We start from the raw sequence: 51,268 nt of genomic DNA, 5'->3' as shown, positions 1-51,268 counted from the left end.
GGGCATCCGTTTGAGCCCCTGGAAACTGTATCGGTAAGCTCCTGACTCTAAAGACACTTCTTCTCATGGCTTTATCCTCCCTCAAGAGAGTTGGGGATTTACAGGCTCTCTCTGTCTCACCCTCGTGCATGGAGTTTGCACCAGGCTCTGTGAAAGTGTTGTTGCGACCTAGGCCTAATTATGTTCCTAAGGTCGCGTCTAATCCTTTTCATTTTCAGCAGGTGGTCCTGGAGGCTTTTTCTCCTGCTGCGACAGAGTCTGGAGATCTAAGTCTTTGCCCTGTGAGGGCGTTGAAGACTTATGTGGATCGCACTGCCCCATGGCGTGAGTCTGACCAGCTGTTTGTCTGTTTTAGACATAAGAATAAGGGCCATGCAGTTACGAAACAGCGCATGTCCCATTGGCTGGTGGAGGCTATTTCCTTGGCCTATGAGGCGCGCGGGCTCGCTTCGCCCTTAGGAGTAAAAAGTCATTCCACAAGAGCAGTGGCTTCTTCTCAAGCCTTTCTCAGTGGATCTTCTTTGAATGATATCTGTGCTGCGGCAGGCTGGTCCTCACCGAGCACTTTTATCAGGTCTTACAGTCTGGATGTGAGGATGGCTCCTGGCTCCCGGGTTCTCTCCGCTTGAGCAGATGCTTCCTTGGATCCAAGCTATCAGGTACGTCAGGCGTGATGGTATAGCGTTCCCATACGTGGTGACTTCACCGCAGCATCGAAGTGACCTATGAAAGGGAACATCTCGGTTACGTATGTAACCTTGGTTCCCTGAATAGGGAACGAGATGCTGTGGTTCTGGCCGTGCCATACCTTGATAGCTTTCTTCTCTTCTTCGTCATGAAATCTGAGGTAAATGGCGCGCGGCACCAGGTATATATATGCCTACGCATGCTGGGCGGTGCCACGTGCTATTTGGCCAATAGGATTGGCGGGATGGTATAGGGCTTCAGACATTCGTCACACCGAAGGTGTTCCCATACGTGGTGACGTCACCGCAGCATCTCGTTCCCTATTCAGGGAACCAAGGTTACATACGTAACCGAGATGTTTCCATTCCCTAAAAAGATCCGATTCAGAAGAGTCATTTGTGCGGGAATCGGACTACACTTTTTGTCCTGAATGTTGATTCACCAAAAATAACTGGCTAATAAAATTCGTTAGTGTATTTCGGATGTAATGTAATGTTTCCGGAATATAATATAAATAATATAAACAAACATCATAAGAATGAGATCATCTTTTGTTTTTCAAACAAGTTTCAACCTCTTCAGTGTTTTTCTCCCTCTTTCATCTCTAATTCATTTTCTTGCACATGCACATGATTCTTTCTCACACTGACATAACAGACTAAAAAAAAACATCCATGCAACAAAATTCTATAAAGATGGCTTTAATACACAAGTTTTTAACAAAATAAATGATAAAGGTGCATTACGTAGTTAATCTCTGTAATTTCCAGGATGTCCATGACCTTCCTGTAACCCAGGTCGTATCATACCCATGCAACTCAGATACATAGCTTGGTTACAATACAACCCCGGGTCAATGGATGGCTTCTTACTTTCGTGAAGGGAAGAATTAGATTATTCAACACAGTGTACAAAATATCTGACACAAACATAAGTGCATTCTTATTTCAAATTTGACAAAGCAGCACATTTTAATTTATCAAGAACTTCAAGGAAAAAAAAACAATATACACTGAGTATAAATAGTTGTCAAACTTGCCGGTTATTAATATACTGTTAAATTTGTGTATGAATTAAAAATGTTAACATAATCCATTATCCATCTAAACAGAAAACATATTTCTACCAGAGAGTTCAAATTAAAGACCTTCAAACAGCCAATTAAATAGAACTGCAAAATTGCAAACAAAGAACAAAGAGACATTAGCATAAGCAATACATTAATTGTCAGGTTATGATAAATCATTATTAACCAAATTCACACTGTAATAAGTTTCTAACCTATAAAATAATACTTACCTGCCGAAACCAAAGAAAAGAAATGAGAGAGAGCAGAAGCGAAGATTCGAGAAACGAAAGACAATGAGAAACGAAGAAAGCTAAATGAGGTGTATAAAAAGAGGCCGGATGTATAGGATTTACAGTTTAACACTCTTTATCTCTCTCCAGATTATCAAAATGGACCCACAATCTAAGTCTTAGCTAACAAGATAAACTGACAGTTTGCACGTAATCCCTCTGTGACATCAATATGGTTTGTGGGGATTTTTAGCAATTGGTTTAGGTAAATCTTGTTTCAAGATTACGGCTCATCCTTGTGCTTGGGGACCTTAAGAGTTTGGTTGCCTTTCGCCTGCTTATACTGCTGCTCTTGAAATGGAAGCCAAGATTTAACAATCTTGTTTGACCCAAAAAACTAGGCCATTACTTTAGGTTAGCTGGTATGTTGTGTATCCATGTGTTTTAGGAAAGAGTTTTAGTTAGTGCACAGGTAATTCAATGTTAGGCTTTAGAAGTTTCAAAACCTTTCAAAGCAAAGTTTCTGTAAAGCATTAGCCAATTCAGAAATATACAGTACTGATAACTTTCATATTTCTTGTCAGACAGCAAATCTGCAGGATCAAGCCAAATCTTAAAAGCTGAATCATAAAATCCTTGAAAAAAAAAAACAACTTTTAAATAAATCAGCTATAAGCATCGATTCATAACACCAAAAAATGACTCTGTCCTTTAGGCTAGGCTAATCTATATGCTAAGGTTTAAAAGTGATTTGCAGGTTGTGAAATAAGGACCAAACTAAGTTGACTGAGGCACGTAGTACAGTATATTATACAACTTTTAAGTGGTAAACTTGTTTAATTTGCCAAATGACAAAGTAAGTAAATTAAAAATGATACAGAAATGTTATTCAGTGCTATTTACCTCTGATATACAGTACAGACCAAAAGTTTGGACACACCTTCTCATTCAAAGAGTTTTCTTTATTTTCATGACTATGAAAATTGTAGATTCACACTGAAGGCATCAAAACTATGAATTAACACATGTGGAATTATATAAATAACAAAAAAGTGTGAAACAACTGAAAATATGTCATATTCTAGGTTCTTCAAAGTAGCCACCTTTTGCTTTGATTACTGCTTTGCACACTCTTGGCAGTCTCTTGATGAGCTTCAAGAGGTAGTCACCTGAAATGGTCTTCCAACAGTCTTGAAGGAGTTCCCAGAGAGATGCTTAGCACTTGTTGGCCCTTTTGCCTTCTATCTGCGGTCCAGCTCACCCCTAAACCATCTCGATTGGGTTCAGGTCTGGTGACTGTGGAGGCCAGGTCATCTGGTGCAGCACCCCATCACTCTCCTTCTTGGTCAAATAGCCCTTGATGCCTTCAGTGTGACTCTACAATTTTTATAGTCATGAAAATAAAGAAAACTCTTTGAATGAGAAGGTGTATCCAAACTTTTGGTCTGTACTGTATATGTGGTTTGTGGACTTACATGTAAAGTAATGCTAAAGGAGACTCAATGATGGGGCCCAACAGTTAATAACTTAAATAGTTCAGTTATCTAAACTGTAAAAATAAATTCTGTAAAATTTACGGTAAAAACACAGAAGTTGTGGTTGGCAGAATTTTACTGTAAATTAATATGGTAGCAACATTTGAGGTTTTACGGTTTTAACTTAAGTTTACATTTAAATACTGTAATTTCATTAACTGATATAATGTTAAAAGGATACTTCACCCCAAAATGAATATTTTGTCATTAATCACTTACCCCCATGTCGTTCCAAACCCCTAAAAGCTTTGTTCATCTTTGGAACACAATTTAAGATATTTTGGATGAAAACCGGGAGGCTTGTGACTGTCCCATAGACTGCCAAGTAACTTATATTGTCAAGGTCCAGAAAAGTATGAAAGACATTGTCAGAATAGTCCATCTGCCATCAGTGGTTCAACCGTAATGTTATGAAGTGACGAGAATACTTTTTTTTCAGCCGATATTCTCCAAAATGGCGCTACGGTGACGCGGAGAGACACAGAGGAGATGAATTGTTGAATAAGGTTGTTATTTTTGTTTTCTTCGTGTAAAAAAAGTATTCTTGTCGCTTCATAACATTACGGTTGTACCACTGATGGCAGATGGACTATTCTGACGATGATTTTCATACTTTTCTGGACCTTGACTTGGCAGTCAATGGGACAGTCACAAAGCCTCCCGGTTTTCATCCAAAATATCTTAAATTCTGAAAAAGAAAAAAAAAAACATCACAGGGAGCTTTTAAATACAGTATTAACGTATATAGAAGGTGCACAGTGTCATTCACACAAACACTACACACCATTATGGTAACACACGAAACTGAAACATTTCAATAAACATTATTTTAACAACATTAGAGGTACATCCCTATTGTACAAAACTGGCAAGAAAGAAATTAAGAAGAAACAGTTATAAAAAAAAATTTGAATGTAACGCTAGGAATTCTGGGAATGTCAATTTACGGTTATTCACTGTAAATTATACATTCCTTTTCACTTCCAAATATGGTATACTGCCGTAAAATTATATGTGATGTCTGATATAGTTTTTAACTATTGAACAGTTTTTTACTGTAGCATTTTTACAGTCTTTTACCGTTAAATTCACTGTAATTTTTTACAGTGTATATTTTGACTAGTTTTCTTTTGCTGCAAGTCAGTTCAAAGTTTATTCAGTTTTGTTAAATTGTGTCAGCGTCACAAAGTTAATTAATTATGATCAAATTTGACTTCTCTTCTAAAGAAAATAGCTCAGTTCAAGGTTTAAGGTTTAATACCAGTTCAAGATATTAGTTAATATTAATGGTCTTTTAGCAGTGTCTTTCTAATCATGTTGTATCACTGTTGTTTATGCTCTAATACAATCTAAAACATATGATATTCCACATTTGTAGAGCAACACGTGTTGCCTAATCATGTGCTTAGAGATTCCATGATGGTGTTGAGCATAATTTGCATGGACAGGACAGATTATCCTGACAACATGTCCGGAAGATCACCCGGAGGATGATCTTCCTTTTCATCCCCCTCTACCCCCCCACTTTCACACCAGGCAAGACTCTGAGGATTATATAAAAGGCCATCCCATCCATGTTTGGTCAGCAGGCTGCTCATCCACAGCAGACAGAGACACAGCGAAAGAACAAGGGCACTAACGGTGCAACCATGGACGCGTGGACCTATCAATTTGGTAACCTCTCCAAAATCAGCCCCTTCGAGGGCCCACAGTACCATCTGGCCCCCAAGTGGGCTTTCTACCTGCAGGCAGCTTTCATGGGCTTTGTATTTCTTGTGGGCACACCTATGAATGCCATCGTCCTCTTTGTAACAATGAAGTACAAGAAACTCAGACAGCCTCTCAACTACATCTTGGTGAACATCTCCCTAGGAGGCTTTATTTTCGACACTTTTTCTGTAAGCCAAGTATTCTTTTCTGCTCTTAGAGGTTATTTCTTCTTCGGTCATACGATGTGTGCATTGGAATCTGCAATGGGATCGATTGCGGGTAAGACAAAGCGTCTGCAAACTTTGAATAGCATAGACATTACTAGGGTCGGGAATCGAAAATCAGTTCCAGAATTAGATACTTAAGGTTAGGAATTGGATACTCAGACACCTATCAATTCCTATGTGCACTTCTTTTATTTTAGCTGGTGAAAAGTGGCTGATAAAAATTTATTTGTCTTTGAATCATTAATTCAAGAGATTCATTTAAAAACACTGATTCATCCTAAAACAAGTATATCTTGAGTTAGTCATTGAATCATTCCATTTGTAAATTCCATGAGATTTTGTTTAGTCATCTAATATTTTTTTTCTTAAGATTTGTGAGAGAACTACAACCTCCATTATAAAAGTCCCAATTTATCCAGAATCATGCAACTCTATTTTGCACACAAACAGCTCCTAATCGAGATTTTTATTCATGGTATTCAGCAGCAATTAAAAGTTTAGCAAAAAGAGACACAGAACTAATATGTTTGATATCTAAGTGCTTGACTTCATTTTTTTTTTTTTTAACCCATTGGAATCTACACTGGGAATCGGTAAGAATCGGAATCGATAAGCAGAATCTGAATTGTAATTGATAAAATTGAAACTATACTCAACCCTAGACATTACACTCTTAAAATTGAAGGTTTTAATCATTGGCATCAATGGTTCTGTGGAGAACCTGGCGGGGGCATCCAAGGAACCTTTCAATTCCATAAAATTAGATTTTTTCTTCACGCTGAGAAAAAATTCAAGAAGTGATCACTGAATGAGAAATCAATGGCATCTTCTAATGGCATCACTGGGAAATCCCCCCTTTCGTAAACTTTAGTATGTTAATATTGGTGGTTGTCTTATTCTCACAGGACTTGTGACAGGATGGTCTCTGGCAGTTCTGGCTTTCGAGAGATACGTGGTTATCTGCAAACCCTTTGGAAGCTTCAAGTTCGGACAAGGCCAGGCAATGGGAGCCGTTGCGCTCACCTGGATCATAGGTATCGGTTGTGCCACTCCTCCATTCTGGGGATGGAGCAGGTGAAAGACATTTTTCTTTGTAATATTTGGAAGCGTGCACTCATAATTTTAAAGATTAACTTTATTTACATTTGAATTTAAAGATACATTCCAGAGGGTCTTGGCACCTCCTGCGGACCTGACTGGTACACAAAAAATGAGGAGTACAATTGTGAGAGCTACACTTACTTCCTAATGGTCACCTGCTTCATCATGCCAATGATTATCATTATCTTCTCCTATTCACAACTGTTGGGAGCCCTGCGTGCTGTGAGTATCCCAATTTTTTTTTTATTAATATTTTATATACATAATTGCATATATTACAAGCAATATTATTTAGAAATTATATTTAAAATTGTCATATGTCATGTAATATATATTCACTTCAAATGAGTTTTTTTATATGACTTAGCATTTCTTAACCTTTTTTTTGAATATGTGTAAATGCTGAATAAATCAGAAACATATATTTGACAAACTTGAAATGTTTCAATATTTACCAATAGGTTGCAGCCCAGCAGGCCGAGTCTGCCTCCACCCAAAAGGCTGAGAAGGAAGTGTCCAGGATGGTTGTTGTGATGGTTGGATCTTTTATCGTTTGCTATGGCCCTTATGCGATCACTGCCTTGTATTTTAGCTATGCTGAGGATTCAAACAAGGATTACCGTCTGGTGGCCATCCCTGCTTTGTTCTCAAAGAGCTCGTGCGTGTACAACCCCCTAATCTATGCCTTCATGAACAAACAGGTGAGATGGACAAAACATATGCTTTAAATAATATCACTACACAACTAGACAAAAACCAATACTCTGCCATTTTGTGTTCCAGTTCAATGCCTGCATCATGGAGACTGTATTTGGCAAGAAGATTGATGAGAGCTCAGAGGTTTCCAGCAAGACTGAAACCTCCTCTGTGTCTGCATAAATTATTCCACAATTTTCTACTCCTATTTACAACTTGTCTGGACCTGTTTTCCTGTTATCCCTTGCCCTGATTGTTCAAATCCTGCACCTTTACACCTTGTTGAGGGCTGAGGGAGTCTCCATGTCCTGAAGACACAGCCCGCTGGATGGCCAAACCAGAGGGCGATATCCTACCATCCTTTGTGTGCAGAACTGGTACACCTTCAAAATACTACAATTTTATTTATTTTTTTGTAATTCTTTGTAATCTTATGTTACAACAATGCATTATGCATTGACGATGAAGTAGAATGTTAAATTGTTAACTTGCAACAGAAAATCAAAAAAAAAAAAAAGAGAATAATAATTAAAAAATAAAATAAAAAGAAATGAGACATCCTCTAATGTGAATGGACTTATGCAAACTGAAAATGGAAATTCCCAATCTTTTTTTTTATGCTCTTTGGCTGCATTTATAGTAGCAATTATATTCTCATCAAATGACATATCACATTGAGATCTTAAGTAAACTAAGTAACCTAAAAGCCCATACCAATCAAAAGTGCTCGTTTCGTCAAAAGAACACAGTGTAACTAAGCGGTTTACTCTCATCTTCTACAAAGAACTTACTAAAGCCCAGCTTTCTGGCTGGATTAGCCAAGATATATAAGATCACAAGGGAATTATCCAAGTCCATCCGCTTGTTTGCAGCTGAGGAACCGTTCACTGGAAGTTTGCTGGTAACAAATAATGAGCGACAGCTTTTGTCCAATCACTGGCTTCATGACGTTGGATCTCGAATATCTGTATCTATATTACTTCTGTACATGTTTTGTTGTAATTAGATATAAAGTGTGCATGAATTTGTACATGTGCCCGGATTTTAGAATTAATAAAGATTTATATTGTTTGATGCATTTTATTTCCTCTACCTACTAGCTTCTATTAATCAACTGAATGACAGGCAGAGTGAATGCCGAAAAAAGACAAATGACATGAAAAACAAGTTACAATTTCAGTCATAATTTTGTTTTATTGACAATTTGTTGTTGCCAAGATACAGACTTTAGGTGCTGAAACAGCACCACTTGAAGGAACTCACCTGAAACCACTCTGTGCTAAAACATTTTTAATAAAAAAATGCATTAAAAGGACAACTAATGGTCCACATTGCTATGTTCATGACATAGCAAACATATTGCAAACTTCATTTGATTGATAGTGCATTTCAAATAATGAAGCTGAAAGCAACAACTATTCAGTAACATGTTACATTGGACCCTGCAAACCAAAATGAATCGAGCCATAAATATTCAATGAAAGGCACGATGAGAGTGTGTCTATTAAAGATCAAAATCAGTGAGTCTTTAAAAAAAACAAACATCTTAATATCAATAGATGAATGTGTGACTGAATAAGCCGAGGTTTTTTTCTAATAAATATTGAAAGAAGACAAGATATAGCCTTGAGAGGATCATGACCTATGGCTCTAAAATCAATGTTTGTGCCAAGACAATTACGCACAGGAGAGAAATGTGAGTTTCTATGTATAAAAAGTATATACATATTCACATATACATTGTGAATATATACATGTATTTTTGTTTCTATTTGTGTAAACTCTAAGAAGAAGCCAATCTGAGAGGATTCTGTACCAATGGTATTCTACTGAGAAGGACTGTGAACAGCAGGGGAAGCTGATCGTAGATCAGAAGCAACACTGCAAAACTGCCTTGATTCTAGCTCTGAATAAACTGCTTCACATTAAAAAACAAATGTAAACAGTTATTGAAATGGTAATGATGCTGTACATGAACCACAATTCCAAAGACAGATAAAAAATAAAATAAAAAACCTTGAAGTGTTAGTTCACCCAAAAATGAAAATTCTGTCATTAATTTCTCACTCATGTCATCCCAAACCCGTAAGACCTTCATCATCTTCAGAACACATATTAAGATATTTTTGATGCATCCCGAGAGCTCTCTGACCCTCCCATAGACAGCAAGTGTCCTTACAAGATCAAAGTCCAGAAACGTAGCAAGGACATCGGTGAAGTGTCTATGTGACATCAGGGGTTCAACAGTAATTTTATGAAGCTACAAGAATACTTTTTTTGTGCAAAATAAATTTATGTGTGGCGCAGCTGACACAGAACAGCATATGCCATTTACAAATTTGAATAAAGTCATTAAATTACTTCGTAAAATTGCAGTTGAACCCCTGATGTCACATGGATTACTTTACCGACGTCCTTGCTATGTTTCTGGACCTTGATCGTGATAAGACCCTTGCTGTCTATGGGAAGAGCTCTCGGATTTAATCAAAAATACCTTAATTTGTGCTCTGAAGATGAACGGAGGTCTTACGGGTTTGGAACATCATGAGGCGGAGTAATTAATGACAGAATTTTTGGCTGACCTATCCCTTTAAGTAGTGTCATCATGAATGCATTTCCGTGTGCAAAAAGGGAAAACAATCTATCAAGTGAACTAAATCTGAGGAATTAATGTTGTTTTATGGTGAAGCAATATCAAATAAATTATATCCATTTACCAAAACAAGTTAAAAAGTAATGCTCTATTATACTAGAAAAACGAATTAAAACTCATCATGTCGAACTAAAGCCTCCCCGAAGTCAGTCGCTTGACTTCCCACAAACAAATCGTACTTGTTGAGTATTTCCTCTTTGGTGAGTTTGCCATCCTGAAAGACAGTGTGACAGACAGACAGTTGATTTCGGTTATAACTTGAGGAAAGCTGACTAAAGAAGTTTTTAAGGTTGGCTCACCTTGTTTGTGTCAGACTCGTACACCAGATGCTTGGCTTCGGCTTCTGCGTGGTCGTAGTCGGCTGGCAGGATCCAGTCCATGGTCTCATCTTTGTCCATCTTCCCATCCTTGTTCTTGTCCCTAAACTCTGCAAACTGCTCTCGCTCCGTCGCCACCCATTCTGGCTCGTCCATTTCATCCTCATGGTTGTACATGTCGCCTGATATTCAAGAACATTCAACTGATGTTAAGCTATACTGACAAACTGACATTTTGGAAAAGATTAAAAAAAAGAAATAAAAGATTTTGTAAGAGAAAAAAAAAAACCTTATACCGTATTTCACTCACCAATATACTCCTCCAGCTCGATAAAACCATCACCATTCTTATCAATATCCTCAATAGTTTCCTAATGATAAAGAAAGAGTGAAATAGGTTACAGAAAATTCAGACAAAGCCTAGTAACTATATAAAAATCTAAATGATCCAGTTATTGTCATTCATACATGTTCCTGGTCTTATGTCCAAAATGCATCGTTGCACATGATAAAGGAAAAGAATGTTTGTCATTTCTTTTCTTTTCTTTCTTAAATTTCCTTTCATTTGACACCACCAATTCCCATTAAATAAAAAGTGGCCACATCCAATGTTACACCATTATACACTGCCATTAAAATTACCAACTATATATATATTTTTTTGCAAGGAACTCATGCTTTTATTCAGCAAGTATGCATTTATTTTAAATAAGGAATTAGAGTAAAGTCATGTATATTGTTAAAAAGGATTTCTGTTTCAAATAAATACTGTCTGTTCTGAACTTTCTATTCATTAAAGAGGCCGGAAAAACTGATGATTCCCACAAAAATGTTATGCAGCACAACTGTTTTCGATATTGAAAATCATAAGAAATGTCTCTTAAGCACCAAACCAGCATCTCAGAATGATTTCTGAAGGATCATGAGATACTGAAGACTGGAGTAATGGCTGCTGAAAATTCAGCTTTACCATCGCAGGAATAAATTAGATTATAAACTTATTATAAACTTATTATAAATTTATAATAATATAATAATATTTCAGAATATGACTGTTTTTACTGAGTTTTTGATCAAATAAGAGCAGACTTCTGTAAAAAAAAAAAATATATGACCGCTCTACAGATTTCAGTTTACAGAAGTAAAACAGGATACAAACAGGTTTAGAACCGCAATAGAACCGACATAATAATAGCAGACCCACCAACACAACAATTTCTTTCATATGTTCATACTCCTCAGGATGAAGGAAAGCAGTGAACTCTTCTTTGTCAGCGATGTGGTCTCCATTTCCATCAGCCATTTTGAAGCGCCGTTCATCTCTAGCCATCATCTGCTTGTAGTTATAGCCATCATCAGACTCAGGATCATCTAGAAAAACCCAGACAGTGCAAATGATTCAATTAGTAGATCAAATGATTAATAAAATACTTACTATTGCAGTTCTGCTTGGTGACAACAGTGGTCTAAAAACTACACACTTAACCAAAAATTACAATTCTGTCATAATTTACTCACTCTCACTTTTTTTCAGATCTTTCTGACTTTCTTTATTCTGTGGAATGTAAAAATATATATATTTTGAAGAATGTTCCAACACTTTCTGTTCGTAAAATGAAAGTCAGTGGGGTCCAAAACCACACTGGACCCTGAGCTTTTATTATATGAACATTATTATTATTATTTTTATTTTATTTTTTTTAAACATCTTTATGTTCCACAGCAGAAGGAAATACATACAGGTATGGATCGGCATTGTGTGTTTGTACATTTCCATTTTGGGTGACCAATTCTTTAACTTTGTTTTTAATAACAGACTGGATTTTGTACCAAGGTAGGTTCCATATGTGACATTCTTGTATTCGTCCCAGGAGATCATGCCATCATTATTCATGTCAAAATCCTTCCATTGTCTTTCCATATTGTCATAGATGTACTTCTTCTGAGCTTTTTTGATCCATGCTTTCAGCTCGGCCTCTGTGACAAAGCCATCCTCGTCCGCATCGATCTTATCCACAATTTTACTGAAAAGAGCAAAAACATAAGAGTTTAAATTAACTAGAAGAGTGTGTCTACTTTTAATCATTTATTTTATATTAAAACGACCAACTCTCAATTAAAAGTAATGATTTGCAGTTATCTTGTTGCTGTGAATCACTACTAAATTCCCTTTAACACTCAGCACGATCCTTACCCAAGCCTATTCTTGCTTTCCTCTGGGGTCAGGTCATCAAACGTCTTAGCTTCGTCCTCTCCAAGGAAGGCATCGTGGTCATAGTCAAAGTTTGTGCCATCGTCATGCTCCTTGCTGCTCAGTGGTGCATCATGGTGGACACGGTCCTTCTTTTCTGTGGGTTTGCTGGTGGCGTAGACCACGCACAGAGCAAAGCACATCAACAGAGGCCTAATCTCAATCTTCATCATATAAGCTCTGGTGAAAGAGAGAGAAAATATTAACATATATATATGCACACCAAATCCCCTTTAAACTAAAATAAATACTGATCATAGGAATATCTGATGTGGCAACGTTTAAATAATCCAACGTGCAAACATAATTTTACGTGTTTGAAGGTCTGTTTGAATCAGTGAATGTAAACACTGTGTATGTTTGAGCAAGAAGTGTGACATACACTACCGTTCAACATTTAGGGTTGGTAAGATTGTTTAATGATTTGGAAAGAAGTCTCTTGTGCTCATCAAGGCTGCAATTATTTGGATCCAAAATACAGTAATATTGTGAAATATTACAATTTAAATGTACTCTTTTCTAATTATATATTTTACTGTCTTTTATTCATGTGATGTCAAAGTTAAAATAACAACAGCCATTACTTTAGTCTTCAGTGTCACATGATCCTTCAAAAATCATTCTAAGATGCTGATCAGCTTCTCAAGAAATATTCTGTATTATTATCAATGTTGAAAATAGTTCAGTATTTTGTGGAAATCAGGATTCACCGATGAATACAAGGAAGAAACATTCCTTTAAAAAAATAGAAACCTTCTACAATGTCATAAATGTCTTTACTGTCACTATAGGCCAATGTAATATGTGACCCTGGACCACAGTCGCTGGGGTGTATTTCTATGGGTCAAAATTATCGATTTTTCTTTTATGCCAAAAATCATTAGGATATCAAGTAAAGATCATGTTCCATGAAGATATTTTGTAAATTTCCCACCGTAAATATATTAAAACTTAATTTTTGAATAGTGATATGCATTGCTAAGAATTCATTTGGACAACTTCAAAGGCGATTTTCTCAGTATTTAGATTTTTTTGCACCCTCAGAATCCAGATTTTCAAATAGTTGTATCTCAGCCAAATGTTGTCCGATCCTAATAAACCATACATCAACGGGAAGCTTATTTATTCAGCTTTCAGATGAGTTATACATCTAAATTTAGAAAAATTGACACGCACAAATGATCACATATGTCCTTGCTGAATAAAATGAAGTGTATAAAAAATAATAAGTCAGTAAAAATACTGACCCCAGACTTTTGTACGACAGTGTAAATGTGTATAATAAGGGAAAGATAACAATCCTGACTGGCAAAATACCAAAAAAGAATCTTTGACAGGAAACACTGTCGACATGAACAAAAATGTGTTTCCAGAGAATGGGGAAAAAAATAAAGGGCAACTAAAAAAAGTGAAAATGACAAGTATTACAGCCAAGACAAGTGTCCAAGACCCACTAACAAAATTAGTACAAAAAATATAATTACAGAATTTAAGACTCAATCAGTAATTAGTCACACAAGAAATACGGTAAATCACATATTACAATTGTATATACAGCTTCATTAAGACTTACTTACAGTATAAAAAGCAGTTAAGATGTTCTTGTCTTTCAAAGTAACGTTATACATTAGCTTTTTACTACTTGTTAACTAAAAATTATAACAGACATGATCCAGATAATCTAAGCAGCACAAACCCAAGCAAAAAGTGACCTTACAGCACATTTAAGATGAGATGGCACCATTCACTTTTATAGGGTGAAATAATAAGACGCAATGAAAGTGAATGGTGACTGGGGCTGTCAGTCTTCTAACGTTATAGTTTTACTTTCCACATATGAAATGAAGTCATAGACATTTATAACAACATTGGGGTAAGCAAATAATGACAAAAATTTACTATTTTGCTAAACTATCCCTTTAACGTTCAATACTAACGTTCTCTTTAAGCGGCATTATAAGGTTACACGGTCAGTAAGCAGTGGTCAATCACATCACTAAAGACCAAACAGGCAAAAGCGTATCAAAGCGTGTATAAAATACAAACATACCTAGATTCAATACGAGGCCGAGAATCCCAGACACAAAACAGGGTCTTTGGTATACTCTGCACACCCCTGTTCTGCCACATCGTTCTTTGGACTAGCGATCCAATCACAGCGCAAACAGTGGAGTCCGTTCGCTGCCATTGGGCCACTTCAGCACAGCAAACCCCGGATGTCATGGAAACCGTTGTTTTAAAATGCGCAGAACTCATCGCGCTCTCTTTTGATTGGCTACAGCGCATCGGGAAACCAATCAGCGCTCGAGGCTTCACAATCGGTTAATTCATCGATCGAGACCGTTGTGCATCCAGTGGACTGTGTTATTGGGTACGTATTGCCACGTCCCCAAATTTGAGAGACCCTCAAATTCTCGCGGAAAGGTGCCTGCCATCCTTGTACTGAACATTATTTGTAGAAGTGATGAATGGCTTATCAGCATCGAATTTTAATGATTGGATTAACTTAATTTAACTGATGTCAGGTTTAGGTTTAGCTATTTTCAGCCATTCAGTATACTAGGCTACTTGTAATTTAAAGCCACCAGCTAGTTAAACTCATAGACGGTTAAACTACACAATTGAGTAAGTAGTAATAGTGGAGAAATTATAAGGTATTTATGTTTATTACGAGATGCCTTTCTAAACTGTTTAGAAAAGCATCTGCTGTTTAAACACAATAATCACTATAAGCTGCAAGGAAACAAACAAAACTAACACTTTATTTTAAGATGTCCTTGTTACACTTACATGCACTTAGTATTTTAATAACCCTTAAGTATGCATAATTACATGCAAGTAATCCTAACCCTAACCATATGTGAACCTAAACCACAAAAACAGTCATTAGGGTAATTTTAAATTGAGATTTATACATTAATTATACAGCATCATAAAGATGAAAAAATAAGCATTCCATTTGGTTGAGTTACAACAATTTGAAAATCTGGAATCTGAGGGTGCAAAAAAATCTAATTATTGAGAAAATCGCCTTTAAAGTTGTCCAAATTAAGTCCTTATCAATGCATATCACTATTCAAAAATTAAGTTTTGATACATTTACACAGTAGGAAGATTTACAAAACATCTTCATTGAACATGATCTTTACTTAATATATGTTTTTTATTATAAAATAAAAATTTATAATTTTGACCTATACAATGTACAATGTAAGCTGTTGCTACAAATATACATGTGTTACTTATGACTGGTTTTGTGGTCTATAGGGTCACGTATAGTAAGTACATGTATGTATAATTAGATTGTAACAAGGACACATTAAAATAAAGTTTAACCCAGAAATATAAACAAACAAACAAACAGATGTAATAAAAAATAACTGTAATAAATTAGTAGGCTAAATGCAGCATTGATTTCACTTTCATTGTGGAAAACATGACCATGACAATAACCTGATGTAATACAGAACAATATTACATGAAGAACACAAAAGCATAGCTTTCTTCTAATTGATCCATTATTCCAAGATGACAGAGATGTTTTGTGTACTGTTTGTGCATGCACAGTCATGAATGTAAAATTTGCCAAGAAAAACAATTGAAAAATTTGTCTTTTGTGGAATCTGAAGCAAAATACCAAAAATAATGTCCGTCAAATGAACTGATGAAGGCAGAATGTTATTTTTTGACAAAAGCAAAAATATCATATCAAAGATTATGAGAGTAATTACATAACTTAAACTTATTTCAGTAAGCTAGAATTGAAACAACAAAGAGTAGGTTATGTCAGTTATATATACAGTAGAGCAATAACAGCTCTTTTTGTATACATTTTAAGTTTAAAGGTTATTTATTTTATGTTTGGGAAAAGCATTTTTGCTGTAAAGACCAGAACGCCCCCCATATTACATTTATCAAACAAGCAAAGAAATTCAAATCTGATCAATGGGAGTAACATAATAAATTACACCAAACCACTCATGCATACACACCGCAGTAAAGCGCATAGACAGTAAAAGAAAGGTAAAGCGTCATAACAAATCGGCTTATAGTCGTGCGCATGCGCGTATCGTGGGACGCTGCAGCCCTCACCAAGGTAACAGCAAAGCCTGTAACCGAATCTGATCTCAAGCGTGTAAAAACACTTCTTTTGTTCACGGACCTCTCTGTGCACTAGTCGCCACTGGCTCGGATTCAGAATGCCTGTCCGTTTTAAGGTAAGTTAATTAAATTATTTATTACATATTAAATTGCTGATAACATGACACAATAGTACCAGACTGAAGGTGCACGCGCTCGTGCGACGTCATTTGTTTGAGGAAAAGAGAGCTCGCGCTGCAGGATGCAAAAATGCTTTCAGTTTTGAGATTTATTTTGGGTGTTTACATTTAGGTAACTAAATATGCATGCATACGAATCATTGTAAGACATTGATTACGCGTTGCCGAAAACAAATAGATACAATTATAGAGCACTTTTTTATGTGGTTTTATAAAGAACCGTCTTAAACGGTAAAGCCTTTACAAGTTACCCCCGATACTTCCTGTTATGTCTTGAAGACATTTGTGCGCCGATTAAAAGGCATCAAGATTATCCACTTGTCACCATAGAAGCATGGCTTTTCTGATAAATCACAGAGCATTTCCTAGACCTCTCATTTAAATATTCAGATTGTATAACGTACCAAATGCAAAATGTGCGATACTCGTGCCATAAAGTCTACTTATTGTTTGTATGTTCCACTTCTAATAGGGATTCAGTGAGTATCGAAGTAAATACAAAGGTCGAACAAGACGATCCAGAAGCGATTCTCCTCATCGCAGGATGCGACTGGCAGGACTGCGCTCTGATCAGTCAAGTATGTACTAGATAGATAGATAGATAGATAGATAGATAGATAGATAGATAGATAGATGTGTTGACAGATGTGTTTTAAAATGAAAATAATTATCTTGAAATAAATTCGTTATGAATTAATTTAATTGATTGGTCTTTTTCTTGCATTTAAAGGAATTACCCAGGAACCCCAATTTATATCCAAAAGGAAAGTGCACCTTTATCCACCTCAGATATCTAGTTCCCTCCGATGGGAAGGGCATGATCCAGCTCCACGGCGTCAGGAGAAGAGCAGGCCTGTCACACCTCCAGCTGTCACACCTGTGCTCAGAGCATATAGTGCAGAAAGAGTAGTGACCCCTCTTGCCCCAAGAGACCCTGCGCCACCAGAGGGCACCGCTGCACCATCCCAACAACAACAGACAGATGAGCAAGCAGCTCAGACATCCACCACTGCTGCAGACCAACAGCAACAAAGACTCAATGGGGTGAGTGGTTATAAGTGAGTGTGTTAGATTACTTTAAATAACAATAATGCAAAACAGCAACGCATTAAAAGAGGTTCAGTTGTGGTTCTGTTCATATGTAGTCCTTTTAATAAACAGAATCTCTAACCGAACTGTGTGGATGAGCACACATCACCCCCCCCCCTCCCTTTATTATAAACACTATAATTAGTATATAATATTTAGAATTGTACTATTAAGTGTTAATACCTTCATTACTGCAGTTACAGTTATTCAAAGCCTCTGTTTTTTACTAGATTCACCATGTGCTAAGGAAACGAGCGGGACTGAGATCGGAGCAACAGAGGAATGGCCGTTTGAGCTCTGAGTACCAGAGACAGTTCATGCGGAAAACGCCTGCAGCTGATTCGCCCCTGCTAGCTGCACATGAGGTGCTTTATTGCATTTTCATGAGCACTGTCCTAATTCAAAATAATTTTTAACATCACATATTGGTTTGCATAAAGTCCTGTATTGCATGGCCAGATTATCTGACATAACTTTTGGTCACCTGACGTGTTTCTTATATTTAGAGAAAGTAATTACTGCATATGTTTGAGTGCATTTTCTTTCATTAGTTAAAAAAACCCTTATCCAGTAGATGGCAGTACAGAGTTTTGCATGCTGACTTCAGAATATAGAACTGTTTATTGAAAATAGTTTTTATTAAACGAACAATAATTAGATTTAGAGAGCAAAAACACTTTCTTTTTGAGCAGCATCTTGTTATCAGAATGCCATAGTCATCAGGGTCATTTACACCTTTTTTGTTTTGGATAATTTCATGTCTGATTTAGATGTTGTATAGTAACAACAGAGCCATCCCGCCCTTCAAATCAAACCCAGTAGTTATGGAGAGTGAGTACAAGAGATGTTTCAAAGGATCACCTCCTCCCAGACCACCACGCCTGAGGCGAGATGTTGAACAACACGAGGTCTCGCAGCTTGATGCAGAGAACACAACCCCAGAGAAGGTACACAGATATATCTACATTCAGCTTACGTCAGTGGACACAGACTTTCCAGATATCTCTGCATAACTATGGAGCTGGATAAACCAGTTTCACTGACGTGTTAGTTCCTCGTAATTTTCACACATTCTATATGTATAGTTCTCATTGTATAGTAAGGAAGTATACATTAAGAAAAATGGTGCACCTTTGACAGTGTTATGGGATTTTGTCTAAATGCCCACCATGCCAGAGTAAAGGGAACAAGAAGAAGAAGAAAAAGAAGGAGCAACAACAGAACAGAAAGTCAAGCCGTGAAGAGGAATTAATCCATCGACAGCAACAGGAAGTGAGGTCAACCTGTGCACTGAGAGACCCTTCGCCCAAGGTTATGAGGTGACTTATATTGTATGGGACTAGGAAAAAAAATACAGAAATTAAACTCACAAGGCTTGTTTCACACATTTTGCATCAGCAGCACATAAGCACCACATATATATTTTAATATCCAAATGCTATACAACAGGTTACATTTAGATTTTTTTCACAAATTCCACAAACATAATAACCAGTGTCCCTCTTTGTCTGCCTGACAGGAAAGAGAAAACTGAGTACAGATCCAACTTTGGTTCTCCCCTCCAGTACAGTTACAGAGACGGAGGATGGGTGAAGATCAAAACCGCAAATGAGGAGGTGAGCTTCTGGAATAAGAAAAAAATATATGGGAAAAGGCCACAGAAAACAGCATTTTATTCTCATATGGCATAAAAAAAATGCTAAATGTTAAATCTTCCCATGTAATATTATGTATTTCTAGACCTTAAGTTAAATTATTAAAGTTAAATATACACAATGGGTGACTTAAAAGACAGCAATTAATAAAAGACCAGAAGTCTTAATTCAGGAGCAATTTTGACACCACATTACATGAGAGCTTGAGCTGTGATGGGTTAAAGTGGAAGAGCTGTTAGGAGAAAGAAGAGCAGTTTCTCTAATTACTGGTCTGTATTATTAATCTTACAGGAGTGTGAAGGTTTTCGAGAGTGGTATCATGAGGTAACTCTTCCGCCTGTTGCATCCATCCTCTCACTGCCGCTGCTGTCTCAAGAGACCTTCATTTGCTTGTGTGTGTGTCTGTGCTCACAAAATGTACTGTATGACCTCATTCAAAGTTAGACTATATGGGTGGTATCCCGGTGGACCTATTCTTGAAGAGTGTGTGTGTGTGTGTGTGTGTGTGTGTGTTCAATCTGTGTATGTGTGCATGTGGTGGATCAGTCAGCAAGATGTTATCTGTCAGCAGATATGGAACTTTGAAGTTGTCTGTGGTTTTGTTGGTTGATTTTTTTTTTTTGCTTTCAGTTGTCTGGTAATCCTGTATTAACTCTTGGCTCACTCACTGATTATAGAGGTTATGGACACGTTATTTTAAGGTCCAATTCTCACTATTAACAAACCAATAAATATGAATTTGACCTCAATTAACTCCTAATTCACTGGTTATTAATAGTTAGCTATGTAGTTGTTAAGTTTAGATACTGTTCAGGATAAGGGTAAAGAATTGTGCTTTATTAGTACTAATAAACAACCAATATTTTTATAACAGGTGTAATAATAAGTTAATATTATTTATTAATATTAATTAATAAGTTAACGAGTTAATAGTGACAGTTGGTCCCTATACTAAAGAGTAAATTAAGTTAATTATTTATTTATTCATTCATTTTATGAGTGACAGAGAATATATTATATATCAGAGGAGCCAATAATATAAGCTAAAATTTTAATGACAGAGGGGGTCAGAAAGTTTTTTAATAAGATGTCCCATTAATATTTGTAGTATTACATAAGTGATTAAATAGGTGTTATTTAAGCTATTACTTAGCTCTCATCACTTCCCTCCCCCCCAATTTGTATAAGTGTCACTGTAACTGCATCTTTCACGTGGTTCTTTTGCTGCTTAGTAAATTATTTGATCTGATGTCTTTGTTTTAACATGGTCCGTATTTGTCATGACAGTAAATTCTTTATTTTAATGTGTAAGTGCTTCAAATTTGTTAGCTAGATTGTAAACTTTATAGAGACTTCAAAGCAGTTTTTTTTTACATGCCGATCCTGTAAGAACAAACTAACTTTTGTAAGACAAAAGTACTTCATTTTAGGTTATGGTGTCAAGTGTGCTTTGATGCGTCTCCAGCAAAACTTTCATGTAAGACTTGCCATATGGGACAAAAGTGTCTTTCTGAGTCAGCTCTTTAGGAGCAGAGCATGACTGCCTTCACATTTATTCATACTCTGTACGGGTTTCGAAGCGGATGTGACAATGCTGCATGATGTCAATTTATGCTGATTCAATAACAAATTTATATTAAGCACATATAAGGACAATATCATGGCTTAACAATACATTTTATCACCACAAAAATTATATTAAATAATCTTTAAAAACATATTTTTGTATATATATATACAAAAATATATATTTATATATCGTTTTTTATTGTAAGTAAATTATGATTTTTATCCCATTTCATCAAAAATTTAAATGGGTCATGCATATTCCTTATTGTTGAGCCCTGTTTTGTCTGTGCTTCCAACAAATTATTAATCTTCTTGCCTAACATATTACCTGCAGTCCAGTCCTGTTTTTACCAGGCTCTTATTTATTATTCATGACTCTAAAGTTCTACTGTTTTTCCTCAGGTGCAGGAGTTACGGCAGAAAGCTGATGCCTACAGGAAAAGGGGCTGGGGAACTCATTTTTCTCGGCAGCATCTGAATCAGATCCTGTCGGACCACAACTGGATGTGGGAGCCTTCCAGTGGCACCTCTTCTTCATCCTCCATTGAATCCAAGGCCTGCAGAAGCAGTAGTAGCACCCCTATCATCGTGGCTCTGGACCTGGCCAGGTGAGCACAGCTCGACCATCAAAATTCGTCCAATTTAGTTAGCAAATCCAGTAAGATCTTTCTTTTAACAATGACCTGTGGTCTTTGGTATGTCTCTTTAGGGCTGGCAGTGTCAGCTCTAGTCCTGGGCCTTCTGCTTCTGTGGCAACCAGCAGGAGGAGCTCTGCTGGGGATGCTCATCTTCATGAAGACCCCACCCTCCCTGTGCAGAGGAAGTTGGCCTGGAATGAAGAAGATGGATTTGGAGAGAGAGATGAATCAGAGATTTCACAGGAGGAACTAAGAGTTGAAAAAAATGAGGGAAATCCAAAAGATGAGCATGGGCACATGAAGGAGAGAAATCAAAGGTATGTGCTTTTGTTCTGAAATGTGACCTTGGTTGCTTTTGAGATAAGAGAACCTGACAGAAACAACATGATGGTGTCAGTGTCAGGCAAAAGTCAGAATTGAAGAATTCTGTTCTATTCTTGAGTTGGCTGTGAGTTGAATTGGAACTTGAATGGGAAGTTAATTACAAATTAATGAAATGGATATAGTCACACAAATATATATATATATATATATAAACTTAATATATAATATTGGCTTGGAATCTTCAATATCAGTATAAATCCAGGCCTGATATAACAAAGATGACTCGTACATGCAAAAACGTTTCTGCCCATGCCGTGACAGTTTTTCATTTCGACATTTCGCATATCTTTTCTAGGTTGCATGCGTTGGAAACTGAGTCATCATCAGTGGTGGATGGGTCTGGATATTCCATTAACAGGGGCAGACAGCCAACCCCCGAACTTAGGACCATGCAGAGTGTACAAAGAACGCACCATGATCGGACCACTCCAGCCACCGGTACCAAACCTAGATTTACACACAGCTGTGGTTTCCTGTGCAGATGGTACATCTGTTTGTCACCTTGAACCTATACTTTTGGCATCTCACAACAGTTTCACTATGATTGAACGGTTTGCAGTCAGAACAACTGACTCCAAGCCGCTTGTTTCTTAGAAAAAGCTAGCAAACAAAGCATGAATTATATATAATTTATAGTATTTATCATTACTTTTAATAATGTTTCTGATTTTTATTAGGAGGAGCTTTGCTGGTCTCTCCGCCGAACATCAAACATTCCTCCAGGAGAGTTAGGAGGAGTGAGTCACCTTTAGGAAAACCTCACTCTCCTTACAAACGTATCATAGATGGCTCTCCACAGCAGCCACACAGTAAGGTACATGAGTCTTAGGTCAAATGTGCAATATTATGTCGCACATTATGTCTTCAGATTTTAAACTTCTTTGTATTGCAAAGACCGAGAGTGGAAGCCTGCCACGTTCCTCGCCAGCCGCTGGCCTGACCACCGTAGATGCATTTCCCATCCGAGAAGAGGCCTGGTCTGAGGAGGAGGTGTTAGACTACTCCACCAAGCCATCGCTAAAACAACAGACTAGCCACCGTCACAAAACTGATGTCCCACCACCTGTCAACAGGATCCAGGGCACAATGAGAAACCCGGAATTTCAGCATAATGGTACGGTTCCTTTCAGCATCCACTGACATAGATCTGGTTGCAGCCATGGGAATTTGATTATCAAAGGCCTAACAGTTGTAGCATTTATGAATTCACACCAAACTTGATGTCGTTTAAGCACATTAGAAGAAAGAACATTTTAGTTTGCGCTACAAATATATCGCTTTTTTTGATTGAAGATCATCAATCCATACAAGGGAAGAACAGCCGCCACATTTATAAGCACGCAATTGAAACATGCCTGAGTCATTTACCAGCAGAAGGAGTGGAGGGAGGTTAGGTTACCGCTAGCAATAGGGGGAGAATAATCTAGGTCAGTCTCCTGTCTTCTTTTTAATGTGTGTGTTTTTTTTCCACTAACGTCAGTGCATTATTTTGATACCACTGCACTTATTCAAGTCCTCATGCTAACTGGGCAGACTTTCCTTTGTCCCAGGAGTCATTTATTTCAAATAATTACTTAACATTTGATTGATATATATACCTACATGCCTCATAATTATGAGATAATTTGATTATTGCATTTACACCTCAAAAAAAAAAAAAAAAAAGTAAATTTCTTTGATTCGATTATACACATCGACGTTTCAAAGTATACTATTTCTCAAAAGTATTTTTTAAGAAAATTATATTTTTATTCATCAAGGATGGATTAAACTGTTCTGAAGTGATATTAAAAAGATTTCTAATTTTAAAAAGATTCTACCTATTTACAAAAGATTCTTTCTATTTCAAATAAATGCTGCTCAGTTGAACTTCAAAGAATCCTGAAAAATATATAAATATGTATCAAGGTTTCCATAAAATAAATAAATAGTTAAATAAAAAACAACAAGCAGTGCATTTTAATCAATGATAATGTATAATTAATGTATCTTAAAGCACAAAATCAGAATATTAGAATGATTTCAGATGGATCTCGTGACTGGAGTAATAACTGTTGTTTCGGCTTTACCATCAAAGAAATAAATCACACTGGAAAAAAAGAAAACACTTATTTTAAACTGTAATCATATTTTACAATATTAATGTTTTTATTGAATTGTTGATCAAATAAATGCAGCCTTGGCGAACATAAGAGAGCGTATATATTTCCCTGCCAGTATTATTGAGTAATATTCAGTAATACATATACAGCATTAAACATGAGTCTTAGGTCAAATGTGCAATATTATGTCTCACATTATGTCTTCAGATTTTAGCATTAAAGGTAAACTGGTGACAGTATAAACATTGTAAAAAGTGAAAATGCAGTTATTTTAATGACATAATCTGATCCTTAACGACTGCTGACTTACATAACCAATTAATTTAAATATTACGTGACAAAACGTACACTGTATAAAGTGGCGATTATGTGATTTAGTTTCACAGCCTATTGTGTTACGTTCATTAATGTAATTCACTCACTACACAGTCACATCATCTGCTTTGTGTCAATTGTAGGTAACCTGGGAATTTTTCGGCCAGAGCTGTTTCCTGAAGCTGAATCTTTCTGTGTGTCAGATAATGGTAAAATCACCTTCTTACTATAAGCAGATATTAGCAGCCATAAGCAGTTGGTGACAGTTACTTCACACTTTTATGTCTGTTTAGCAGTTTTAGCAGAAACAGGAATTAGATCAACTTGTCTTTTAATGTGGTGCAAATATCAAGCACAGCTAATGTTTTTCAAAGCACTGGTTTGATTTACTGTATGTCTGCACTGTTTGTGCAGTTACTCATTTATGGAGCAGCAGTATCTTAAAATATCTAAAATATTAACATATATTAATCTCTCTTTCATATTAAATCCAGATGATAAGATGTCTCAGATCTCATCTAGATCAGCAGCCTCATGCTCCATGGCCTCTGAACTCTTGGGTCGTGCTCAGAGAAGAAAGAAGGAATTCTGGGGAAAGAGCTAATGTGTCAAAGCCCATTAATCGGTTGTGCATAGACTGAAAAATGGCCATCAATTTCTCAGGAAGTGAAAATGTACATTTTTTTAAATCTTTCACTGATTTGTTTTTGTGTGATTTTTATTTGTATTCTTTTGGGATAGTCTGGCATTTAAAATTAAACAAATACTTGTAATTTATTTGTATTTACTTGCATTTTAATATGACTAGCCCAATATTGTGCATTCAGTACAAATGATTTTGCTAAGTAAACACTATAACACTGTCTGCAAAAAAGTAATAAAAATATGTTTGTACAATGATAGAAACAAAGATGCATAATTTTTCTCTTTGATACAAAATCCTAATTAATACACGTAATATTTAATAGCTCTAGGGTGAGCTGTTGAAGACAATAAATCCACAATCCACGTTACATTCAGTCTCATCAACTACATAAGCGATCGCACAAAGAAAGAAAACTAAAAAATAAGTTCTCAAATCAATTAATAATTTCATTGCTAACTTGTATTTACCTATTTCTGACATGATGTACAATAAATCTATCATAACAGTAATCAGCATTATACACATGAAAAAAGTCAGAAATGAATCGTTTCGAAACTTTGTTACTGGCTTGAATCAGCCCAGTGATTTAAACTACTGAATGAACTCAACAAATCCAGCCACTACTGAATCATATGACTGAATCAATATATATATATATATATATATATATATATATATATATATATATATATAGCCTCAATTTTCCCCTTTAAAAAAAAATAGTATTAAAATTGAATTGAAACACTTTTATAGGTGAGAGATTATAAATAATATGGCTTCACATTATTTTTCCCCTCAAGAATATTAACCATTCGTTTGTTTTTGTAAGTTAGATAAATACACTGTAAGTACACTATAAGTACATGTTAGTACACGTACTGTAAAATAAAGTGCAACCACAATGTTAATAGAATTGTTTTATTAAAGAACTCTCTCTATTGAACCTCTCACACACAGGCGTCGACAGCTTCCCAAAACATCCTGACAGGATTTTCAACAACTTATTTGCTTTATGATGTAATAATGTTCCTGTCGGCTGCAGCTTTCAAACTTATATGAACATGCTGAGGAAAAGGGTAATTGCAATGTCTCCTAGTAGCGTTAAATGGAAAGAACTACATAATAAAGGCGTTATTTTTGTCGCGCACTAATTAATAATATCCACCAGAGCGGGGAATTCACAGGAAGTAGCTACTCTGTCCACTTCAGACCTCTTCACCAGTCATATGTTCTTATTGCAGTAATTATTGGCAGCTTTATTTCTGTCAGACAATAAGCGTTGCGAATTTCCGATGCAATCATAACAGTCAGCGATTATGAAGCATGCACTTGAGATCCGCTTGACCTGATAAACTCAGGTGCAGTGGTTGGGGTATTACGCCAAAGGTGAAGAGACGATACCACAGTGACGTAGGGGTAATAACTGGGACAAAGCAGTAGAATATAAAAGCTCTAGAGTCACAACATGCACTCCAAATCTCGTCTGCGAGGAACAACAACACACCTAAGAGGAAATCCCACTGAATCCGGACGTGATCCTACCTAAAGGATGAAGTTCCTGACTTTGCTTGCTGTGATGTGCTGCTGCTGCCTTCTGCGCGGCCACGCGATGCACCTCACGCGCCCGCGCCCCAGACCCCTAGACAGCTCCTCCACCTGGAACAACCTCTTCATAATGACTAAACATGTACGTAGCCTATCGTTTATTCAGTTGGAACAATTGTATAAATATATCAGTTTATTAAAAATACAATGTATAACATGTATGCTTATTAACCCTCACAGGCACAGATGGAAGATACAGACCACGAGACAAGACTGCTTCCAGTGTTCTCTGAGGTTATGCTAAAAGTATGTGCTTTAAATCATAACCAAAATACAAACCTGTCACTATAGTGGTACATATTTGCAATTTCTTTACACTTAAATGGTGACTGTTAGTAGCTAAAGTATACACATCAATAGTAGGGTACCACACCAGTGACAGGTTTGTGTCTTTTTCCTGAAATCATGGCATTTAGGCACTTATTTGCACTTTTGCCAATAGTGATTAGTCTTTGTTAGATTATTTTTGAGTGTCTTTTGGAGTATGTATTATCTATTCAATAGTCATTACTACTTAACATGCTAATACTTATTCTTTTGCTACTATAGCCATTATTTATTCATTAGAACAATTTTGACACTAATATGTTCTAATAAATAGAACTAAAAGAAACCATAGTGTATAATTCAATGCAAATTCACAATAAGTTACAGAACAGTAATAACAACAGAACAGATATTTGTAGCAGTGGAATAGAGACTAATCAAATAAATAATCACATTTGATTTGATTGGATTTCAAACCGATTTCTTATTGGTGGTGAAACAATTTTCACTTCGAAATTGATAGTAAATTAACTGCAAAGAAACAAGCAACATTGATTTAAATATAATATTTTAAAGTATAAAAGACAATTGTATTTTCTTGTAAAGCGTACTCCATGAATCTTTGTTGTATTTACACATTTAAAAAAAAAAATTTAACAGCGTAAAGTGCTATGGAATTAAACTAATGCTATAAATTATGATTATCTCTTTTCCAGGAGGAGAGTTCTTGTTGTGTCAACTCCATGATTCTGAATTACTATCTAAAGCACATCTTGCACCCAGATGAGCATGTTGATAAAAAATACCCACACATTCGTTTTGTGAGGTCTGACCTGCAGAGGATCGCACACATTTTGAAGCCGCACTGTGTAAGTTTCCAAAAACAGTTTGATCATTTCAACCAGCTGTCCAGCCGTTATGTGCTTTGTACTTAAATGCTCCGTTTTTACAGGAAAACTTCGACTTCGTAGACCATGTGCATGTTAAGGAATTCGAGAAGAATTATAAAACTGCCAGTGAACAGGGATATGAGGTAAGTCGATATTTTCATTCAGTCTTGAATCAGTATTAAATGTGTTCTTCTGCATGCCTTTAATACCAATTATTTGTATTCTTCAGAAAACTCGTAACAAAGCAGTCGGAGAGACGATTATTCTCTTCCACTACCTCTTTGAATCCTGCAATCCAAAAATATGACTCTGAAACTCTCCTCTGCAGTATTTCCATCTATTTTTGTTTTTTTTATATTCAAAGGATTATTTATTATTGAGTTATTTATTTGAGATATTTATGGTATGCTATAGAGATTTTTAAGAATGGCATGGAAACTGTGCTTTCATGCTGTGTTTTGTAAGGTCACGTTTGTGGCTGTTGTTGTGGCTGACTTGGGCTGAACATCCCAAGAAAGACCGCTACAAAGTAAATGCATTTTAAAAGCATTAACACACCAAGTTGAAAAAAATATGAATTTAATGTATTCTGCAATATTTGAATTTAGCTTGTTTTAAAATAAAGATTATTTCACAACAATCATGTACAACGTTTGTTTTAATATCATAAAGGGTTAGTCAGAACAACCCCATCAGTGATAGTTTAACTCATGATTTTATCATACTTCCTCATAGGTGTGTAGTTAAATAGTGTTTTGAAACCCCCTAAGTGAGTAAGACTGGATAACAAAATCAGTGATTTGATTTTGATCATACAATATTATTTGACATTTAATTGCAATAACTCATGCGGGGGTGCAGTTAACACTGTTAAAGTATTCAGATTAAAATAGCTGAAATTTAAATGTATTTATGTGACTAATAATTCTGGTGTGGTGAGGAAGCATTTTTTTATTTGCCTTGCAAATCGACATAACTGCATTAAAGGGATAATTGGCGCAAAAATGAAAATTCTTCACCCTCAAGTTGCATGCGTGAATTTCTTTCTTCTGCCGAACACCAAAAAAACAAAACAAAAAAAAATTAATATATAAATATAGAAGAATGTAACCAAACAGCTGATGGTCCTCACTTGATACTATGGAAGTCAATGTGGTTCATTAATTGTTTGGTTACTCTGTTTAGAATGGAACTGTTCTGGACAACTTGTCAGTCAAGTCATACAGTCTGAGAGAGCCGCTCTACACACACACGTCTAGTCTGTTGCTGGTTTTCATGCATGGTTTCAGTAACTTAAAGAGACAAGGATATGAGTTGTGTGTCACAAATAGAATATGGCTTGACTTCAGTTGGACGCTCATACAGACCGTATTCAAGCCTCTATTGTAAGCTGCTGTGTGAACAGAAACATTTTGAGACTCACATCTATAAGTAAATATAGTGGACTTGGCATAATGGTGATATTTCATAAGTCAAGTCAAGATCAAGACTAAACTGAATTCATCTGAAAGATCTTAAAGGGGTCATATGAGCAATTTAAATTTTTTCCGTTCTCTTTGGAGTGTTACAAGCTTTTGGTGCATAATGAAGTTTCATGAGTTTCTAAGAGGTTTCAGTAACCTCAGTTAGTGTTAGGCAAAAGCACTTTATTTGCCCTTCCGAAAGTAGATACATTTAGGATTCCTTACAACAGAAGAGCAGCGCATTTTATGGATGTCCATTTCGTGAACCCAGGAGAGGAGGTAATTCTGACTTTTCTACGGCAATCTGGCACTTTTGAATCAGCTACTGTAAGTATGTTTTGTTATTAGTTTAAGTACTATTTACTATTGACTTTTCAAATAAGGAGTTTTGTGCATTGCGTGTGTGTGTATGAGAGAGAGACAGAGAGAGACAGGGAGAGAGAGAGAGAGAGACAGAGAGACAGGGTCATACAGTGGAGTCCGCTGTCTTAACCATCCATGGCGTATATACTGCAAACATATATAAGCTTCATCGCTGTGTCTGTCATTCAACTCTGTTCCCCTTTCGGGCTTGAAATGATGGTAAAACTAAGGACATTATTAACTGTCATTACATTTACTTTGAGAGAAAAAGCTAAACAAGGTTAAACAGGGAAAAAACTGAAGTCATTCATTGCATTTCGAAACTAAGACGAAGTTTACAAGGTGAATGCATACCTTGACTCTAGGGGTCAAACAACTAAAAATCAAGTCAGGAATCTTGGTGTGATTCTGGAGACAGACCTTAGTATCAGTAGTCATGTCAAAGCAGTAACTAAATCAGCATACTATCATCTAAAAACATTATTAGAATTAGACGTTTTGTTTCCAGCCAAGACTTGGAGAAACTTGTTCATGCCTTTATCAGCAGCAGGGTGGACTATTGTAATGGGCTCCTCACCGGCCTTCCCAAAAAGACCATTAGACAGCTGCAGCTCATCCAGAACGCTGCTGCCAGGATTCTGACTAGAACCAGAAAATCTGAGCATATCACACCAGTCCTCAGGTCCTTACACTGGCTTCCAGTTACATTTAGGATTGATTTTAAAGTACTTTTACTTGTTTATGAGTCACTAAATGACCTAGGACCGAAATATATTGCAGATATGCTCACTGAATATAAGCCTACCAGACCACTCAGATCATTAGGATCGAGTCAGTTAGAAATACCAAGGGTTCACACAAAACAAGGGGAGTCCGCCTTTAGTTACTAAACTAATTTGTTTAGCTGTGCATTTATTGAATGAGCACTGTGCAATGTCCGAACTGATTGCACTGTATTTTATGTATTCACTGTATTTTATGTCAAATCATTTTATATTTATAACTGTTTTAAATTAATTTAAAATAAGTAATTTTTAAAATAATTTTCAAAGTTTTTCAATTGCTTCTTTTATTTATTTTTTATTTTTGTGATTATTGTTCTTCATGATTATTTTACTTTCTTTTATGTAAAGCACTTTGAATATATAAATATATATATACATATATTACTATATAAATAAACTTGCCTTGCCTTGCCTAGTGATAGGCTATTGTGTAATCATGTATGTTACAACATAAAAACAAGATTTAATATTAATAATTTTTGAGGGATCATATCTTAACATTTTTGACACAATTCCCTTTAAATTCGGACCCGGCACAAAAGACTGGAGACCAAGACCAGTCTTGAGTACTATAACAAGCAAATATGGTGTCTAAAAGTTTCCAGTGCTCTGGTGATTACATAGCTTAAGAACATTGATCTAATTTAGATAGATAGATAGATAGATAGATAGATAGATAGATAGATAGATAGATAGATAGATAGATAGATAGATAGATAGATAGATAGATAGATAGATAGATAGATAGATAGATAGACAGACAGACAGACGTGATTTCCAACAAGAATGTCAAATTTGGACTCGTCTGACCATAAAACACTATTCCACTTTGAAATAGTCCATTTTAAATGAGCCTTGGCCCACAGGACACGATGGCGCTTCTGGACCATGTTCACATATGGCTTCCTTCTTCCTTTGGCATCTGCTGATGGCACGGCGGATTGTGTTTACCGACAGTGGTTTCTGAAAGTATTCCTGGGCCCATTTAGTAATGTCATTGACACAATCATGCCAATGAGATGTGATTTGAAATTCCTTTAGTTCTCATTTTATTAAAATTTAAAAAACGTCCCAACTTTTTTCGGAATTCGGGTTGTAGATAGATAGATAGATAGATAGATAGATAGATAGATAGATAGATAGATAGATAGATAGATGATAGACAGACAGACAGACAGATAGATAGATGATAGACAGACAGACAGACAGACATACAGATAGATAGATAGATAGATAGATAGATAGATAGATAGATAGATAGATAGATAGATAGATAGATAGATAGATAGATAGATAGATAGATAGATAGATAGATAGATAGACAGACAGACAGACGTGATTTCCAACAAGAATGTCAAATTTGGACTCGTCTGACCATAAAACACAATTCCACTTTGAAATAGTCCATTTTAAATGAGCCTTGGCCCACAGGACACGACGGCGCTTCTGGACCATGTTCACATATGGCTTCCTTTTTGCATGATAGAGCTTTAGTTGGCATCTGCTGATGGCACGGCGGATTGTGTTTACCGACAGTGGTTTCTGAAAGTATTCCTGGGCCCATTTAGTAATGTCATTGACACAATCATGCCAATGAGTGATGCAGTGTCGTCTGAGAGCCCGAAGACCACGGGCATCCAATAAAGGTCTCCGGCCTTGTCCCTTACGCACAGAGATTTCTCCAGTTTCTCTGAATCTTTTGATGATGTTATGCACTGTAGATGATGAGATTTGCAAAGCCTTTGCCATTTGACGTTGAGGAACATTGTTTTTAAAGTTTCCACAATTTTTTTACGCAGTCTTTCACAGATTGGAGAGCCTCTGCCCATCTTTACTTCTGAGAGACTCTGCTTCTCTAAGACAAAGCTTTTATAGCTAATCATGTTACAGACCTGATATCAATTAACTTAATTAATCACTAGATGTTCTCCCAGCTGAATCTTTTCAAAACTGCTTGCTTTTTTAGCCATTTGTTGCCCCCGTGCCAACTTTTTTGAGACCTGTAGCAGGCATTAAATTTTAAATGAGCTAATTAAGTGGATAAAAGTGTAAAATTTCTCAGTTTAAACATTTGCTACGTTATCTATGTTCTATTGTGAATAAAATATTGGCTCATGTGATTTGAAATTCCTTTAGTTCTCATTTTATTAAAATTTAAAAAACGTCCCAACTTTTCCGGAATTCGGGTTGTAGATAGATAGATAGATAGATAGATAGATAGATAGATAGATAGATAGATAGATGATAGACAGACAGACAGACAGACAGACAGACAGATAGATAGATGATAGACAGACAGACAGACAGACATACAGATAGATAGATAGATAGATAGATAGATAGATAGATAGATAGATAGATAGATAGATAGATAGATAGATGATAGACAGACAGACAGACAGACAGACAGACATATAGATAGATAGATAGATAGATAGATAGATAGATAGATAGATAGATAGATAGATAGATAGATAGATAGATAGATAGATGATAGACAGACAGACAGACAGATAGATAGATGATAGACAGACAGACAGACAGACAGACAGACAGACATATATATAGATAGATAGATAGATAGATAGATAGATAGATAGATGATAGACAGACAGACAGACAGACAGACAGATAGATAGATGATAGACAGACAGACAGACAGTCTCTAATTGGCCTGTTTAACTAAGCCCTCAAAGCACTTCTAATTTAGTGGTACAGTATTGCATGATTTGTAGATTATATTTAATAGTTTACACTTTGCATAAACATTTGCAATTCGTTTTTAAAAGGTAACATTAGATTCTTAAAGACTCTAGAATTACATTTATCTTCAGGAGCGCTTGTACTCCTACTTAAAAAAAAGGAACAACTTCTGATCAATGACAGAAATTAACCTTCCTATATTTGACTCCTTAAAGGGGTGGTTCGGGATTTTTGACATCGGACCTCATTTTTAGGTCAGCCTGGTTGTTATTCATCAGTGGAGAAATTTTTTTAAAAAAAATTATCCAGTCCTTATATTTGGATAGTTGGCCGATGCTAGGCTAGCGCGAGTCAATGGGTATATGTTAGCCAGCCATTAAAAACCGTTTTACCCACTCCACAGTGCACCAAACGCAAATCAATTATAACACTAGACTATCGATGCAAATGTCCGTTGAGAGAACAATGTTAGAAATCAAACTTACCTTTCATCTCAATGATCCTAAAGGAACTAGTTTCTCAGCCACTGCGGAATTTTACTTTGCTCCGGCTCTACTTTGCTCTGCTTATGTGATGTTAGTGATAATCAGTGTGCCAGCGGCAGGTAAATACACTTGCGTCATGTGTGGACCGGCTCACACGGTTGCCTAGGTAATCAATATCACTCCGCTGCTGCTGTCGACAAGGCTTATGATTACAGAGAACAAATTATAACTAATGCAATGTGATGAAAGGTAAGTTTGATTTCTAACCTTATTCTATCAACGGACATTTGCATCGATAGTCTAGTGTTATAATTGATTTGCGTTTGGTGCACTGTGGAGCGGGTAAAACGGTTTTTAATGGCTGGCTAACATATACCCATTGACTCGCGCTAGCCTAGCATCGGCTATCTATCCAAATATAAAGACTGGATAATTAAAAAAAAAAAAATGTCTCCACTAATGAATAACAACCAGGCTGACTTAAAAATGAGGTCCGATGTCAAAAATCCCAAAAATCAGAATCAACAATTAATCTTTGCATGGCACAGAAGAGCAAAATGTGTCATTAAGGAATATTTACAGACTTTTTGACAAGACTCAGAGGAGGCATTTCACAATAACAATGTTATGAAATTAATGTTTAAATATTAAGTTTTGAATATAGAAATATTAAACAATTTAAATGATTCAATTTGTACTTTAAAAATTTAACTGAAACTGCCAGTAAGTGGCTGCAAGTCAAGTAGGAATACACTGATTTATTAAACACACTGATTAAACTGAGGAGTTCAACGAGTGATGTTTTGCTGAAATGACCTAGTCAATCTTTCAGTCGTCTGGATGCAGGCTTTCAAATAGCTCCACGCGATGAGTCAGTTAATATATATGTGTGTGTATTGACACGATTGTTCAGTTAATTAGCCAATTTCATTCATCATTATAAGTAGTAGCTAGAAGGCTGAATTGCAAATAGGTAGCCTAATACCCGCAATGACTATCCATCATTACATTTTTATATTTATGTAGCCTACACAATAATATTCTCTTACACTGTAATCCTTTTGTTTTTAATATTTGGCATGTTTGTGTGATGCGCATCCCTGTGTGTAATAAGCAAAGTCAAAAATAAACGATTATTTTTTAAACGATTAATCTAGCGATTATTTTTTCGATGCATCGATTAATCTAACACTGTAACCCTTTACTGTAAATTTACAGCGAATTTCTTCCAGAATTGTACTGTATTTCCATAATACAGTATAAGGCTGTATAATTTACAGAACATCTGTAAATATACAGCACATTTCTGTTTTCCTCCCGATAAATTCGTAATACAGTATCAGACTGTAAATGCATTGCATTGTGGGATTGATTTTATGAGATGAGACGTGACGCCAACTGATGTGCCAACTGTGTGAGTTTTTGTGAGTTTTGTAATTAATCTTTAAGCTTTTTGGTTCGTGTGAGCTTCGTTTTGTGTAAGCTTTTGTGTGCGTCTTTCAAATATGAGTTGCCTGTGACGCAGCAGAAACGGTTAACGTCACATGAACTTCATGAAGACGGGAGGAAGAATCGGTCATGCATCTGTGAGCAAAAGTGGATTTTAGAGCTTGAGAAGACTGTTCAACTGACTGATACGGTAAGTTATATAAAATAAAAATCGCGAAAATAAAAATCACTTGTTCCACCAAGTGATTTACCATGTCATTTGGATGATCTGCTTTTTTTTTTTCTTCGTTTCAGGTTTTACAACCTGATGAAAAATCCAGTGCTAAAGTAAGTGCTTTAGTAGTGTCTAGTCCACGTGCAAAAATGCCATGGTGTCAGTTCTGCGATTGTACTTTTGAATCGTTGTCAGCATTTTGCCAGCACATGAAAATCCTGCTTTCAAAGCTCACATATTCAGGGATCACAAAGACAGGCCCTCAAAGTCATCTGCTGAGCAGTTAGGAATTGATGCCTTAGTGTGTGATATTGGTACATGTCAAGAAAAGTGCAGTGATTTGAAAAACTTCGTTTTACACTTGAAAAATCATATCAAAGAAGGCACCAGAGTGCCATGTCCATTAACATGCAACAAACAATTTTCTGTAGCATCTACATTGACTTCACATTTATCCATAAAACATCGAAACTCTTCAGCATAAAGTTTGCGTCATAGTATACTGCAGTCAAATGTTTCAGTACAGATGCTGCATGGTGAGGCATCTAACAAGGCCGAACACTCACATCCACAGTCTGAATTCTTTGATTGTGGTGATGGCATAGAGCAGTTGGAGAATGCACTTTTGCCAGATAATGCAGATGAATCTCTTTTTTTGAAAAACATGCATTTTGTTTTGCAGAAGAATGATGAGGGAATTGTGTTTGGGAACATTCAGTTAATTATTGTACATGACAATTGCAATGTGTATTTTGTCACAAAGAAAAGTCGGTCTTTTTTTCTTATAGACCAGGGAGTTCATTGCTTGAAACCACAAGATCAAGGCTACCTATGCATAAATCAAGACAGTCTACTGGATTACTATCCTCTGCCTGAATATTCATTGTGAGGCTTGTCAGTAATTGTTCTCCATCATTCCTTCCCAATTTTAGAATAATGTCTGGAATGAAAGAAGTCCTGAAAGATGCTGTATTGTTGGTGTTGCCAAGCCTATCTCCAGATGTAACCAACCAGCTTGTTGAGAAGCTCATGGACCAAGGTGTCGAAGGCTTGGATGATTTGGTTTATGTAAAAGATGATGACATTTTGGAGTTTATAAGACCTATCCAATGCAGAAAACTTCTTAGTTCATGGAAAAATCAAGGTAAAGATAAAGTTGATGTAAAAAAAAGTTTAAGTAAACCATTTTCAGAAAACAAGACATAATTTTTACTTCTCTAGTTTATTATTCTTGATGTAATAACTTGTAGTTATTTGTCTGGAATCTAGACAAAATAGTAATTAAGAAAAGCATTTTTTGCAGTGGGGTGTTGTTTCAATATTGTATGACTTTTTTCAGGAAGAGAGTGGTGATGGTATGAGAAATATAAAACAGATTTTAATTGGCGACATATGTATGGAAGAATCAACTGTGTTCAGCAAAATTGTGTGGTTGTAAAGTCCAGCTAACTAACTCTAACACTACTTTCATTTAACCAGGGAAAACTATTCCTCTAAATAGGAAATTGCTCATATAAATTAAATTTTAGTATTACTGTATTGATGAACCCTACCCAAAAGCACTACTAAGGCAGAATGAAATGGTGTATCCTGTGAACAGAGTTCTTTTAACAGTTTTGTAGAATTATGAATAGACAACTACATAGAACCAAATTGGAACCGACAATAGTTATTTTAAATATTATTATTACTTTTTCATTCTGATTTTTATTTTTATTAAAGGTCAATCTCTGAGCAACCAGCGCTGGATGTTGAGTTTGGAGGGTCAAGTTGTGTGTGAAGGAGCACAGCCCAACTTCATCACTGGCCTGGCAGCGCTGTTTGCCTCCTTCTATAATTTCAATTTACAGTACCAGGAAGAGGCAGCATGCACCCTTGAGTTTGTTCAGAGGTAAGTCATTAGCATATTTGACATATGTTTTAGACTGAATTGTCACTAACCTTTGTCTTGACAGTATTTGTTAAGGACTTCATTTTTTTTCAAAAACGTTTTGTACAGCTGACTACTGGGAATAACAACATGGACCTGGTTTCACACACTGCAAAACATGCTTTACTTACTTGTTTCCAGTCTCAAAAACATAAACCTTTATTTGGATTAATTCCCTTGGAAAACAAGACATTATATCATATCTAATTTTACGTATCTAGTAAATGCATCTTGATTTAGGATTTTTTTTTAGATATTTGGACAGGAAACCAGACAAAAAGAAAAGCATTTTTTGCAGTGCAGACAGGGCTTAGCTTAAAGGGTTAGTTCACAGAAAAATTTAAATAATGTCATTAATTACTCACCCTCATGTCGTTCCAAACCAGTAAGACCTCCATTTATCTTCGGAACACAGTTTAAGATATTTTAAATTTAGTCCGAGAGCTCTCAGTCCCTCCATTGAAACTGTGTGTACGGTATACTGTCCATTATGGGCTGGGTATCGTTCAAAATCTTTCGATCCGGTGCCAATTTCGATACCTCAGATTCAATACCGGTTCCTAACGATACTTTTTTCGATACCATATGTTTTAAAATCCATTTCACCATCAACACAAATACATTAAACACAAAACTTTTATTTTTCACCTTAATTAAAACAAATTCTGGTAACACTTCACATTCAGGATAACATTATTAATACAACTGGTTGTGCTTTTTGGATAGGGGTGTGCCAGCAGACACTCAGGATTGGTATCAATCCTAACTTGGCCAAAATGAACAAAAACCACAACATGAACATATTATAAATAAATAAATAAACAAATGATATTGTGTACAGGCTAATATTGAACCAACTAAAATGCAAAGGAATGTAAAAAAAAAACCTTTTTAGTGAAAAATCAAACTGCATTTGTGGGTTAAAGAACATTTCATGACTTCTCAGACAACTGTACATTTGTGGCTACTGTGGGTTAATTTTAAACGCTATCGTTAACTCATATTTACCATAGTACAAACATGGTACATTTTCTTTAGTTTATAATTAACCCACAGTAGCCACAAATGTACAGTTGTCTGAGAAGTCATGAAATGTTCTTTAACATCATGAACCATAAAATGTAGTCATCGTTCTGCTATGGTTTATTTTCATAATAGGTAAACACAGGTCACAAGTTAACATGGTCACATTTCCTTGATTCAGCAGCTGTACGATGTGACGCAGAGAGTTCTGTCTTGAATCCAGAGTCCTGGAGCTAATTCGGTGTAGATCGGTAGCTCGCTGGTTCGTGACTGTTGTCTCGTGGCGCTCGCCATTTTTTAGCGCGTGTTTGAAACCCGCGCAAACACAGACGTGCTTTATTTTTATTTTTATTTTGTTTATCCTACTTCAGCCGCGAAACGGGCGATCATACTAATAACTTTTAATCTTTACAAGAATATCAGAGTCATGCAATGAGCATTTCTGCGTTTATTAGACACTTAATATCAAGTCAGTTGGTGCTTTCAGAATCGCTGAATCTGCTGCCGTCGTTCCAGCACATCTGCAGCGGAGACCTAAACCAGGAAGTTGGTCACGAGATAACACGGTAACCAGTTAAACCGTAACACCGGCTTTGGTTCGCGATACTCTTTAGACCTCTTTTGCATTGTAAAACGGAAACGTTTTGAGAAAAAACTACACTTGTGTTGTGTGACTGCGAGTATCTTCAGAAATCGTCCCCGTCACGTGGTGGTGGACAGCCAGTCACAGCGAAGTTAGGTCTTTACATGCACGTAGGCTATGCTACAAGCTCACACACACGGGCACAGCTGCTTGAAAAAAAAAAAAAAAACCGCTGCTTGGCTTTTGGAACCGAAATTTGGCACCGAAAGATGACTAATTTTTCGATACTCATAGTATCGAAGTTTTTCGTTCGATACCATAAAGGCATCGAAGTTCTGTACCCAGCCCGTACTGTCTATGTCCAGAAAGGTAAGAAAAACATAATCAAAGTAGTCCATGTGACATCAGAGGGTCAGTTAGAATATTTTGAAGCATCGAAAATACATTTTGGTCCAAAAATAAAAACCGTTACGACTTTATTCAACATTGTCTTCTCTTCCGGGTCTGTTGTGAGTGTGTTCACAACACTGCAGTGGACTACTTTGAAGATGTTTTTCTTACCTTTCTGGACATGGACAGTAGACCGTACATGCAGTTTCAATGGAGGGACTGAGAGCTCTCGGACTAAATCTAAAATATCTTAAACTGTGGTCTTACAGGTTTGGAACAACATGAGTGTGAGTCATATATGACATATTTTTTATATGTCGGTGAACTTACCCTTTAAGCCAGGTCTAGGCCTTAGTAAAATAAGGGTATTTAAAGGGATGGTTCAGAGTAAAATCAACCTAGGGCCATTTTCACCATGACATTGAGCCATTGCTGTAGACAGTATAATTCCGTAAAATTGTGGTATATACTGTATTTTGGAATTACAGTGCTGTGCTGTAAATGTAGGAAAATACAGTATGTGGCTGGCAACCCACCTGCCAGTATTTTACTGTAAATTTACAGTACAATGGTTTACAGAACTAGTACTGTAAATTCTGATTACAGTTCTAGTTCTGTAAAAATACAGTATGTGGCTGGCAACCCAGCTGCCAGTATTTTACTGTAAATTTACAGTACAACGGTTTACAGAACTAGTACTGTAAATTGTGTTTGCAGTACTAGTTCTGTAAAAATACAGTATGTGGCTGGCAACCCAGCTGCCAGAATTTTACTGTAAATTTACAGTGAAAAGTTTTACAGTGAACGATTAATTTTTCAGACCGATTCGATTACGATACTAACAATTTATACATGTTGATTTACATATCTGAATGAAAAAAACATGAATTCCTTAACATTGCAATATATGTTTATTGCTTAAAATTACAAAATAAAAGACTGACTAACAATGCATTACTTTTGCACTTGTATAGAGATAGCATTCAATAAAACCTTGAAGCCTTGAAAACGCATAGCTTACTGAAACCAGCTTACTGAACACATAGGGCCTAGCTTACTGAAAAAAAGTTCTTCTTTCAGATGAAAATAACAACTTGATGTCTAGCATTCAATAAAAAAGGTCACCCAAAATACTTGTTTAGAGCAATTGAAAGAATACAGTAACCAATGTAAACTTGAGGGCTTTAAGCTAATACAGAGTGCTTTTCCAAAAAAAAAAAAAATTAACAGTGGGAGCCAGCAGCCTGTCATGGAGAAAAAAAAAATCTCCGAATGCTCCACGTGAAACTTTGGCGTTCCGCTCTTTTTCTATCGTGTGTAATGATTTTGGTTAATACGCACGAGGGAGGGAGAGAGAGAGAGAGAGAGAGAGAGAGAGAGCAAGACAGCGCTCGTGTAGTTTTGAAGACTGTGAATGCGCGAGCGCGCATGAAACTTTGGTGTTTTTCTATCGTGTTTAATGATTTTGATTATATGCACGAGGGAGAGAGAGAGCAAGAAGCGCTCGTGTTGTTTGAAGACTGCGCACGCGCAGCCGGGGCTCTCTCTCGTACGTGCCCTATCAGGCGCAGCACAGTCATTCTATTCTACATCACTCACCGATCAAATAAGGCTTTGACAGCCGCCAAAAAAAAAGATCAATGCAGAAAAACCCCTGGATTGGTTATATAACGTTGGACAGAATGTTGATCCGGCCATCGCGTATATTCAGCGCACATAAGGTAAACGTTTTGCAAACGTTTTTTAGAGAAATAAAAACAGGTAGACGAATCGATGCGCATATTTTGCGTCGACGTATTTTTTGCGTCGACGTCATCGATGACCTCGACGTGTTGTACCAGCCCTAGCGCAAATGCATTTCCTAATTAAACAATGTGGCACTGGACGGTAAAATGCGAAACTAGCAAACACACTTGCGCTGAGCCTTGCATCGCATTGCGCCGGGTGTATAATAGGGCCCATTGTCTGTGTCATTGAATCATTCATTCAATCGATTCGTTCAAAGGGCTGATTCATTTAGGAACGAAGAAAGTGATTTCCTTTACGAATGAGACATTGAATCATTGACTCACTAGATTAGTTAAAAAATACAGATTGATTCATAAACGAAACACCACAGTGTTTGTTTGAAGATAAGTTTATTTGAAACTATTTTCCCTGACGAAATAGAGCAAGATCAGACAACATTTTCCAAAAATGCTCTCTACACTGCACACTGAAGCTATTATATACATCATCTATACACTTTGTTATAACGAGAAGATCTGAGCTTGAATGACAAAAACTGCAGTCTGCATTCATGATCAGGAGCAGGAAACACCCTAAAAGAGAAGCATTTCCATTGGCATTTTCAGCCCTGTTTAGGGCATAGTGTCAGTCGCTAATGTACTACTTGTTATCAGGGGAGTAAGGTTTACCAGCACAGCACTTACCAACTGGGTTCCATTACAGTCAGTCCCCTAAATCTCACTCCCATCTGGGTCACGGCACCATTGCAACCCATAACAAGACATTTTGGTAAATTCTATGTTTCCAACTTTGTGGGAACAGTTTGGGGAAGATGCTGTTAGCTCCAAAAGTGGGACCAAATTCATATGAATGTCTTTATATTTAGAATGCAATGACATTCAAGTCCCTGTTGGTGTAATGGTCAGGCATCCCAATACCTGTGTCAATATAGTATACGTTAAATACGTAAAAAGTCAGTTTATGATTGGCCATTTCTTTTTAGTGTAGTTAAAAAAAAATACATGCATACCCATTTTTAATATCATATAGCGTCATTTGCCTAAGCAATTCTCTGATGCCTTGATGCTTTGCATGTGCACAATTTGTGTTTATCAAAACTGCATCACCTGCCAAAAATCTGTTCCCATGCCTATGTACTATCCTCCAATCTGCAGGTCTGAGGTGTTGTGAAATTCCCAGGAAGTGCCCCACTGTTGGACACTCCATCTCAGCCTGTAATGCCTCAGAGAGGATATTTCAGAACCTTAACGAGAAGGGAAAATACATGAAAAATGGTGACAAGCATAGGATAATGAAAGGCTTGGGAATTTTCAGGTTCATGTTTCCTTGTGTGTATTGTGTAACACATTTAACACAAACACAGAGACAAAAGCGAAAGTTCCCAACACATATGTACAGTATAATGCATGACTTAATGGTTCAATCAGCTGGGGTATTTTTAGCTTTCACCTCTGATACTATCAGATCTTGTGGTTGAAGAAGAAGTGATATTGGGAAGCCTTTTTCCCTTTCATTCATAGTGATTCAGCATGACTCAGTTCATCTGAGCCAAGTTAAATTTGGTCTAGAAGACTTGATCAAACTAGTGGTCTTCCAATAAATGCAACGCTGAACTTCCTCTTGCACCCTCTGACTCAAATGTTTATTGTAACGGTTCAGCTCTTGAAAACGCTTTCTGGGTCAAGTCAAGTTCTTCACTGAGTTTTGAAGGTGCTGACCTGGTTTGAGAAAGTGGTTAAGCCCTTTGGAAGAGGGGTTATACTTTGTCATGGTAAAACGTGTCTCGGTAAATGTCAGCAACCTCTACTCTAAATTTGCAGGGGGACTTGACAAAATATACATATATTATTTATTATATTATATTATTATACTATATAACTATAGTTATATATATATATATATATATATATATATATATATATACATATATATATATATATATATATATATATATATATATATATATATATACATATATATATATACATATATATATACATATATATATATATATAACTATATATATATATCTATATATATATATATAACTATAGATAATATTGTATAGTTAATCTGATTTTGTATAGTTAATCTATTTTATAATTATTTTTTGAACAAAGAAACTAAGAATATTTTATTATAGCACTGCCATCATTTTAATGTTCTATATTGTAAAAAAAAATTCCCACAGTATTTTCCCAATAGCTAAATAGTTTCAAGACATCACATCAAAGGAAATACTGTAGGTTTAAATGCATCGCAACACATTTTATGCTTTTGCAACCTAGTTTTCATCGTCCATTAATTGATTTGCACAAGCCTTTCGTATCTAGAATGCAAAACCACATAGGCCAACAGGTGACAGAACCCACAAGGAAAAATGAGGGCCGAGCCAATATGCAATCCTCAGCATTTGAGGTTAAAAAGAAACTCCGTCACAAGTGTGGGATTTTTTTTTCTTCACAAAGATTGGAGCTATAAAAGCTATGAATGTCAGTGGTTTTTTAAAACACACCGATCTACTGTACAGACTGTACAATACGTTTCAACCCTCTCTGAAATCGAACCAGGATGCGGATCGTAACCATGCTCGCCCTCTGCACTGTCCTGTGCTGCGCTCTTGACCAGAAGCAAGAAGAGTGCTTGAACCTGCATATCACTCCACCTATGATCAAAGACATTATGGAGACTTCCGAACTCATCCAGAAATATCTACCTGTAAGTATCCTAATTCATACACGGACTCCAATCACAATATGTATATTACTATATGTATATTTAATAAGGGGACATGCATAACAAATGTTCTTTTGTTGTTCTAGAGGGACAATGCACCCTACCACCAAATATTAGGAAAACTTAAAAAGTGCTCAAAGGTAAGATAATAATTATGCATTATTTACCTTTATACCTGAACTTCAGCAGGAATTTAAATTGTAAGCTTTTTTAAGTGGTTTTTTTTACGTACTTATTTAGAAAGAAAATAAATGAAATCTGACGGATTTAGAGGGTTTTTGCATCTGAACACTTCATTAAAAAATGACTGAAAATAAAATAAACTGATTGCACACTTCCTTACAGAAACTGAATGCTCCTGACTTCAAACGCATCCTGGAAATCTATGACGAACATGTATTCCAAAATTTGTGGAAGAACAACACTCATCAGCTGCCAAAACTGTTTATGGATTCTTTCGCAAGGCTGAAGGACATGATGGAGATCTGTGTAAGAAAGATATCACTAACATCTGATACTTTGTACAGTACATATACTTGTTGATGAAGTCATTGAAACTAAATGTAATGTAAAAGTGATTGTGGGAACTAGCAACAGTTGTTTTATGTTTCCACGCATCTGCAAACATTTTTATGCATTTTCATTTTTAACTGATTTATTTTTTTCTTGACACAGGAGACTAAAGGCAAACAAACGCTTTCACAATGTGCAAGAGAGAATCTTAAAACAATCGAGGACAAACTTAAGATGGTAAGAAATATTTACTTAGTTTATCCGTTTTGCAGCCTCAGCTTACATTAAGTTAACTTTACTTTTTTAACTGTCAAGATGAACAAATATTTAAAAATAATAGATATTTTCACCTTTTTATGACAAGACAATGCTAGTTCAGGTGGTAAAATAGAAGTTACATTTTCTTTATCAGAATACTCATCACTGACCAAAAAGCTTATCATCTCTTATTATGCCTATGAGATGTCTATTGCATTATGTTTTATGAGTAACCCTCTTTGTTTTTCATATGCAGCTGCAGCCAAATGGTCTCTACAAAGCACAGAGTGAGTTTCGCAGTGTTTTGGTCTGGATCAGTAACGCCATGGATAAGAGCAGGACACATGAGATCCATTAACTCTTAATGAAATCACTTCATCAACGAGTTATCAACAGACTGCCCCCAAAGCAGTTCATTTGATTTCCAGCCTACACCAGCCATCAAGTCACATCTCAGGATTGACCTCCCTTTTCTAGGTTAATTTGAACAAATCTCAGGGAAGCTATAGCATTTTTTTTCACATAGAAACTAGACCTGATGCATAAATGCACTGGTTAGACAAGCTCTGGTTACTGATGTTTTGCATCATTTCGGTAACTTGGCATTATGAATAGAAATATTTATATAAAATGCATTATAGTTTAAAGGATACAGAGTAATATAGAAGAACTGAAGGCATATTTATTATTTTCTTTGTGTATGTGTGTTCATTTTGAAATCAATAATTTATTTTTTATTGGTGTTTTCATTTATATTTGTAATTCATTTGAGCTGTTTGAAATATTGAAGTGAAAATGAGAGTTATTTTAATCTAAAATATGTCATTTATTTTATTAAGTTATAAGTAGACATCAACTGTAGGCCTTATTCTCTCTGTGAGCAATCATTCGCCGTCAGTGTCATAAATGAACAAGACCATCCATATTTGAATTTGATATTTGAATGTACATTGCTGCATGTGATGTAGTATTGTTTGCAAACCTTGAAACTGAATAAAGTTTAAATCAGACCGAGAGGTTGCCATTGTGTTTGTCTTTTCAAAGCTTTTCAAAGCGCTCCGGTGTAGAATGTAAGTGATACAGCGCTGATCTAGCCGTCTCACACCATGGGTGGTGTTAGGTTGCTTCTAATTACTGTTCAGGTTTCTAAGTGTGTCTAATTAACATGGAAAATACAGTATCAACGGACTGCTCATAAGAATGGCATACTCAGCACATAAGAACGATTCATGACGCTGTATTATTCGCCCAGTGACTTTAGACGTATTTGTTTCTCTATCACAAAACAGTAAATTTGTGATAAAGTAAATCTATCATGAAAGAGACAGTATGTGCCAATACAAAAACTTTTGTTGCCATTGCATCCTCTTCAGGTGAAAACAAACATTTATTTAGGCCTAAATATATGCTTAAATATAAATGTTTGTGGTTATTGAAACATAAAAATGTTACAATTATGTTAAATGATCATTTGATTCAAAACTCTTAACGAGGGCCAATGTTTTGCTAGAAATGTTGCACTGGATCTGATATTAGAACAACAGGTGTGACGTCGTACTCAAGAAACCCCAGACTGCACAATTTCTTTTCATTGGCTCCCTCTAGTGGTTCATTTTCAGGTATTGCACTCTCAGCTGCATTTAAATATTTGACAACTTGGCAGACACAGTCTGCAAGCAAGGTATTCAACATGCAAATTTGAGCACGATTATAATCCAATTCAAAAGTTTCTAATATATTCCTATTTAAAATGTTGCACAATACAATACAGCAAACAATCACAGTTAGCTGCAATTATGTTTAAAGTAGTTTTTTTAGTTTCTCTCTCTTTTTTTAAACTAGACAAATGTATTCAATCATATGGCCAACTCTGTCACTGTCATCATAGCTGCAGTTCCTGGAAGTCGTAGCACCATGAAACGCGACCACAAACGTCTCTCTCACATCGCCACCAAACAACCCAACCTATGCTCAGTTCTGGTGCAACGAAAGGGCGCGGGCATGCATGTGCATGCACACACAAACACTTAAATGCACAAATAAACACAACTTTCTCTCACTCTATTGTTCTTCTTAGCCACACAAGCAACTTCTGCAAATGCTGGTTACATCAAAACTGCAAGCTTGGAGTTTCAAGAGGTTAGGAAGTATAGATTTTACTCACATCAGCCAGTCATGCCCTTAAGGTTAAACACATTTGCCTGTTAGATGCAATCACTAAAAACATAGTTTAGCCAAAAATGAAAATCAGTTACTCATCCCCCATGCTTTAGTTTGCAAAACAACAATATAGAGATCCTTAGAAGAATGGTCAAGCTCCATATGAGTTTAGAATATCACAATGGTGATTAAATGATGAGTAAGTCTATCTCTTTAAGTTTTAATAAAAAAATTTGAAAAATAAACAAGGCTGCTTTGTGACTTAAAGAGATACCCAGAAATAAAAACTCCACCATTTAATCACCAGCCAATTGTTCTAAACCTGAAAACTTTATGTTCTTTCAGTTTTTGAAAATAAAAATATTTTGAAAAATGTTGGTAACCAAACTGTTGATGGTAGCCATATCTATAGTAAGGAAAAAATACTACGGAACTCAATGGCTGATGTCAAATTTGGTTACCAACATTCTTCTCGGTGAGTAAATATGTGTAAATGATGACAGAATTTTCATTTCTGGATGAAATATGCATAAGATATATGAGCAAAATAAATATTAAGCAAATTCAATCATTATTAGCATCATATACATCAAACCATTAGCACACACTACTTATGCTGAATTGAAATACTCTGCTTCTCCAGTAACTTTATCATAAACCACATTCCACCATAAGTGCTTACATAATTCATTGGAACGTTGAGTAAAATGCCACCTCAAATCCTCCTCGCAAACGAGGAAAAAGGTGTGAGAAATCGGGTGAATTTTGACTCCAGTGCTCAGAAGCAGCAGCGCTAAGCACGCACCTGACCACAGCAAGCTCACTGGAAACTCACAGTAAAGCTGCTACGCAGATGGAGAGGCCACGGAGGAAGCACTTAGGTCATTGACTCAGTGACTCAGTTAACAATACAGCTGAATCACGCTCTTTTCCAATAAGGAGTGGAGACTGGAAGGCCCTCGACCCAACTCTTTTCGCTCATGGTTCGTTGTCTTCGTCAAAGCCTTACGTTTTTTAAAAAGTATTCGAACAGGATCACATCGATTCATAGATAGTATAGAGTTAAATTACTTGGTAAAACCTCGCAGTGACACAGTTTCGATCTATCTTGACATGTGGATGGTAAAGGTTGGGGTTGGATGTGTCACAAGTATTTGTGGTCCAACTACCTGGTAGTTTTAGTGAACACATGGTGGTAACACTTTAGAATACTGTTCTATCACTAACTAACGATGAACTGAGTACGTAACAACACTCAGTTTCATTTGGTAGCTCAATATTAGTGAATCAAAAACAAGCTTTTTTCATACCTCGCAGAGAACTACTAGGAATTAATAAAATCACTCAATCAGTTTCTTGGTAGTTAATTGTAGTTACTAGAATGTTAATATTGTGTTACCCATTTGTCCTGTTGTGGCTATTCATTAATGAAAGAACAGCATTCTAAAGAGTTTCCACACTTTTTTAAAGCCATGATTACTAAAACCACAAACAGTTTTAACTGTTTTTTGAGGAATGGCTGTTAATTAAAAAATGCAAGTATAGTTGCATGTGCTTTTACCCAGTGATGCCACCTGGTGATTCCAGAAAGCATTTTCATTCTTCATATCTATTCATCTCACTGATCATCATGGTCACTGAGCATACCCATGCACAAATTGAACTAAACGGTTTTAAGTGCAGACAGACTCGTTTTAGATGATTTCCGAGGTTCAGATTCAGAGAACTGACGTTGCCATACAACAGAATGTATGATGGGGAATTCAACTGAAAAACTGTGTGGCCACAGGCTGTGAAATGTAACTTAAGCAAATCTTATGCAAACCACAGATTAACCACAAATGCAACAGAAATGCATATAGTTGAAAAATACAAAACATGAATCATTTCTGATTTTATCTTTTAGCAGTTATATAATAAATAGGTCTTGTGTCACAGAAGCTCAAGTGCACTTCAAAATCTAAACAAATACATGTGTGGGAATGCATTTATAAAAGCATGTACATAGAGGTTCAAAAACAATGTGGATGCATGTTTTTGATAATCATCTATATCAACACAATCACAAAAGAATTGAATGCCGTGCATCAAACTGTACAGGAATACCATTACATTTTGTTGAGTATTTGAAATGTGAGATGGAAGAGATTTAAGATGGATGTAAAATCACACACAAAACATCAACATGAAAAATCACAATTATGAGCTGAAAAGCTATGAGATAAAAGGGTAAAAATCATAATCATAACTGAGACACCAGACATGAGATAAAACAAAAATCTAAAATAAAAATGAGAAACTGAAACTGAAATTAAGACATGAAGTCATAATTATGAAATAAAAACAAATACAATTACAACATAAAAAATCATTCAACTGTCAGTTTCAAATCAACTTTTTATCCCTTTTTATTTTATAGTATGTCATAATTATTAGAATTTATCTGATAATTATGACTTAGTATCTCATTATTTTGAATGACATCAACATTTTAGAGTTTTTAATGACATAAGTGTGATTTAGCGAAACATCTTTTTTTTGGGGGGAGGGGCTTTAATACATAAATACTATACTTGCATAACACAAAAATGGTAAAAAAGGATAGCCATTAGTTATCAAATAATAACACAATCTCTAAGTATATACTGTATATGTGGTGATGATCCAACTTTCAATATGCAGAGTCAGTTCATCTGAACAGGCCGCCGACTCAGTTTCGTGAAGGCTTGTTCGGTGGCTTGCAACCATGGCAATATTCGATAAACAACAGTCATATGAATCCTTATGAAAGCTGGCCATTGGGTTTGGGGTTGGGTGAAGGCAGGATATCTCCGAAATTCAGGAAACCTTTTTTGAAAATTATGCCACAGAAACCCCAAACCAGATGGGCTTCCCCTGTCACCATCAAGTCGTTGCTCTTAGTTGTGCACCTATATAAACCCACAGCCCCATCCTCGTCAAAATCACTCACCTGCTGACTTGTGTCACATTCCGGCACTGTGTTTACAGTTGTGTGTTTAGCAAAAATGTATTGTCGGCTTAACATGGTGTACCTGATATGTGCACTTCTCCTAATAGTGTCTCTTCAAGGAACTGTCGGAGCCAGACTTCCACAGTCCCAAAAGGACAAAGAGCAAATGCTGAAGAACGTACGAGAAAAAATCGAGTCTCTGCAAAAGCATTATGTAAGTAGTGTTTGCTGGTGACTTCTGCATTGTTCTTAAACATGTTTTGTGCAAGCATAAATCAGTTGATTCCTCAGTTTGATATTGCAGTATGGTGATGCTAGTATAAGATCGACCATGGTATGGGGCAATGCAATTAATTTGTAAAAGCCATTCTTTTATTTCTGCGTTTTAGCATACAACTGGTACAGAATGGTTTGGAAAATCTGTTTTGTCTTCTCATCTGCACCAGCTGAATGTAAGTATTTAAGCCGTTGTTACTGTTGATAATGCTAAAATCAGAAAAAAAATGCTAATGATACTTATTTCTTTTAGTCCAAGGCCTCCTGCACTTGTCAGTCTCTGCTGCTTGATAGTATGTTGAACATCACTGAAACAATTTTTCAAGACATGAGACGGAAAGCTGAGAATGAAGAAACAAAAACCAGCCTCACAGATGTAATGACTGAGGTGAAAATGCTGAGACACAAGTACAGTGAAGAACAGAAAGTATGGAGGGAGCTTCAGGACATTCACTCAGTCGAGGTACTAATAAAGATTATAGATGTCCATAAATGTTGTGAGGATTGCCAAGATTATAATTTTTAGTTGATCTGTAACCAGTTTTGGGGGTAACACATTTCAAGTAATGCATTACTTTGAAATTATTCATTTACTTTTTCATATAAGGTGCCAAAAATATAACTTTGGGTTTTTGTTATTAAAAACAAATAAGAAATTAGTAATGCAAAGGTAATGTAATGCATTACTTTCCATAAAGAGTAACTTAGTTAGTTTTTAATGGAATAGCGCAATATTGTAATGCATTACAATCAGTAAATTAAAGTTAAATGTTTTTATGATATATGACATACTGTATATGTCTGTTCTCAATCAGGTGAATGATGGCAAAATCCAGAAAGGAGCACTAAATTCCTTTCTCATTTTGTATGATCTGGCCTACTGAGGAAAACCGAGAGGGACAATCACCGAGAATCCTCTTAATTTCTCTGGCTGTCAATTATTTTAATAAGTATTATTTATTATTCCACTTGACTGTTAAACAAATAAAATGACAAATTTTGCATTAATTTATGTGTTGTGTGGTTATTTATAAAATGCACAAACAAAAAGTTGATGTTCAAATATGTTTTGAAGAATGAATGAATAAATGAAAAAAAAAAAAACAAGTAAATAAAAAAATTGTCATTATTAAAAAATATTCAATCCAAGAAAGTGATAGCCACTATACTGATGGGAAACTTTGATATTAGTTCAACTTAATTTTGAAGTCCTTGTAAAATGCAAAATATACATAAAATAATAATCTAAGATACCTTAGTATTTAACATTTCTTTGTGCTTTGCAATGAAGAGAAATATTG

General features: G+C 36.0%; 6 protein-coding genes and 2 long non-coding RNA genes across 11 annotated transcripts; 6 read left to right on the top strand and 2 right to left on the bottom strand.

Annotated features, from left to right (window-relative positions):
* Positions 1–5,134: 5,134 nt before the first annotated feature.
* Positions 5,135–8,338, top strand: opn1sw1 (opsin 1 (cone pigments), short-wave-sensitive 1). Its single transcript, XM_059511033.1, has 5 exons — positions 5,135–5,510; positions 6,364–6,532; positions 6,616–6,781; positions 7,021–7,260; positions 7,343–8,338. Exons 1-5 carry the CDS (start codon positions 5,171–5,173, stop codon positions 7,436–7,438), a joined length of 1,011 nt encoding a protein of 336 aa, XP_059367016.1. The 5' UTR covers positions 5,135–5,170; the 3' UTR covers positions 7,439–8,338.
* A 91-nt stretch (positions 8,339–8,429) lies between these two features.
* LOC132105706 (uncharacterized) lies at positions 8,430–9,765 on the bottom strand. The gene is made up of 2 exons (XR_009423980.1): positions 9,487–9,765; positions 8,430–9,429 (listed from the first exon to the last, which is right to left on the bottom strand). It is a non-coding gene; the product is annotated as an uncharacterized LOC132105706 (long non-coding RNA).
* Positions 9,766–9,791: 26 nt separating this feature from the next.
* Positions 9,792–14,678, bottom strand: calua (calumenin a). Its single transcript, XM_059511032.1, has 7 exons — positions 14,527–14,678; positions 12,420–12,656; positions 12,056–12,249; positions 11,430–11,596; positions 10,536–10,596; positions 10,208–10,407; positions 9,792–10,122 (listed from the first exon to the last, which is right to left on the bottom strand). Exons 1-7 carry the CDS (start codon positions 14,604–14,606, stop codon positions 10,018–10,020), a joined length of 1,044 nt encoding a protein of 347 aa, XP_059367015.1. The 5' UTR covers positions 14,607–14,678; the 3' UTR covers positions 9,792–10,017.
* Positions 14,679–14,749: 71 nt separating this feature from the next.
* mdm1 (Mdm1 nuclear protein) lies at positions 14,750–25,421 on the top strand. 4 transcript variants are annotated; one of them, XM_059511031.1, is made up of 15 exons: positions 14,750–14,847; positions 17,229–17,334; positions 17,487–17,800; positions 18,076–18,210; positions 18,616–18,792; positions 19,022–19,164; positions 19,365–19,461; positions 19,792–19,824; positions 21,472–21,677; positions 21,779–22,024; positions 22,387–22,529; positions 22,769–22,905; positions 22,986–23,205; positions 24,652–24,717; positions 25,003–25,421. In XM_059511031.1, the coding sequence occupies exons 2-15, from the start codon at positions 17,301–17,303 to the stop codon at positions 25,110–25,112; spliced, it is 2,061 nt and encodes a 686-aa protein (XP_059367014.1). In that variant the 5' UTR covers positions 14,750–14,847; positions 17,229–17,300; the 3' UTR covers positions 25,113–25,421. The 4 variants fall into 4 exon arrangements, with proteins under 4 accessions (XP_059367014.1, XP_059367011.1, XP_059367012.1 ...); XM_059511028.1 differs by lacking the exon at positions 14,750–14,847 and adding an exon at positions 16,557–16,693; XM_059511030.1 differs by lacking the exon at positions 14,750–14,847 and adding an exon at positions 16,775–16,868.
* A 690-nt stretch (positions 25,422–26,111) lies between these two features.
* Positions 26,112–28,526, top strand: il22 (interleukin 22). The gene is made up of 5 exons (XM_059511907.1): positions 26,112–26,841; positions 26,940–27,005; positions 27,743–27,895; positions 27,979–28,059; positions 28,146–28,526. The coding sequence occupies exons 1-5, from the start codon at positions 26,704–26,706 to the stop codon at positions 28,221–28,223; spliced, it is 516 nt and encodes a 171-aa protein (XP_059367890.1). The 5' UTR covers positions 26,112–26,703; the 3' UTR covers positions 28,224–28,526.
* A 6,597-nt stretch (positions 28,527–35,123) lies between these two features.
* LOC132106272 (uncharacterized) lies at positions 35,124–37,424 on the top strand. Its single transcript, XR_009424093.1, has 3 exons — positions 35,124–35,354; positions 36,311–36,522; positions 37,101–37,424. It is a non-coding gene; the product is annotated as an uncharacterized LOC132106272 (long non-coding RNA).
* Positions 37,425–43,615: 6,191 nt separating this feature from the next.
* Positions 43,616–44,918, top strand: il26 (interleukin 26). The gene is made up of 5 exons (XM_059511906.1): positions 43,616–43,771; positions 43,876–43,929; positions 44,135–44,278; positions 44,465–44,539; positions 44,817–44,918. Exons 1-5 carry the CDS (start codon positions 43,625–43,627, stop codon positions 44,916–44,918), a joined length of 522 nt encoding a protein of 173 aa, XP_059367889.1. The 5' UTR covers positions 43,616–43,624.
* A 4,786-nt stretch (positions 44,919–49,704) lies between these two features.
* LOC132106270 (interferon gamma-related) lies at positions 49,705–50,925 on the top strand. Its single transcript, XM_059511905.1, has 4 exons — positions 49,705–49,905; positions 50,081–50,143; positions 50,221–50,430; positions 50,783–50,925. Exons 1-4 carry the CDS (start codon positions 49,747–49,749, stop codon positions 50,849–50,851), a joined length of 501 nt encoding a protein of 166 aa, XP_059367888.1. The 5' UTR covers positions 49,705–49,746; the 3' UTR covers positions 50,852–50,925.
* Positions 50,926–51,268: the final 343 nt, after the last annotated feature.

This window comes from Carassius carassius, chromosome 26 (genome assembly GCF_963082965.1).
Source record: "Carassius carassius chromosome 26, fCarCar2.1, whole genome shotgun sequence".
Lineage (NCBI taxonomy): Eukaryota > Metazoa > Chordata > Actinopteri > Cypriniformes > Cyprinidae > Carassius > Carassius carassius.
This window is presented reverse-complemented; position numbering and strand designations above follow the sequence as displayed.

Excerpts from the sequence above, each read along its gene's own strand:
- opn1sw1 (XM_059511033.1), top strand. The coding sequence starts at position 5,171 with ATGGACGCGTGGACCTATCAATTTGGTAACCTCTCCAAAATCAGCCCC. Across the intron at positions 5,511-6,363 it reads TGCAATGGGATCGATTGCGG|GACTTGTGACAGGATGGTCT; the intron begins GTAAGACAAAGC and ends TTATTCTCACAG. Across the intron at positions 7,261-7,342 it reads ATGCCTTCATGAACAAACAG|TTCAATGCCTGCATCATGGA; the intron begins GTGAGATGGACA and ends TTTGTGTTCCAG.
- calua (XM_059511032.1), bottom strand. The coding sequence starts at position 14,606 with ATGTGGCAGAACAGGGGTGTGCAGAGTATACCAAAGACCCTGTTTTGT. Across the intron at positions 12,250-12,419 it reads GAAAGCAAGAATAGGCTTGG|TAAAATTGTGGATAAGATCG; the intron begins GTAAGGATCGTG and ends TGCTCTTTTCAG. Across the intron at positions 11,597-12,055 it reads CACATATGGAACCTACCTTG|ATGATCCTGAGTCTGATGAT; the intron begins GTACAAAATCCA and ends GGGTTTTTCTAG.
- mdm1 (XM_059511028.1), top strand. Across the intron at positions 18,793-19,021 it reads AGAACACAACCCCAGAGAAG|AGTAAAGGGAACAAGAAGAA; the intron begins GTACACAGATAT and ends CCACCATGCCAG. Across the intron at positions 19,825-21,471 it reads TTCGAGAGTGGTATCATGAG|GTGCAGGAGTTACGGCAGAA; the intron begins GTAACTCTTCCG and ends GTTTTTCCTCAG.
- il22 (XM_059511907.1), top strand. The coding sequence starts at position 26,704 with ATGAAGTTCCTGACTTTGCTTGCTGTGATGTGCTGCTGCTGCCTTCTG. Across the intron at positions 27,006-27,742 it reads TCTCTGAGGTTATGCTAAAA|GAGGAGAGTTCTTGTTGTGT; the intron begins GTATGTGCTTTA and ends TCTCTTTTCCAG. Across the intron at positions 28,060-28,145 it reads CCAGTGAACAGGGATATGAG|AAAACTCGTAACAAAGCAGT; the intron begins GTAAGTCGATAT and ends TGTATTCTTCAG.
- il26 (XM_059511906.1), top strand. The coding sequence starts at position 43,625 with ATGCGGATCGTAACCATGCTCGCCCTCTGCACTGTCCTGTGCTGCGCT. Across the intron at positions 43,930-44,134 it reads AACTTAAAAAGTGCTCAAAG|AAACTGAATGCTCCTGACTT; the intron begins GTAAGATAATAA and ends ACTTCCTTACAG. Across the intron at positions 44,279-44,464 it reads AGGACATGATGGAGATCTGT|GAGACTAAAGGCAAACAAAC; the intron begins GTAAGAAAGATA and ends TTCTTGACACAG.
- LOC132106270 (XM_059511905.1), top strand. The coding sequence starts at position 49,747 with ATGTATTGTCGGCTTAACATGGTGTACCTGATATGTGCACTTCTCCTA. Across the intron at positions 49,906-50,080 it reads AGTCTCTGCAAAAGCATTAT|CATACAACTGGTACAGAATG; the intron begins GTAAGTAGTGTT and ends TCTGCGTTTTAG. Across the intron at positions 50,144-50,220 it reads CTCATCTGCACCAGCTGAAT|TCCAAGGCCTCCTGCACTTG; the intron begins GTAAGTATTTAA and ends TATTTCTTTTAG.